Source organism: Nannobrachium achirus (assembly GCF_963921795.1).
Source record: "Nannobrachium achirus genome assembly, chromosome: 9".
Taxonomy (NCBI): Eukaryota; Metazoa; Chordata; class Actinopteri; order Myctophiformes; family Myctophidae; genus Nannobrachium; species Nannobrachium achirus.
Window position 1 is genome coordinate 63,979,178 of NC_137818.1, and position 72,089 is coordinate 64,051,266.

The following is a 72,089-nucleotide window of genomic DNA, read 5'->3' on the forward strand; positions in this document are numbered from 1 at the left end:
GAACACAGCCTGCAATGTGTGTGAAATCTTACAAGCACATTCCCAATAGGTCAAGGAACAGATACCACCCTTCTTACATTGGCCTGTTATAGCGCCACCAGCGGGTCAACTTTTGCACAACACATTTTTGGAACAAAATGGACCAATCTTTGACGTCAGTAACGTCAAAGAGAGCACTGCCTGCGATCTTGACATTTTGTACTTTTATAGCCATTGTTTTCTGGCTTGAAGCGAGCCCACAATTGTTTCGAAGGAACAATATTTTTCTAGTTGTGGGCTCGCCTATAAGGCGAGCACACTTTAGATATTGTCATTATTTCTATACTAGGCAGGCAGTCAGTGCAAGTATCAAAAAAATTCGGTTCCTTTCTACTCCTACATACTTAGTGAGAAAATGAAAATAAAAACATCAATGTATTCATCTTACTGTGGCGACGTGTGCTATTACTTTTTACAGCAATCGGCCAAATGGTGGCGCTGTAGGAAGCCTTCGAAAGTGCAAACTTTGAACAGGTATAGCTCATGCTGTGTTTGAGGTCCAGCCATGAAACCTGTATACACGTATGCGTCTCCTCATGCCGAACAACTTTTACGCTCTGACTTTTGACCTCTGACCTTTAGATCCCCCAGAATTTTGAATTAAATGAAAAACAGTAAAAATCTATCTCCTCCTGGGATTTTTGCATAACGCGCACAAAACCTTTTTTCACATGAACTTTGGACCAATACGGTCAAACTAGTCTCGGCGGATTTCTTTTAAAGGGAAATATAATTTTTTAATAATTCAATCAATATTGCGGTTTTATGCAAATTATTCTTCGGCCTCTAAATCATACATGCAAAGTTACACGTTCATGGCATTTGGCAAAGATGTAGAGGGTTAGTCAAAGTATCACTGAAACCAATTTTATTCCAATCGGCCAAAGGGGGGCGCTATACGAAGCGTTTGAAAATTCAAACTTTAAACGGGCATAAGTCATGCCTCGTTTCGTTTGAAGACATGCAACTTGCTTACACGCGTGCTTTGACTCAAGCGGAAGACATCTGTGTCTTTGTTAAGTAAGCTCCGCCCTTCGATTTTCCACCATTTTGAGCAGTTTGTAAAACGCGTAAACCCGCTTTTATTCTGGAATTTTCGCTCCACGTGCACAAAACTTTTTTTACGTGAACTTTGGACCGATATCTAAAGATCTGTCAGATCGTATTTCTTTAAAATTGAAACATGCTTTTTAAAATAAATTCAATGAATATTGCAGTTTTATGCAAATTATTCTTCTGCCTCTAAATCATACATGCAAAGTAACATGTTCATGGCATTTGGCAAAGATGTAGAGTGTTAGTCCAAATATCACTAAAACCAATCTTACCCCAATTGGCCAAAGGGGGGCGCTATATCATTTTGAGCAGTTTGTGAAACGCTTAAACCCGTTGGATTATTTTTTTGCAATTTGCATGAAACATTCTACACACAATCTAAGGACCTTTATCTAATTAATATGCCTATGAAGTGCACACACACACACAAAAAAAAAATAATGAATATAGCTGCAAGCAGCGATAAAGTGGCCAAAGCCAAAAACACCTCAAATCATGAACACAGCCTGCAATGTGCGTGAAATCTTGCAAGCACATTCCCAATAGGTCAAGGAACAGATACCACCCTTCTTACATTGGCCTGTTATAGCACCACCAGCGGGTCAACTTTTGCACAACACAAAAAAATTCGGTTCCTTTCTACTCCTACATACTTAGTGAGAAAATGAAAATAAAAACATCAATGTATTCATCTTACTGTGGCGACGTGTGCTATTACTTTTTACAGCAATCGGCCAAATGGTGGCGCTGTAGGAAGCCTTCGAAAGTGCAAACTTTGAACAGGTATAGCTCATGCTGTGTTTGAGGTCCAGCCATGAAACCTGTATACACGTATGCGTCTCCTCATGCCGAACAACTTTTACGCTCTGACTTTTGACCTCTGACCTTTAGATCCCCCAGAATTTTGAATTAAATGAAAAACAGTAAAAATCTATCTCCTCCTGGGATTTTTGCATAACGCGCACAAAACCTTTTTTCACATGAACTTTGGACCAATACGGTCAAACTAGTCTCGGCGGATTTCTTTTAAAGGGAAATATAATTTTTTAATAATTCAATCAATATTGCGGTTTTATGCAAATTATTCTTCGGCCTCTAAATCATACATGCAAAGTTACACGTTCATGGCATTTGGCAAAGATGTAGAGGGTTAGTCAAAGTATCACTGAAACCAATTTTATTCCAATCGGCCAAAGGGGGGCGCTATACGAAGCGTTTGAAAATTCAAACTTTAAACGGGCATAAGTCATGCCTCGTTTCGTTTGAAGACATGCAACTTGCTTACACGCGTGCTTTGACTCAAGCGGAAGACATCTGTGTCTTTGTTAAGTAAGCTCCGCCCTTCGATTTTCCACCATTTTGAGCAGTTTGTAAAACGCGTAAACCCGCTTTTATTCTGGAATTTTCGCTCCACGTGCACAAAACTTTTTTTACGTGAACTTTGGACCGATATCTAAAGATCTGTCAGATCGGATTTCTTTAAAATTGAAACATGCTTTTTAAAATAAATTCAATGAATATTGCAGTTTTATGCAAATTATTCTTCTGCCTCTAAATCATACATGCAAAGTAACATGTTCATGGCATTTGGCAAAGATGTAGAGTGTTAGTCCAAATATCACTAAAACCAATCTTACCCCAATTGGCCAAAGGGGGGCGCTATATCATTTTGAGCAGTTTGTGAAACGCTTAAACCCGTTGGATTATTTTTTTGCAATTTGCATGAAACATTCTACACACAATCTAAGGACCTTTATCTAATTAATATGCCTATGAAGTGCACACACACACACAAAAAAAAAAATAATGAATATAGCTGCAAGCAGCGATAAAGTGGCCAAAGCCAAAAACACCTCAAATCATGAACACAGCCTGCAATGTGCGTGAAATCTTGCAAGCACATTCCCAATAGGTCAAGGAACAGATACCACCCTTCTTACATTGGCCTGTTATAGCACCACCAGCGGGTCAACTTTTGCACAACACATTTTTGGAACAAAATGGACCAATCTTTGACGTCAGTAACGTCAAAGAGAGCACTGCCTGCGATCTTGGCATTTTGTACTTTTATAGCCATTGTTTTCTGGCTTGAAGCGAGCCCACAATTGTTTCGAAGGAACAATATTTTTCTAGTGACAATATCTAACCGTCATATCAAGTTCTCCTCAAAACTTCGGTTCCTTTCTACTCCTACATACTTAGACAGAAAATGAAAATAAAAACATCAATGTGTTCAACTTACAGTGGCGAAGTGTGCTATTGTTTTTTACAGCAATCGGCCAAATGGTGGCGCTGTAGGAAGCCTTCGAAAGTGCGAACTTTGAACAGATAGAGCTCATGCTCTGTTATACGTACAGTCATGAAACCTGTATACACGTATGCGTCTCCTCATTTCGAACAACTTTTACGCTCTGACTTTTGACCTCTGACCTTTAGATCCCCCAGAATTTTGAATTATATAAAAAACAGTAAAAATCTATCTCCTCCTGGGATTTTTGCGTTACGCGCACAAAACTTTTTTTCACATGAACTTTGGACCAATACGGTCAAACTAGTCTGGTCGGATTTCTTTTAAAGTGAAATATAATTTTTTAATACTTCAATCAATATTGCGGTTTTATGCGAATTATTCTTCGGCCTCTAAATCATACATGCAAAGTTACACGTTCATGGCATTTGGCAAAGATGTGGAGGGTTAGTCAAAGTATCACTGAAACCAATTTTATTCCAATCGGCCAAAGGGGGGCGCTATACGTAGCGTTTGAAAATTCAAACTTCAAACGGGCATAAGTCATGACTCGTTTTGTTTGAAGACATGCAACTTGTTACACGCGTGCTTTGACTCGAGCGGAAGACATCTGTGTCATTGTTAAGTAAGTTCCGCCCTTTGATTTTCCGCCATATTGAGCAGTTTGTAAAACGCGTAAACCCGCTTTTATTCTGGAATTTTCGCTCCACGTGCACAAAACTTTTTTTACGTGAACTTTGGACCGATATCTAAAGATCTGTCAGATCGGATTTCTTTAAAATTGAAACATGCTTTTTTAAATAAATTCAATGAATATTGCAGTTTTATGCAAATTCTTCTTCTGCCTCTAAATCATACATGCAAAGTAACATGTTCATGGCATTTGGCAAAGATGTAGAGTGTTAGTCCAAATATCACTAAAACCAATCTTACCCCAATTGGCCAAAGGGGGGCGCTATATCATTTTGAGCAGTTTGTGAAACGCTTAAACCCGTTAGGATTTTTTTTTTGCAATTTGCATGAAACATTCTACACACAATCTAAGGACCTTTATCTAATATGCCTATGAAGTGCACACACACACAAAAAAAAAAAAATAATGAATATAGCTGCAAGCAGCGATAAAGTGGCCAAAGCCAAAAACACCTCAAATCATGAACACAGCCTGCAATGTGCGTGAAATCTTGCAAGCACATTCCCAATAGGTCAAGGAACAGATACCACCCTTCTCACATTGGCCTGTTATAGCGCCACCAGCGGGTCAACTTTTGCACAACACATTTTTGGAACAAAATGGACCAATCGTTGACGTCAGTAACGTCAAAGAGAGCACTGCCTGCGATCTTGACATTTTGTACTTTTATAGCCATTGTTTTCTGGCTTGAAGCGAGCCCACAATTGTTTCGAAGGAACAATATTTTTCTAGTGACAATATCTAACCGTCATATCAAGTTCTCCTCAAAACTTCGGTTCCTTTCTACTCCTACATACTTAGACAGAAAATGAAAATAAAAACATCAATGTGTTCAGCTTACAGTGGCGAAGTGTGCTATTATTTTTTACAGCAATCGGCCAAATGGTGGCGCTGTAGGAAGCCTTCGAAAGTGCGATCTTTGAACAGGTATAGCTCATGCTCTGTTATACGTACAGCCATGAAACCTGTATACACTTATGCGTCTCCTCATGCCGAACAACTTTTACCCTCTAACTTTTGACCTCTGACCTTTAGGTCTCCCACAATTCGGAATTATATGAAAAACAGTAAAAATCTATCTCCTCCTGGGATTTTCGCGATACGCGCATGAAACTTTTTTCACATGAACTTTGGACCAATACGGTCAAACTAATCTCGGCGGATTTCTTTTAAAGTGAAATATAATTTTTTAATAATTCAATAAATATTGCAGTTTTATGCAAATTATTCTTCGGCCTCTAAATCATACATGCAAAGTTACACATTCATGGCATTTGGCAAAGATGTGGAGGGTTAGTCAAAGTATCACTGAAACCAATTTTATTCCAATCGGCCAAAGGGGGGCGCTATACGAAGCGTCTGAAAATTCAAACTTCAAACGGGCATAAGTCATGACTCGTTTCGTTTGAAGACATGCAACTTGTTACACGCGTGCTTTGACTCAAGCGGAAGACATCTGTGTCGTTGTTAAGTAAGCTCCGCCCTTTGATTTTCCGCCACTTTGAGCAGTTTGTAAAGCGCGTAAACCCGCTTTTATTCTGGAATCTTCGCGTCACGTGCACAAAACTTTTTTTACGTGAACTTTGGACCGATATCTAAAGATCTGTCAGATCGGATTTCTTTAACATTGAAACATGCTTTTTTAAATAATTCAAACAATATTGCATTTTTATGCAAATTATTCTTCTGCCTCTAAAACATACAAGCAAAGTCACATTTTCATGACAAAATATTGTAGAGGGTTAGTTCAAATATCACTGAAACCAATCTTACCCCAAATGGCCAAAGGGGGGCGCTATATAATTTTGAGCAGTTTGTAAAACGCTTAAACCCGTTTTTATTCTAGGATTTTTTTTGCAATTTGCATGAAACATTCTACACGCAATCTAAGGACCTTTATCTAACATGCCTATGAAGTGCACACAAAAAAATTATAAAATAATAATAATAAATATAGCTGCAAGCAGCGATAAAGTGTCCAAAGCCAAAAACACCTCAAATCATGAACACAGCCTGGGATGTGCGTGAAATCTTGCAAGCACATTCCCAATAGGTCAAGGAACAGATACCAACCTTCTCACATTGGCCTGTTATAGCGCCACCAGCGGGTCAACTTTTGCACAACACATTTTTGGAACAAAATGGACCAATCTTTGACGTCAGTAACGTCAAAGAGAGCACTGCCTGCGATCTTGACATTTTGTGCTTTTATAGCCATTGTTTTCTGGCTTGAAGCGAGCCCACAATTGTTTCGAAGGAACAATATTTTTCTAGTTGTGGGCTCGCCTATAAGGCGAGCACACTTTAGATATTGTCATTATTTATTTATTTATTTATTTATAAGTAGACGGGATCTTCGGTTCCTTTCTACTCCTACATACTTAGTGAGAAAATGAAAATAAAAACATCAATGTGTTCAGCTTACTGTGGCGAAGTGTGCTATTACTTTTTACAGCAATCGGCCAAATGGTGGCGCTGTAGGAAGCCTTCGAAAGTGCGATCTTTGAACAGGTATAGCTCATGCTGTGTTATACATACAGCCATGAAACCTGTATACACGTATGCGTCTCCTCATGCCGAACAACTTTTACCCTCTAACTTTTGACCTCTGACCTTTAGGTCTCCCACAATTCGGAATTATATGAAAAACAGTAAAAATCTATCTCCTCCTGGGTTTTTTTTGTTACGCGTACAAAACTTTTTTCACATGAACTTTGGACCAATACGGTCAGATTTATCTCGGTGGATTTCTTTTAAAGTGAAATATCATTTTTTAATAATTCAATCAATATTGCGGTTTTATGCAAATTATTCTTCGGCCTCTAAATCATACATGCAAAGTTACACGTTCATGGCATTTGGCAAAGATGTGGAGGGTTAGTCAAAGTATCACTGAAACCAATTTTATTCCAATCGGCCAAAGGGGGGCGCTATACGAAGCGTTTGAAAATTCAAACTTCAAACGGGCATAAGTCATGACTCGTTTCATTTGAAGACATGCAACTTGTTACACGCGTGCTTTGACTCAAGCGGAAGACATCTGTGTTGTTGTTAAGTAAGCTCCGCCCTTCGATTTTCCGCCATTTTGAGCAGTTTGTAAAACACGTAAACCCGCTTTTATTCTGGAATTTTCGCTCCACGTGCACAAAACTTTTTTTACGTGAACTTTGGACCGATATCTAAAGATCTGTCAGATCGGATTTCTTTAAAATTGAAACATGCTTTTTTAAATAAATTCAATGAATATTGCAGTTTTATGCAAATTATTCTTCTGCCTCTAAAACATACATGCAAAGTCAAATTTTCATGATGAAATACTGTAGAGGGTTAGTCCAAGTTTCACTAAAACCAATCTTACCCCAATTGGCCAAAGGGGGCACTATATCATTTTGAGCAGTTTGTGATATGCTTAAACCCGCTTTGATTCTGGAATTTTCGCATCACATTGTAAGCGCTTTGAGTTCGCAACTTGCTTAGAAAAGCGCTATAAAAATGCTTTTTTGAGAGTAGTTATTATGTATGGCATAATTTGTTGTGAATAAAGCCAATAAACAATCTCCCAAGTTTTCTGATAGCAATGCGTTGAGACCAAACTCTCTATTTCTGCTAGTTTGGGCCCCACTAGATATTGGTATCTCAAATCTATGTTGTTTAACATGCAAAAGGACGTGCATGGATTGTGTGGGGGGAGGATGTAATGTAAATGTAATGAAGTCACACCAATCAGTCACATGGGGTGGGGGTCTGGGGTTGAATAAAAAGTCTATTGTATACAGCCATTTCCTACATGTCTTTCTAAACATATGGCAGGAGTGTTTTCATCTTACCTGTACTTGTATACTTGAGTCTGCATAGAATGTTTTATATTTTAATAAACATCACTCTGATTAAAGAGATATGGCCACCATAGTGTACTAGTGGTTATAGCAAATACCTTTCATGCTGAAGGTTAGGAGTTATGAAAATAGCAGATCTACAAGCTCACAATGCCTTGCGTTGTGAGCTTGCAATTTGAAAGAGTGAGGTCACACAGGACGGAATTCATTTGCAAGTGTGATTCGAGTTGCGGTTTAAGTTGGACAAAATATTTCCCCAAATATGAATATGACTGACGTCTGACATCATAGATTTCTTATGTTATAGACCACATGAGACTCACACAATATGTCCATATATGGGCATTCCAAGCTACAGGCTTAATATTGATGATATCGAGGATCTCCAAGGACAGAATTAATTTGCAAGTGTGACTTGTGTCGTTGCAGCTACACTGCTTCGACTGACACAATATGTATATACTGTATATATATATATATATATATATTGGAATTCCCAGATATGGGCTTAATATTGATGACATAAGGGATCTCCATATATGGGGATTAAAGGGATTCTGTTCATGTGAGTGTCGTTCCCCTAACAGGACGTCATCTGGGAATGACCATATATGGACAGGTGATGTCACAACAGGAGTACATGGGCTATTACATGGGCTATTGATTACAATGTGAGCATTGTCAGTTTTAGATATCGATGGCCAAAGCGCAAAACCTCCTATCTGCTAAAATCACTTTATTGGGAAAAACCTATCAACTATTTCTAGTCACATGACATTTTTGGCAAAATGAGGGGCAGAACGATCTTGCAGACAGACTGACCATGTGCAGCATAGCCAATAGTACCCATTTCAAGTGAAATTCAAAAATCATAAAATTTGCAGATAGGAGGTTTTGCGCTTTGGCCCTCGATATGCTATTTTAAAATACATTCTTGAAAAAAAAAATCAAATGTTGAATATTTTGGAAACATTTTCAAAACACAAATCTGGTATGGGGGTCCATAGGTCCATGGTACAAACTAGATAGGGGTCCTTGGACAAATACAATTTGGATGGTCCTTGCAACAAAAATGGTCGAAATACTGGTTTAAACAACATTAGGTTGCCAAATAAGCAACTATACTTTAGAAACAGGCCTAAAAAAACACAACCTGCTACTACAGTACCAATATTTACTAATTGTAATCTACTTTACAGAAAAACAAGACCAAAGTCGCTTATAATAAAAGAACATGGCAACCCTGGTTGTGCTCCAACTTCTATTCAGGCTTTGCTAATGGCAGCCAAATTGCGTTGCATTGTGGGTCATCTGGGTCCTTCACCATTGTTTCATCAAACAAATATAGCCATTTTCAATGTTTACACCATTGGAAGAGCATTGAAGCATTAAGGTGAGTTTGTTCAAGTATGAAGCATTTCCTGTTTCTTGTTTAATCATGATCCTGAACTATTTCATTGTTTGTTCTGCTGATTTTGTTCTTGATTTAAATACTGGAGTAATTGCTTTTAAAATTACTTAAATATTCAATAGTAGGCCTACTTGCTTTAAAAAAAACTTGGAAGCAATAATATCAGTAGTGAAATTTGCACATATACAAGCTCACAACAACATAAACGTCCAAGGTATATATAATGTGAAAAGTTAATTGTTAATTAATCAGTCAGGACAGTAATCATGATTACACCTATTGGTTTATAGACTCATGTTTTGAAAGCCATGGTGGATTTGGCCATCTTTTTGATTAAAGGGTGGTTCAAACTTGGTCAGAACAAAGTGTCATGTACAAAGTTGTTTAAGTTGCAAAAATGCTATATTAGTTGGTTCAATTATATTTTTATTCCCCTCTATTTTCTTTAACAGTAGGCTACTATTTTCTTTTATATAACCTATATATTTTTAAAAGGTAGCTCTCGACCAAACAAACTACTTCCAACTGCTTGAAACATGTTAGTCTGTTGTCTGCTGGCATTAGTTGGACAGCGTTGCCAGTTTTGCTTATTATAGGCGTATTTGGTTTTGATGCCCAGGTGCCCACATGTCTCCAGAACCCAGATGGTTTTGGTTCCCTGACATCTGTAGTGCCCAGTTGGTTTGGTGCACACCAGATCTGTTACAGTATACTGTAGATCAGTGTTGTAAAAAGTACTCACATTTTATACTTAAGTAAAAGTATCAATACAGAAATGTAGAAATACTCCGTTAGGGTGCCCTCAGACCAAAATACCTATGAGAGTGAAAACAATATATATTATATATATATTTTATGGTAAATATATTTCTATGATTTACAGTTGATGATCTTGACATTTTGTACATTTATAGCCATTGTTTTCTGGCTTGAAGCGAGCCCACAATTGTTTCGAAGGAACAATATTTTTCTAGTGACAATATCTAACCGTCATATCAAGTTCGCCTCAAAACTTCGGTTCCTTTCTACTCCTACATACTTAGTGAGAAAATGAAAATAAAAACATCAATGTGTTCAGCTTACTGTGGCGACGTGTGCTATTACTTTTTACAGCAATCGGCCAAATGGTGGCGCTGTAGGAAGCCTTCGAAAGTGCGAACTTTGAACAGGTATAGCTCATGCTCTGTTATACGTACAGCCATGAAACCTGTATACACGTATGCGTCTCCTCATGCCGAACAATTTTTACGCTCTGACTTTTGACCTCTGATCTTTAGATCCCTCAGAATTTGGAATTATATGAAAAATAGTAAAAATCTATCTCCTCCTGGGATCTTTGCGATACGCGCATGAAACTTTTTTCACATGAACTTTGGACCAATACGGTCAAACTAGTCTCGGCGGATTTCTTTTAAAGTGAAATATATTTTATTAATAATTCAATCAATGTTGCGGTTTTATGCAAATTATTCTTCGGCCTCTAAATCATACATGCAAAGTTACACGTTCATGGCATTTGGCAAAGATGTGGAGGGTTAGTCAAAGTATCACTGAAACCAATTTTATTCCAATCGGCCAAAGGGGGGCGCTATACGAAGCGTTTGAAAATTCAAACTTCAAACGGGCATAAGTCATGACTCGTTTCGTTTGAAGACATGCAACTTGTTACACGCGTGCTTTGACTCGAGCGGAAGACATCTGTGTCGTTGTTAAGTAAGCTCCGCCCCCCGATTTTCCGCCATATTGAGCAGTTTGTAAAACGCGTAAACCCGCTTTTATTCTGGAATTTTCACTCCACGTGCACAAAACTTTTTTTACGTGAACTTTGGACCGATATCTAAAGATCTGTCAGATCGGATTTCTTTAAAATTGAAACATGCTTTTTAAAATAAATTCAATGAATATTGCAGTTTTATGCAAATTATTCTTCTGCCTCTAAATCATACATGCAAAGTAACATGTTCATGGCATTTGGCAAAGATGTAGAGTGTTAGTCCAAATATCACTAAAACCAATCTTACCCCAATTGGCAAAAGGGGGGCGCTATATCATTTTGAGCAGTTTGTGAAACGCTTTAACCCGTTAGGATTTATTTTTGCAATTTGCATGAAACATTCTACACACAATCTAAGGACCTTTATCTAAAGTGCACACACAAAAAAAAATAATAATAATGAATATAGCTGCAAGCAGCGATAAAGTGGCCAAAGCCAAAAACACCTCAAATCATGAACACAGCCTGCAATGTGTGTGAAATCTTGCAAGCACATTCCCAATAGGTCAAGGAGCAGATACCACCCTTCTTACATTGGCCTGTTATAGCGCCACCAGCGGGTCAACTTTTGCACAACACATTTTTGGAACAAAATGGACCAATCTTTGACGTCAGTAACGTCAAAGAGAGCACTGCCTGCGATCTTGACATTTTGTACTTTTATAGCCATTGTTTTCTGGCTTGAAGCGAGCCCACAATTGTTTCGAAGGAACAATATTTTTCTAGTGACAATATCTAACCGTCATATCAAGTTCTCCTCAAAACTTCGGTTCCTTTCTACTCCTACATACTTAGTGAGAAAATGAAAATAAAAACATCAATGTGTTCAGCTTACTGTGGCGACGTGTGCTATTACTTTTTACAGCAATCGGCCAAATGGTGGCGCTGTAGGAAGCCTTCGAAAGTGCGAACTTTGAACAGGTATAGCTCATGCTCTGTTATACTTACAGCCATGAAACCTGTATACACGTATGCGTCTCCTCATGCCGAACAATTTTTACGCTCTGACTTTTGACCTCTGATCTTTAGATCCCTCAGAATTTGGAATTTTATGAAAAACAGTAAAAATCTATCTCCTCCTGGGATCTTTGCGATACGCGCATGAAACTTTTTTCACATGAACTTTGGACCAATACGGTCAAACTAGTCTCGGCGGATTTCTTTTAAAGTGAAATATATTTTATTAATAATTCAATCAATGTTGCGGTTTTATGCAAATTATTCTTCGGCCTCTAAATCATACATGCAAAGTTACACGTTCATGGCATTTGGCAAAGATGTGGAGGGTTAGTCAAAGTATCACTGAAACCAATTTTATTCCAATCGGCCAAAGGGGGGCGCTATACGAAGCGTTTGAAAATTCAAACTTCAAACGGGCATAAGTCATGACTCGTTTCGTTTGAAGACATGCAACTTGTTACACGCGTGCTTTGACTCGAGCGGAAGACATCTGTGTCGTTGTTAAGTAAGCTCCGCCCCCCGATTTTCCGCCATATTGAGCAGTTTGTAAAACGCGTAAACCCGCTTTTATTCTGGAATTTTCACTCCACGTGCACAAAACTTTTTTTACGTGAACTTTGGACCGATATCTAAAGATCTGTCAGATCGGATTTCTTTAAAATTGAAACATGCTTTTTAAAATAAATTCAATGAATATTGCAGTTTTATGCAAATTATTCTTCTGCCTCTAAATCATACATGCAAAGTAACATGTTCATGGCATTTGGCAAAGATGTAGAGTGTTAGTCCAAATATCACTAAAACCAATCTTACCCCAATTGGCCAAAGGGGGGCGCTATATCATTTTGAGCAGTTTGTGAAACGCTTAAACCCGTTAGGATTTATTTTTGCAATTTGCATGAAACATTCTACACACAATCTAAGGACCTTTATCTAATATGCCTATGAAGTGCACACACACAAAAAAAATAATAATAATGAATATAGCTGCAAGCAGCGATAAAGTGGCCAAAGCCAAAAACACCTCAAATCATGAACACAGCCTGCAATGTGCGTGAAATATTGCAAGCACATTCCCAATAGGTCAAGGAGCAGATACCACCCTTCTTACATTGGCCTGTTATAGCGCCACCAGCGGGTCAACTTTTGCACAACACATTTTTGGAACAAAATGGACCAATCTTTGACGTCAGTAACGTCAAAGAGAGCACTGCCTGCGATCTTGACATTTTGTACTTTTATAGCCATTGTTTTCTGGCTTGAAGCGAGCCCACAATTGTTTCGAAGGAACAATATTTTTCTAGTTGTGGGCTCGCCTATAAGGCGAGCACACTTTAGATATTGTCATTATTTCTATACTAGGCAGGCAGTCAGTGCAAGTATCAAAAAACTTCGGTTCCTTTCTACTCCTACATACTTAGTGAGAAAATGAAAATAAAAACATCAATGTGTTCAGCTTACTGTGGCGACGTGTGCTATTACTTTTTACAGCAATCGGCCAAATGGTGGCGCTGTAGGAAGCCTTCGAAAGTGCGAACTTTGAACAGGTATAGCTCATGCTGTGTTTGAGGTAAAGCCATGAAACCTGTATACACGTATGCGTCTCCTCATGCCGAACAACTTTTACGCTCTGACTTTTGACCTTTGACCTTTAGATCTCCCACAATTTGGAATTATATGAAAAACAGTAAAAATCTATCTCCTCCTGGGTTTTTTTCATTACGCGCACGAAACTTTTTTCACATGAACTTTGGACCAATACGGTCAGATTGATCAACCAGATTTCTTTTAAAGTGAAATATAATTTTTTAATAATTCAATCAATATTGCGGTTTTATGCAAATTATTCTTCGGCCTCTAAATCATACATGCAAAGTTACACGTTCATGGCATTTGGCAAAGATGTAGAGGGTTAGTCAAAGTATTACTGAAACCAATTTTAGTCCAATCGGCCAAAGGGGGGCGCTATACGAAGCGTTTGAAAATTCAAACTTCAAACGGGCATAAGTCATGACTCGTTTCGTTTTAAGACATGCAACTTGCTTACACGCGTGCTTTGACTCGAGCGGAAGACATCTGTGTCTTTGTTAAGTAAGCTCCGCCCTTCGATTTTCCGCCATTTTGAGCAGTTTGTAAAACGCGTAAACCCGCTTTTATTCTGGAATTTTCGCTCCACGTGCACAAAACTTTTTTTACGTGAACTTTGGACCAATATCTAAAGATCTGTCAGATCGGATTTTTTTTTTAAATTGAAACATGCTTTTTTAATAATTCAATGAATATTGCAGTTTTATGCAAATTATTCTTCTGCCTCTAAATCATACATGCAAAGTAACATGTTCATGGCATTTGGCAAAGATGTAGAGTGTTAGTCCAAATATCACTAAATCCAATCTCACTCCAATTGGCCAAAGGGGGGCGCTCTATCATTTTGAGCAGTTTGTGAAACGCTTAAACCCGTTAGGATTTTTTTTGCAATTTGCATGAAACATTCTACACACAATCTAAGGACCTTTATCTAATATGCCTATGAAGTGCACACACACACAAAAAGAAAAATAATAACAAATATAGCTGCAAGCAGCGATAAAGTGGCCAAAGCCAAAAACACCTCAAATCATGAACACAGCCTGCAATGTCAGTGAAATCTTGCAAGCACATTCCCAATAGGTCAAGGAACAGATACCACCCTTCTTACATTGGCCTGTTATAATAGCGCCACCAGCGGGTCAACTTTTGGCACAACACATTTTTGGAACAAAATGGACCAATCTTTGACGTCAGTAACGTCAAAGAGAGCACTGCCTGCGATCTTGACATTTTGTACTTTTATAGCCATTGTTTTCTGGCTTGAAGCGAGCCCACAATTGTTTCGAAGGAACAATATTTTTCTAGTGACAATATCTAACCGTCATATCAAGTTCTCCTCAAAACTTCGGTTCCTTTCTACTCCTACATACTTAGACAGAAAATGAAAATAAAAACATCAATGTGTTCAGCTTACAGTGGCGAAGTGTGCTATTATTTTTTACAGCAATCGGCCAAATGGTGGCGCTGTAGGAAGCCTTCGAAAGTGCGAACTTTGAACAGATAGAGCTCATGCTCTGTTATACGTACAGTCATGAAACCTGTATACACATATGCGTCTCCTCATGCCGAACAACTTTTACCCTCTAACTTTTGACCTCTGACCTTTAGATCCCCCAGAATTTTGAATTATATAAAAAACAGTAAAAATCTATCTCCTCCTGGGATTTTTGCGTTACGCGCACAAAACTTTTTTCACATGAACTTTGGACCAATACGGTCAAACTAGTCTGGTCGGATTTCTTTTAAAGTGAAATATAATTTTTTAATAATTCAATAAATATTGCGGTTTTATGCAAATTATTCTTCGGCCTCTAAATCATACATGCAAAGTTACAGGTTCATGGCTTTTGGCAAAGATGTGGAGGGTTAGTCAAAGTATCACTGAAACCAATTTTATTCCAATCGGCCAAAGGGGGGCGCTATACGAAGCGTCTGAAAATTCAAACTTCAAACGGGCATAAGTCATGACTCGTTTTGTTTGAAGACATGCAACTTGTTACACGCATGCTTTGACTCAAGCGGAAGACATCTGTGTCGTTGTTAAGTAAGCTCCGCCCTTCAATTTTCCGCCATTTTGAGCAGTTTGTAAAACGCGTAAACCCGCTTTTATTCTGGAATTTTCGCGTCACGTGCACAAAACTTTTTTTACGTGAACTTTGGACCGATATCTAAAGATCTGTCAGATCGGATTTCTTTAACATTGAAACATGCTTTTTTTAAATAATTCAAACAATATTGCATTTTTATGCAAATTATTCTTCTGCCTCTAAAACAGTATGCAAAGTCACATTTTCATGACAAAATAGTGTAGAGGGTTAGTTCAAATATCACTGAAACCAATCTTACCCCAAATGGCCAAAGGGGGGCGCTATATCATTTTGAGCAGTTTGTAAAACGCTTAAACCCGTTTTTATTCTAGGATTTTTTTTGCAATTTGCATGAAACATTCTACACGCAATCTAACCACCTTTATCTAACATGCCTATGAAGTGCACACAAAAAAATTATAAAATAATAATAATAAATATAGCTGCAAGCAGCGATAAAGTGGCCAAAGCCAAAAACACCTCAAATCATGAACACAGCCTGGGATGTGCGTGAAATCTTGCAAGCACATTCCCAATAGGTCAAGGAACAGATACCAACCTTCTCACATTGGCCTGTTATAGCGCCACCAGCGGGTCAACTTTTGCACAACACATTTTTGGAACAAAATGGACCAATCTTTGACGTCAGTAACGTCAAAGAGAGCACTGCCTGCGATCTTGACATTTTGTGCTTTTATAGCCATTGTTTTCTGGCTTGAAGCGAGCCCACAATTGTTTCGAAGGAACAATATTTTTCTAGTGACAATATCTAACCGTCATATCAAGTTCTCCTCAAAACTTCGGTTCCTTTCTACTCCTACATACTTAGTGAGAAAATGAAAATAAAAACATCAATGTGTTCAGCTTACTGTGGCGACGTGTGCTATTACTTTTTACAGCAATCGGCCAAATGGTGGCGCTGTAGGAAGCCTTCGAAAGTGCGAACTTTGAACAGGTATAGCTCATGCTCTGTTATACGTACAGCCATGAAACCTGTATACACGTATGCGTCTCCTCATGCCGAACAATTTTTACGCTCTGACTTTTGACCTCTGATCTTTAGATCCCTCAGAATTTGGAATTATATGAAAAAATGTAAAAATCTATCTCCTCCTGGGATCTTTGCGATACGCGCATGAAACTTTTTTCACATGAACTTTGGACCAATACGGTCAAACTAGTCTCGGCGGATTTCTTTTAAAGTGAAATATATTTTATTAATAATTCAATCAATGTTGCGGTTTTATGCAAATTATTCTTCGGCCTCTAAATCATACATGCAAAGTTACACGTTCATGGCATTTGGCAAAGATGTGGAGGGTTAGTCAAAGTATCACTGAAACCAATTTTATTCCAATCGGCCAAAGGGGGGCGCTATACGAAGCGTTTGAAAATTCAAACTTCAAACGGGCATAAGTCATGACTCGTTTCGTTTGAAGACATGCAACTTGTTACACGCGTGCTTTGACTCGAGCGGAAGACATCTGTGTCGTTGTTAAGTAAGCTCCGCCCCCGATTTTCCGCCATATTGAGCAGTTTGTAAAACGCGTAAACCCGCTTTTATTCTGGAATTTTCACTCCACGTGCACAAAACTTTTTTTACGTGAACTTTGGACCGATATCTAAAGATCTGTCAGATCGGATTTCTTTAAAATTGAAACATGCTTTTTAAAATAAATTCAATGAATATTGCAGTTTTATGCAAATTATTCTTCTGCCTCTAAATCATACATGCAAAGTAACATGTTCATGGCATTTGGCAAAGATGTAGAGTGTTAGTCCAAATATCACTAAAACCAATCTTACGCCAATTGGCCAAAGGGGGGCGCTATATCATTTTGAGCAGTTTGTGAAACGCTTAAACCCGTTAGGATTTATTTTTGCAATTTGCATGAAACATTCTACACACAATCTAAGGACCTTTATCTAATATGCCTATGAAGTGCACACACACAAAAAAAATAATAATAATGAATATAGCTGCAAGCAGCGATAAAGTGTCCAAAGCCAAAAACACCTCAAATCATGAACACAGCCTGGGATGTGCGTGAAATCTTGCAAGCACATTCCCAATAGGTCAAGGAACAGATACTAACCTTCTCACATTGGCCTGTTATAGCGCCACCAGCGGGTCAACTTTTGCATAACACATTTTTGGAACAAAATGGACCAATCTTTGACGTCAGTAACGTCAAAGAGAGCACTGCCTGCAATCTTGACATTTTGTACTTTTATAGCCATTGTTTTCTGGCTTGAAGCGAGCCCACAATTGTTTCGAAGGAACAATATTTTTCTAGTTGTGGGCTCGCCTATAAGGCGAGCACACTTTAGATATTGTCATTATTTATTTATTTATTTATTTATATACTATATCAAGTTCTCCTCAAAACTTCGGTTCCTTTCTACTCCTACATACTTAGTGAGAAAATGAAAATAAAAACATCAATGTGTTCAGTTTACAGTGGCGAAGTGTGCTATTATTTTCTATAGCAATCGGCCAAATGGTGGCGCTGTAGGAAGCCTTCGAAAGTGCGATCTTTGAACAGGTATAGCTCATGCTGTGTTATACATACAGCCATGAAACCTGTATACACTTATGCGTCTCCTCATGCCGAACAACTTTTACCCTCTAACTTTTGACCTCTGACCTTTAGGTCTCCCACAATTCGGAATTATATGAAAAACAGTAAAAATCTATCTCCTCCTGGGTTTTTTTTGTTACGCGCACAAAACTTTTTTCACATGAACTTTGGACCAATACGGTCAGATTTATCTCGGTGGATTTCTTTTAAAGTGAAATATCATTTTTTAATAATTCAATCAATATTGCGGTTTTATGCAAATTATTCTTCGGCCTCTAAATCATACATGCAAAGTTACACGTTCATGGCATTTGGCAAAGATGTGGAGGGTTAGTCAAAGTATCACTGAAACCAATTTTATTCCAATCGGCCAAAGGAGGGCGCTATACGAAGCGTCTGAAAATTCAAACTTCAAACGGGCATAAGTCATGACTCGTTTCGTTTGAAGACATGCAACTTGTTACACGCGTGCTTTGACTCAAGCGGAAGACATCTGTGTCGTTGTTAAGTAAGCTCCGCCCTTCTATTTTCCTCCATTTTGAGCAGTTTGTAAAACGCGTAAACCCGCTTTTATTCTGGAATTTTCGCGTCACGTGCACAAAACTTTTTTTACGTGAACTTTGGACCGATATCTAAAGATCTGTCAGATCGGATTTCTTTAACATTGAAACATGCTTTTTTAAATAAATTCAATGAATATTGCAGTTTTATGCAAATTATTCTTCTGCCTCTAAATCATACATGCAAAGTAACATGTTCATGGCATTTGGCAAAGATGTAGAGTGTTAGTCCAAATATCACTAAAACCAATCTTACCCCAATTGGCCAAAGGGGGGCGCTATATCATTTTGAGCAGTTTGTGAAACGCTTAAACCCGTTGGGATTTGCATGAAACATTCTACACACAATCTAAGGACCTTTATCTAATATGCCTATGAAGTGCACACACACAAAAAAATAATAATAATGAATATAGCTGCAAGCAGCGATAAAGTGGCCAAAGCCAAAAACACCTCAAATCATGAACACAGCCTGCAATGTGCGTGAAATCTTGCAAGCACATTCCCAATAGGTCAAGGAACAGATATCACCCTTCTTACATTGGCCTGTTATAGCGCCACCAGCGGGTCAACTTTTGCACAACACATTTTTGGAACAAAATGGACCAATCTTTGACCTCAGTAACGTCAAAGAGAGCACTGCCTGCGATCTTGACGTTTTGTACTTTTATAGCCATTGTTTTCCGGCTTGAAGCGAGCCCACAATTGTTTCGAAGGAACAATATTTTTCTAGTGACAATATCTAACCGTCATATCAAGTTCTCCTCAAAACTTCGGTTCCTTTCTACTCCTACATACTTAGTGAGAAAATGAAAATAAAAACATCAATGTGTTCAGCTTACTGTGGCGACGTGTGCTATTACTTTTTACAGCAATCGGCCAAATGGTGGCGCTGTAGGAAGCCTTCGAAAGTGCGAACTTTGAACAGGTATAGCTCATGCTCTGTTATACGTACAGCCATGAAACCTGTATACACGTATGCGTCTCCTCATGCCGAACAATTTTTACGCTCTGACTTTTGACCTCTGATCTTTAGATCCCTCAGAATTTGGAATTATATGAAAAACAGTAAAAATCTATCTCCTCCTGGGATCTTTGCGATACGCGCATGAAACTTTTTTCACATGAACTTTGGACCAATACGGTCAAACTAGTCTCGGCGGATTTCTTTTAAAGTGAAATATATTTTATTAATAATTCAATCAATGTTGCGGTTTTATGCAAATTATTCTTCGGCCTCTAAATCATACATGCAAAGTTACACGTTCATGGCATTTGGCAAAGATGTGGAGGGTTAGTCAAAGTATCACTGAAACCAATTTTATTCCAATCGGCCAAAGGGGGGCGCTATACGAAGCGTTTGAAAATTCAAACTTCAAACGGGCATAAGTCATGACTCGTTTCGTTTGAAGACATGCAACTTGTTACACGCGTGCTTTGACTCGAGCGGAAGACATCTGTGTCGTTGTTAAGTAAGCTCCGCCCCCCGATTTTCCGCCATATTGAGCAGTTTGTAAAACGCGTAAACCCGCTTTTATTCTGGAATTTTCACTCCACGTGCACAAAACTTTTTTTACGTGAACTTTGGACCGATATCTAAAGATCTGTCAGATCGGATTTCTTTAAAATTGAAACATGCTTTTTAAAATAAATTCAATGAATATTGCAGTTTTATGCAAATTATTCTTCTGCCTCTAAATCATACATGCAAAGTAACATGTTCATGGCATTTGGCAAAGATGTAGAGTGTTAGTCCAAATATCACTAAAACCAATCTTACCCCAATTGGCCAAAGGGGGGCGCTATATCATTTTGAGCAGTTTGTGAAACGCTTAAACCCGTTAGGATTTATTTTTGCAATTTGCATGAAACATTCTACACACAATCTAAGGACCTTTATCTAATATGCCTATGAAGTGCACACACACAAAAAAATAAATAATAAATAATATAGCTGCAAGCAGCGATAAAGTGGCCAAAGCCAAAAACACCTCAAATCATGAACACAGCCTGCAATGTGCGTGAAATCTTGCAAGCACATTCCCAATAGGTCAAGGAGCAGATACCACCCTTCTTTCATTGGCCTGTTATAGCGCCACCAGCGGGTCAACTTTTGCACAACACATTTTTGGAACAAAATGGACCAATCTTTGACGTCAGTAACGTCAAAGAGAGCACTGCCTGCGATCTTGACATTTTGTACTTTTATAGCCATTGTTTTCTGGCTTGAAGCGAGCCCACAATTGTTTCGAAGGAACAATATTTTTCTAGTGAGAACTTGATATTGTCATATCAAGTTCTCCTCAAAACTTCGGTTCCTTTCTACTCCTACATACTTAGTGAGAAAATGAAAATAAAAACATCAATGTGTTCAGCTTACAGTGGCGAAGTGTGCTATTATTTTATACAGCAATCGGCCAAATGGTGGCGCTGTAGGAAGCCTTCGAAAGTGCGAACTTTGAACAGGTAGAGCTCATGCTCTGTTATACGTACAGCCATGAAACCTGTATACACGTATGCGTCTCCTCATGCCGAACAACTTTTACGCTCGGACTTTTCACCTCTGACCTTTAGATCCCCCAAAATTTGGAATTATATGAAAAACAGTAAAAATCTATCTCCTCCTGGGATTTTCGCGTTATGCTCACAAAACTTTTTTCACATGAACTTTGGACCAATACGGTCAAACTAGTCTCGCCGGATTTCTTTTAAAGTGAAATATATTTTTTTTTATAATTCAATCTATATTGCGGTTTTATGCAAATTATTCTTCGGCCTCTAAATCATACATGCAAAGTTACACGTTCATGGCATTTGGCAAAGATGTAGAGGGTTAGTCAAAGTATCACTGAAACAAATTTTATTCCAATCGGCCAAAGGGGGGCGCTATACAAAGCGTTTGAAAATTCAAACTTTAAACGGGCATAAGTCATGCCTCGTTTCGTTTGAAGACATGCAACTTGCTTACACGCGTGCTTTGACTCAAGCAGAAGACATCTGTGTCTTTTTTAAGTAAGCTCCGCCTTTAGATTTTCCGCCATTTTGAGCAGTTTGTAAAACGCTTAAACCCGCTTTTAATCTGGAATTTTCGCGTCACGTTCACAAAACTTTTTTTACGTGAACTTTGGACCGATATCTAAAGATCTGTCAGATCGGATTTCTTTAACATTGAAACATGCTTTTTTAAATAATTCAAACAATATTGCATTTTTATGCAAATTATTCTTCTGCCTCTAAAACATACATGCAAAGTCACATTTTCATGACAAAATAGTGTAGAGGGTTAGTTCAAATATCACTGAAACCAATCTTACCCCAAATGGCCAAAGGGGGGCGCTATATAATTTTGAGCAGTTTGTAAAACGCTTAAACCCGTTTTTATTCTAGGATTTTTTTTGCAATTTGCATGAAACATTCTACACGCAATCTAAGGACCTTTATCTAACATGCCTATGAAGTGCACACACAAAAAATATAAAATAATAATAATAAATATAGCTGCAAGCAGCGATAAAGTGGCCAAAGCCAAAAACACCTCAAATCATGAACACAGCCTGGGATGTGCGTGAAATCTTGCAAGCACATTCCCAATAGGTCAAGGAACAGATACCAACCTTCTCACATTGGCCTGTTATAGCGCCACCAGCGGGTCAACTTTTGCACAACACATTTTTGGAACAAAATGGACCAATCTTTGACGTCAGTAACGTCAAAGAGAGCACTGCCTGCGATCTTGTCATTTTGTGCTTTTATAGCCATTGTTTTCTGGCTTGAAGCGAGCCCACAATTGTTTCGAAGGAACAATATTTTTCTAGTTGTGGGCTCGCCTATAAGGCGAGCACACTTTAGATATTGTCATTATTTCTATACTATACTAGTCATATCAAGTTCTCCTCAAAACTTCGGTTCCTTTCTACTCCTACATACTTAGTGAGAAAATGAAAATAAAAACATCAATGTGTTCGGTTTACAGTGGCGAAGTGTGCTATTATTTTCTATAGCAATCGGCCAAATGGTGGCGCTGTAGGAAGCCTTCGAAAGTGCGATCTTTGAACAGGTATAGCTCATGCTGTGTTATACATACAGCCATGAAACCTGTATACACTTATGCGTCTCCTCATGCCGAACAACTTTTACCCTCTAACTTTTGACCTCTGACCTTTAGGTCTCCCACAATTCGGAATTATATGAAAAACAGTAAAAATCTATCTCCTCCTGGGTTTTTTTTGTTACGCGCACAAAACTTTTTTCACATGAAATTTGGACCAATACGGTCAGATTTATCTCGGTGGATTTCTTTTAAAGTGAACTATCATTTTTTAATAATTCAATCAATATTGCGGTCTTATGCAAATTATTCTTCGGCCTCTAAATCATACATGCAAAGTTACACGTTCATGGCATTTGGCAAAGATGTGGAGGGTTAGTCAAAGTATCACTGAAACCAATTTTATTCCAATCGGCCAAAGGGGGGCGCTATACGAAGCGTTTGAAAATTCAAACTTCAAACGGGCATAAGTCATGACTCGTTTCATTTGAAGACATGCAACTTGTTACACGCGTGCTTTGACTCAAGCGGAAGACATCTGTGTCGTTGTTAAGTAAGCTCCGCCCTTCGATTTTCCGCCACTTTGAGCAGTTTGTAAAACGCATAAACCCGCTTTTATTCTGGAATTTTCGCGTCACGTGCACAAAACTTTTTTTACGTGAACTTTGGACCGATATCTAAAGATCTGTCAGATCGGATTTCTTTAACATTGAAACGTGCTTTTTTAAATAATTCAAACAATATTGCATTTTTATGCAAATTATTCTTCTGCCTCTAAAACATACAAGCAAAGTCACATTTTCATGACAAAATAGTGTAGAGGGTTAGTTCAAATATCACTGAAACCAATCTTACCCCAAATGGCCAAAGGGGGGCGCTATATAATTTTGAGCAGTTTGTAAAACGCTTAAACCCGTTTTTATTCTAGGATTTTTTTTGAAATTTGCATGAAACATTCTACACGCAATCTAAGGACCTTTATCTAACATGCCTATGAAGTGCACACAAAAAAAATATAAAATAATAATAATAAATATAGCTGCAAGCAGCGATAAAGTGGCCAAAGCCGTTTTTGGCCACCTCAAATCATGAACACAGCCTGGGATGTGCGTGAAATCTTGCAAGCACATTCCCAATAGGTCAAGGAACAGATACCAACCTTCTCACATTGGCCTGTTATAGCGCCACCAGCGGGTCAACTTTTGCACAACACATTTTTGGAACAAAATGGACCAATCTTTGACGTCAGTAACGTCAAAGAGAGCACTGCCTGCAATCTTGACATTTTGTGCTTTTATAGCCATTGTTTTCTGGCTTGAAGCGAGCCCACAATTGTTTCGAAGGAACAATATTTTTCTAGTGACAATATCTAACCGTCATATCAAGTTCTCCTCAAAACTTCGGTTCCTTTCTACTCCTACATACTTAGACAGAAAATGAAAATAAAAACATCAATGTGTTCAGCTTACAGTGGCGAAGTGTGCTATTATTTTTTACAGCAATCGGCCAAATGGTGGCGCTGTAGGAAGCCTTCGAAAGTGCGAACTTTGAACAGATAGAGCTAATGCTCTGTTATACGTACAGTCATGAAACTTGTATACACGTATGCGTCTCCTCATGCCGAACAACTTTTGCACTCTGACTTTTGACCTCTGACCTTTAGATCCCCCAGAATTTTGAATTATATAAAAAACAGTAAAAATCTATCTCCTCCTGGGATTTTTGCGTTACGCGCACAAAACTTTTTTCACATGAACTTTGGACCAATACGGTCAAACTAGTCTCGGCGGATTTCTTTTAAAGTGAAATATAATTTTTTAATACTTCAATCAATATTGCGGTTTTATGCAAATTATTCTTCAGCCTCTAAATCATACATGCAAAGTTACACGTTCATGGCATTTGGCAAAGATGTGGAGGGTTAGTCAAAGTATCACTGAAACCAATTTTATTCCAATCGGCCAAAGGGGGGCGCTATACGAAGCGTTTGAAAATTCAAACTTCAAACGGGCATAAGTCATGACTCGTTTCGTTTGAAGACATGCAACTTGTTACACGCGTGCTTTGACTCAAGCGGAAGACATCTGTGTCGTTGTTAAGTAAGCTCCGCCCTTCGATTTTCTGCCTTTTTGAGCAGTTTGTAAAACGCGTAAACCCGCTTTTATTCTGGAATTTTCGCTCCACGTGCACAAAACTTTTTTTACGTGAACTTTGGACCGATATCTAAAGATCTGTCAGATCGGATTTCTTTAAAATTGAAACATGCTTTTTTTAAATAAATTCAATGAATATTGCAGTTTTATGCAAATTATTCTTCTGCCTCTAAATCATACATGCAAAGTAACATGTTCATGGTATTTGGCAAAGATGTAGAGTGTTAGTCCAAATATCACTAAAACCAATCTTACCCCAATTGGCCAAAGGGGGGCGCTATATCATTTTGAGCAGTTTGTGAAACGCTTAAACCCGTTAGGATTTCTTTTTGCAATTTGCATGAAACATTCTACACACAATCTAAGGACCTTTATATAATATGCCTATGAAGTGCACACACACACAAAAAAATAATAATAATGAATATAGCTGCAAGCAGCGATAAAGTGGCCAAAGCCAAAAACACCTCAAATCATGAACACAGCCTGCAATGTGCGTGAAATCTTACAAGCACATTCCCAATAGGTCAAGGAACAGATACCACCCTTCTCACATTGGCCTGTTATAGCGCCACCAGCGGGTCAACTTTTGCACAACACATTTTTGGAACAAAATGGACCAATCTTTGACGTCAGTAACGTCAAAGAGAGCACTGCCTGCGATCTTGACATTTTGTACTTTTATAGCCATTGTTTTCTGGCTTGAAGCGAGCCCACAATTGTTTCGAAGGAACAATATTTTTCTAGTGACAATATCTAACCGTCATATCAAGTTCTCCTCAAAACTTCGGTTCCTTTCTACTCCTACATACTTAGTGAGAAAATGAAAATAAAAACATCAATGTGTTCAGCTTACAGTGGCGAAGTGTGCTATTATTTTTTACAGCAATCGGCCAAATGGTGGCGCTGTAGGAAGCCTTCGAAAGTGCGATCTTTGAACAGGTATAGCTCATGCTGTGTTATACGTACAGCCATGAAACCTGTATACACTTATGCGTCTCCTCATGCCGAACAACTTTTACCCTCTAACTTTTGACCTCTGACCTTTAGGTCTCCCACAATTTGGAATTATATGAAAAACAGTAAAAATCTATCTCCTCCTGGGATTTTTGCATAACGCGCACAAAACTTTTTTCACATGAACTTTGGACCAATACGGTCAAACTAGTCTCGGCGGATTTCTTTTAAAGTGAAATATAATTTTTTAATAATTCAATCAATATTGCGGTTTTATGCAAATTATTCTTCGGCCTCTAAATCATACATGCAAAGTTACACGTTCATGGCATTTGGCAAAGATGTGGAGGGTTAGTCAAAGTATCACTGAAACCAATTTTATTCCAATCGGCCAAAGGGGGGCGCTATACGAAGCGTTTGAAAATCCAAACTTCAAACGGGCATAAGTCATGACTCGTTTCGTTTGAAGACATGCAACTTGTTACACGCGTGCTTTGACTCAAGCGGAAGACATCTGTGTCGTTGTTAAGTAAGCTCCGCCCTTCGATTTTCCGCCAATTTGAGCAGTTTGTAAAACGCGCAAACCCGCTATTATTCTGGAATTTTCGCGTCACGTGCACAAAACCTTTTTTACGTGAACTTTGGACCGATATCTAAAGATCTGTCAGATCGGATTTCTTCAACATTGAAACATGCTTTTTTAAATAATTCAAACAATATTGCATTTTTATGCAAATTATTCTTCTGCCTCTAAATCATACATGCAAAGTCACATTTTCATGACAAAATAGTGTAGAGGGTTAGTTCAAATATCACTTACCCCAAATGGCCAAAGGGGGGCGCTATATAATTTTGAGCAGTTTGTAAAACGCTTAAACCCGTTTTTATTCTAGGATTTTTTTTGCAATTTGCATGAAACATTCTACACGCAATCTAAGGACCTTTATCTAACATGCCTATGAAGTGCACACAAAAAAATTTTAAAATAATAATAATAAATATAGCTGCAAGCAGCGATAAAGTGTCCAAAGCCAAAAACACCTCAAATCATGAACACAGCCTGGGATGTGCGTGAAATCTTGCAAGCACATTCCCAATAGGTCAAGGAACAGATACCAACCTTCTCACATTGGCCTGTTAAAGCGCCACCAGCGGGTCAACTTTTGCATAACACATTTTTGGAACAAAATGGACCAATCTTTGACGTCAGTAACGTCAAAGAGAGCACTGCCTGCGATCTTGACATTTTGTGCTTTTATAGCCATTGTTTTCTGGCTTGAAGCGAGCCCACAATTGTTTCGAAGGAACAATATTTTTCTAGTGACAATATCTAACCGTCATATCAAGTTCTCCTCAAAACTTCGGTTCCTTTCTACTCCTACATACTTAGACAGAAAATGAAAATAAAAACATCAATGTGTTCAGCTTACAGTGGCGAAGTGTGCTATTATTTTTTACAGCAATCGGCCAAATCACACATTGAGTACTGTTTCACAAACTGGTCTTGCACAGGTATAACGATTCTCAAACCCATTGAACAGCTATATAAGAGTGCGCTTAAGGTATTCGATAGGAAACCCCGCTCATATCACCATTGTAATATTCTTCAGAGGTACCGTTTTTTGAGTTTCGCTAATTTTAAGGTATTTAAACAGGTCAGTATCATATATAAGACCCTAAATGGTCTATGCCCACCTCCCCTAAAGGAATTCATAAAAAGGAAGCCCGATAGAGGACTCAATACTAGAGCAATCACTAGAGGGGATTGCGAAGTACCGTACCGGGTAACCGCTTTTGGAAAAAACACCCTTTCAGTGCAGGGATGTTCAATCTGGAATGACCTACCTCTAACAATAAGAGACTGTTTGTCATTTCCATCCTTCAAGTTCAATCTAAAAAAATGGTTAGTTGACAATCAAACCTGTGACCATGTATAGTTTTAAGAGCACAGCTCATGTCATGTACGTATATTTTTAACTTTTCTTTTCTAATGTAGGGTACTGTTAGTAATATGTGTTGTTTTGTTGTTTTCTCTTGGTTGAGGAAAAATAGTATTTGTATGTATGTTCTTAGGCGCCCTCTCCTAATGTAGGGTTACTGTTTGTTGGTATGTATTGTTTTGTCTTCATGTGGGGACTACGGATGAAATTTAGCATTCTTGCTAATTCCGGCTTATTTACATTGCTTTCATGTAGTGTTCATTAATATGCATTGTCCCGTCTAAATAAACAAATAAAGTAAAGTAAATGGTGGCGCTGTAGGAAGCCTTCGAAAGTGCGAACTTTGAACAGATAGAGCTCATGCTCTGTTATACGTACAGTCATGAAACCTGTATACACGTATGCGTCTCCTCATGCCGAACAACATTTACGCTCTGACTTTTGACCTCTGACCTTTAGATCCCCCAGAATTTTGAATTATATAAAAAACAGTAAAAATCTATCTCCTCCTGGGATTTTTGCGTTACGCGCACAAAACTTTTTTCACATGAACTTTGGACCAATACGGTCAGATTGATCAACCAGATTTTTCTAAAAGTGAAATATAATTTTTTAATGATTCAATCAATATTGCGGTTTTATGCAAATTATTCTTCGGCCTCTAAATCATACATGCAAAGTTACACGTTCATGGCATTTGGCAAAGATGTGGAGGGTTAGTCAAAGTATCACTGAAACCAATTTTATTCCAATCGGCCAAAGGGGGGCGCTATACGAAGCGTCTGAAAATTCAAACTTCAAACGGGCATAAGTCATGACTCGTTTCGTTTGAAGACATGCAACTTGTTACACGCGTGCTTTGACTCAAGCGGAAGACATCTGTGTCGTTGTTAAGTAAGCTCCGCCCTTCAATTTTCCGCCATTTTGAGCAGTTTGTAAAACGCGTAAACCCGCTTTTATTCTGGAATTTTCGCGTCACGTGCACAAAACTTTTTTTACGTGAACTTTGGACCGATATCTAAAGATCTGTCAGATCGGATTTCTTTAACATTGAAACATGCTTTTTTAAATAATTCAAACAATATTGCATTTTTATGCAAATTATTCTTCTGCCACTAAAACATACATGCAAAGTCACATTTTCATGACAAAATAGTGTAGAGGGTTAGTTCAAATATCACTGAAACCAATCTTACCCCAAATGGCCAAAGGGGGGCGCTATATAATTTTGAGCAGTTTGTAAAACGCTTAAACCCGTTTTTATTCTAGGATTTTTTTTGCAATTTGCATGAAACATTCTACACGCAATCTAAGGACCTTTATCTAACATGCCTATGAAGTGCACACAAAAAAAATATAAAATAATAATAATAAATATAGCTGCAAGCAGCGATAAAGTGGCCAAAGCCAAAAACACCTCAAATCATGAACACAGCCTGGGATGTGCGTGAAATCTTGCAAGCACATTCCCAATAGGTCAAGGAACAGATACCAACCTTCTCACATTGGCCTGTTATAGCGCCACCAGCGGGTCAACTTTTGCACAACACATTTTTGGAACAAAATGGACCAATCTTTGACGTCAGTAACGTCAAAGAGAGCACTGCCTGCGATCTTGACATTTTGTGCTTTTATAGCCATTGTTTTCTGGCTTGAAGCGAGCCCACAATTGTTTCGAAGGAACAATATTTTTCTAGTGACAATATCTAACCGTCATATCAAGTTCTCCTCAAAACTTCGGTTCCTTTCTACTCCTACATACTTAGTGAGAAAATGAAAATAAAAACATCAACGTGTTCAGCTTACTGTGGCGACGTGTGCTATTACTTTTTACAGCAATCGGCCAAATGGTGGCGCTGTAGGAAGCCTTCGAAAGTGCGAACTTTGAACAGGTATAGCTCATGCTCTGTTATACGTACAGCCATGAAACCTGTATACACGTATGCGTCTCCTCATGCCGAACAATTTTTACGCTCTGACTTTTGACCTCTGATCTTTAGATCCCTCAGAATTTGAAATTATATGAAAAACAGTAAAAATCTATCTCCTCCTGGGATCTTTGCGATACGCGCATGAAACTTTTTTCACATGAACTTTGGACCAATACGGTCAAACTAGTCTCGGCGGATTTCTTTTAAAGTGAAATATATTTTATTAATAATTCAATCAATGTTGCGGTTTTATGCAAATTATTCTTCGGCCTCTAAATCATACATGCAAAGTTACACGTTCATGGCATTTGGCAAAGATGTGGAGGGTTAGTCAAAGTATCACTGAAACCAATTTTATTCCAATCGGCCAAAGGGGGGGCGCTATACGAAGCGTTTGAAAATTCAAACTTCAAACGGGCATAAGTCATGACTCGTTTCGTTTGAAGACATGCAACTTGTTACACGCGTGCTTTGACTCGAGCGGAAGACATCTGTGTCGTTGTTAAGTAAGCTCCGCCCCCCGATTTTCCGCCATATTGAGCAGTTTGTAAACCCGCTTTTATTCTGGAATTTTCGCTCCACGTGCACAAAACTTTTTTTACGTGAACTTTGGACCGATATCTAAAGATCTGTCAGATCGGATTTCTTTAAAATTGAAACATGCTTTTTTAAATAAATTCAATGAATATTGCAGTTTTATGCAAATTATTCTTCTGCCTCTAAATCATACATGCAAAGTAACATGTTCATGGCATTTGGCAAAGATGTAGAGTGTTAGTCCAAATATCACTAAAACCAATCTTACCCCAATTGGCCAAAGGGGGGCGCTATATCATTTTGAGCAGTTTGTGAAACGCTTAAACCCGTTAGGATTTATTTTTGCAATTTGCATGAAACATTCTACACACAATCTAAGGACCTTTATCTAATATGCCTATGAAGTGCACACACAAAAAAAAATAATGAATATAGCTGCAAGCAGCGATAAAGTGGCCAAAGCCAAAAACACCTCAAATCATGAACACAGCCTGGGATGTGCGTGAAATCTTGCAAGCACATTCCCAATAGGTCAAGGAACAGATACCAACCTTCTCACATTGGCCTGTTATAGCGCCACCAGCGGGTCAACTTTTGCACAACACATTTTTGGAACAAAATGGACCAATCTTTGACGTCAGTAACGTCAAAGAGAGCACTGCCTGCGATCTTGACATTTTGTGCTTTTATAGCCATTGTTTTCCGGCTTGAAGCGAGCCCACTATTGTTTCGAAGGAACAATATTTTTCTAGTGACAATATCTAACCGTCATATCAAGTTCTCCTCAAAACTTCGGTTCCTTTCTACTCCTACATACTTAGACAGAAAATGAAAATAAAAACATCAATGTGTTCAGCTTACAGTGGCGAAGTGTGCTATTATTTTTTACAGCAATCGGCCAAATGGTGGCGTTGTAGGAAGCCTTCGAAAGTGCGAACTTTGAACAGATAGAGCTCATGCTCTGTTATACGTACAGTCATGAAACCTGTATACATGTATGCGTCTCCTCATGCCGAACAACTTTTACGCTCTGACTTTTGACCTCTGACCTTTAGATCCCCCAGAATTTTGAATTATATAAAAAACAGTAAAAATCTATCTCCTCCTGGGATTTTTGCGTTACGCGCACAAAACTTTTTTCACATGAACTTTGGACCAATACGGTCAAACTAGTCTGGTCGGATTTCTTTTAAAATGAAATATATTTTTTTAATAATTCCATCAATATTGCGGTTTTATGCAAATTATTCTTCGGCCTCTAAATCATACATGCAAAGTTACACGTTCATGGCATTTGGCAAAGATGTAGAGGGTTAGTCAAAGTATCACTGAAACCAATTTTATTCCAATCGGCCAAAGGGGGGCGCTATACGAAGCGTTTGAAAATTCAAACTTTAAACGGGCATAAGTCATGCCTCGTTTCGTTTGAAGACATGCAACTTGCTTACACGTGTGCTTTGACTCAAGCGGAAGACATCTGTGTCTTTGTTGAGTAAGCTCCGCCCTTAGATTTTCTGCCATTTTGAGCAGTTTGTAAAACACTTAAACCCACTTTTATTCTGGAATGTTCGCGTCACGTGCACAAAACTGTTTTTACGTGAACTTTGGACCAATATCTAAAGATCTGTCAGATCGGATTTTTTTTTAAATTTAAACATGCTTTTTTAATAAATTCAAACAATATTGCATTTTTATGCAAATTATTCTTCTGCCTCTAAAACATACATGCAAAGTCACATTTTCATGACAAAATAGTGTAGAGGGTTAGTTCAAATATCACTGAAACCAATCTTACCCCAAATGGCCAAAGGGGGGCGCTATATAATTTTGAGCAGTTTGTAAAACGCTTAAACCCGTTTTTATTCTAGGATTTTTTTTGCAATTTGCATGAAACATTCTACACGCAATCTAAGGACCTTTATCTAACATGCCTATGAAGTGCACACAAAAAATATATAAAATAATAATAATAAATATAGCTGCAAGCAGCGATAAAGTGTCCAAAGCCAAAAACACCTCAAATCATGAACACAGCCTGGGATGTGCGTGAAATCTTGCAAGCACATTCCCAATAGGTCAAGGAACAGATACCAACCTTCTCACATTGGCCTGTTATAGCGCCACCAGCGGGTCAACTTTTGCATAACACATTTTTGGAACAAAATGGACCAATCTTTGACGTCAGTAACGTCAAAGAGAGCACTGCCTGCGATCTTGACGTTTTGTGCTTTTATAGCCATTGTTTTCTGGCTTGAAGCGAGCCCACAATTGTTTCGAAGGAACAATATTTTTCTAGTTGTGGGCTCGCCTATAAGGCGAGCACACTCTAGATATTGTCATTATTTATCTATCAACCAGAGCATATCAAGTTCTCCTCAATACTTTGTCCGCTTTCAACTCCTACATACTTAGTGAGAAAATGAAAATAAAAACATCAATGTGTTCAGCTTACAGTGGTTAAGTGTGCTATTATTTATTATAGCAATCGGCCAAATGGTGGCGCTGTAGGAAGCCTTCGAAAGTGCGAACTTTGAACAGGTATAGCTCATGCTGTGTTTGAGGTACAGCCATGAAACCTGTATACACTTATGCGTCTCCTCATGCCGAACAACTTTTACCCTCTGACTTTTGACCTCTGACCTTTAGGTCTCCCACAATTTGGAATTATATGAAAAACAGTAAAAATCTATCTCCTCCTGGGTTTTTTTCGTTACGCGCACAAAACTTTTTTCACATGAACTTTGGACCAATACGGTCAGATTGATCAACCAGATTTTTTTTTAAAGTGAAATATAATTTTTTAATAATTCAATCAATATTGCGGTTTTATGCAAATTATTCTTCGGCCTCTAAATCATACATGCAAAGTTACACGTTCATGGCATTTGGCAAAGATGTGGAGGGTTAGTCAAAGTATCACTGAAACCAATTTTATTCCAATCGGCCAAAGGGGGGCGCTATACGAAGCGTTTGAAAATTCAAACTTCAAACGGGCATAAGTCATGACTCGTTTCGTTTGAAGACATGCAACTTGTTACACGCGTGCTTTGACTCGAGCGGAAGACATCTGTGTCGTTGTTAAGTAAGCTCCGCCCTTCGATTTTCCGCCATTTTGAGCAGTTTGTAAAACGCGTAAACCCGCTTTTATTCTGGAATTTTCGCTCCACGTGCACAAAACTTTTTTTACGTGAACTTTGGACCGATATCTAAAGATCTGTCGGATCGGATTTCTTTAAAATTGAAACATGCTTTTTTAAATAAATTCAATGAATATTGCAGTTTTATGCAAATTATTCTTCTGCCTCTAAATCATACATGCAAAGTAACATGTTCATGGCATTTGGCAAAGATGTAGAGTGTTAGTCCAAATATCACTAAAACCAATCTTACCCCAATTGGCCAAAGGGGGGCGCTATATCATTTTGAGCAGTTTGTGAAACGCTTAAATCCGTTAGGATTTTTTTTTTTTGCAATTTGCATGAAACATTCTACACACAATCTAAGGACCTTTATCTAATATGCCTATGAAGTGCACACACACAAAAAAATAATTATAATGAATATAGCTGCAAGCAGCGATAAAGTGGCCAAAGCCAAAAACACCTCAAATCATGAACACAGCCTGCAATGTGCGTGAAATCTTGCAAGCACATTCCCAATAGGTCAAGGAACAGATACCACCCTTCTTACATTGGCCTGTTATAGCGCCACCAGCGGGTCAACTTTTGCACAACACATTTTTGGAACAAAATGGACCAATCTTTGACGTCAGTAACGTCAAAGAGAGCACTGCCTGCGATCTTGACATTTTGTACTTTTATAGCCATTGTTTTCTGGCTTGAAGCGAGCCCACAATTGTTTCGAAGGAACAATATTTTTCTAGTGACAATATCTAACCGTCATATCAAGTTCTCCTCAAAACTTCGGTTCCTTTCTACTCCTACATACTTAGACAAAAAAAGAAAATAAAAACATCAATGTGTTCAGCTTACAGTGGCGAAGTGTGCTATTATTTTTTACAGCAATCGGCCAAATGGTGGCGCTGTAGGAAGCCTTCGAAAGTGCGAACTTTGAACAGATAGAGCTCATGCTCTGTTATACGTACAGTCATGAAACCTATATACACACGTATGCGTCTCCTCATGCCGAACAACTTTTACGCTCTGACTTTTGACCTCTGACCTTTAGATCCCCCAGAATTTTGAATTATATAAAAAACAGTAAATATCTATCTCCTCCTGGGATTTTTGCGTTAAGCGCACAAAACTTTTTTCACATGAACTTTGGACCAATACGGTCAGATTGATCAACCAGATTTTTTTTAAAGTGAAATATAATTTTTTAATGATTCAATCAATATTGCGGTTTTATGCAAATTATTCTTCGGCCTCTAAATCATACATGCAAAGCTACACTTTCATGGCATTTGGCAAAGATGTGGAGGGTTAGTCAAAGTATCACTGAAACCAATTTTATTCCAATCGGCCAAAGGGGGGCGCTATACAAAGCTTCTGAAAATGCAAACTTCAAACGGCCATAAGTCATGACTCGTTTCGTTTGAAGACATGCAACTTGTTACACGCGTGCTTTGACTCAAGCGGAAGACATCTGTGTCGTTGTTAAGTAAGCTCCGCCCTTCAATTTTCCGCCATTTTGAGCAGTTTGTAAAACGCGTAAACCCGCTTTTATTCTGGAATTTTCGCGTCACGTGCACAAATCTTTTTTTACGTGAACTTTGGACCGATATCTAAAGATCTGTCAGATCGGATTTCTTTAACATTGAAACATGCTTTTTTAAATAATTCAAACAATATTGCATTTTTATGCAAATTATTCTTCTGCCTCTAAAACATACATGCAAAGTCACATTTTCATGACAAAATAGTGTAGAGGGTTAGTTCAAATATCACTGAAACCAATCTTACCCCAAATGGCCAAAGGGGGGCGCTATATAATTTTGAGCAGTTTGTAAAACGCTTAAACCCGTTTTTATTCTAGGATTTTTTTTGCAATTTGCATGAAACATTCTACACGCAATCTAAGGACCTTTATCTAACATGCCTATGAAGTGCACACAAAAAAATTATAAAATAATAATAATAAATATAGCTGCAAGCAGCGATAAAGTGTCCAAAGCCAAAAACACCTCAAATCATGAACACAGCCTGGGATGTGCGTGAAATCTTGCAAGCACATTCCCAATAGGTCAAGGAACAGATATCAACCTTCTCACATTGGCCTGTTATAGCGCCACCAGCGGGTCAACTTTTGCACAACACATTTTTGGAACAAAATGGACAAACTTTGATGTCAGTAACGTCAAAGAGAGCACTGCCTGCGATCTTGACATTTTGTGCTTATATAGCCATTGTTTTCTGGCTTGAAGCGAGCCCACAATTGTTTCGAAGGAACAATATTTTTCTAGTGACAATATCTAACCGTCATATCAAGTTCTCCTCAAAACTTCGGTTCCTTTCTACTCCTACATACTTAGACAGAAAATGAAAATAAAAACATCAATGTGTTCAGCTTACAGTGGCGAAGTGTGCTATTATTTTTTACAGCAATCGGCCAAATGGTGGCGCTGTAGGAAGCCTTCGAAAGTGCGAACTTTGAACAGATAGAGCTCATGCTCTGTTATACGTACAGTCATGAAACCTGTATACACTTATGCGTCTTCTCATGCCGAACAACTTTTACGCTCTGACTTTTGACCTCTGACCTTTAGGTCTCCCACAATTCGGAATTATATGAAAAACAGTAAAAATCTATCTCCACCTGGGATTTTGGCGTCAAGTGCACAAAACTTTTTTCACATGAACTTTGGACCAATACGGTCAGATTGATCAACCAGATTTATTTTAAAGTGAAATATAATTTTTTAATAATTCAATCAATATTGCGGTTTTATGCAAATTATTCTTCGGCCTCTAAATCATACATGCAAAGTTACACGTTCATGGCATTTGGCAAAGATGTGGAGGGTTAGTCAAAGTATCACTGAAACCAATTTTATTCCAATCGGCCAAAGGGGGGCGCTATACGAAGCGTTTGAAAATTCAAACTTCAAACGGGCATAAGTCATGACTCGTTTCGTTTGAAGACATGCAACTTGTTACACGCGTGCTTTGACTCAAGTGGAAGACATCTGTGTCGTTGTTAAGTAAGCTCCGCCCTTCGATTTTCCGCCATTTTGAGCAGTTTGTAAAACGCGTAAACCCGCTTTTATTCTGGAATTTTCGCTCCACGTGCACAAAACTTTTTTTACGTGAACTTGGACCGATATCTAAAGATCTGTCAGATCGGATTTCTTTAAAATTGAAACATGCTTTTTTAAATAAATTCAATGAATATTGCAGTTTTATGCAAATTATTCTTCTGCCTCTAAATCATACATGCAAAGTAACATGTTCATGGCATTTGGCAAAGATGTAGAGTGTTAGTCCAAATATCACTAAAACCAATCTTACCCCAATTGGCCAAAGGGGGGCGTTATATCATTCTGAGCAGTTTGTGAAACGCTTAAACCCGTTAGGATTTTTTTTTTGCAATTTGCATGAAACATTCTACACACAATCTAAGGACCTTTATCTAATATGCCTATGAAGTGCACACACACAAAAAAATAATAATAATGAATATAGCTGCAAGCAGCGATAAAGTGGCCAAAGCCAAAAACACCTCAAATCATGAACACAGCCTGCAATGTGCGTGAAATCTTGCAAGCACATTCCCAATAGGTCAAGGAACAGATACCACCCTTCTTACATTGGCCTGTTATAGCGCCACCAGCGGGTCAACTTTTGCACAACACATTTTTGGAACAAAATGGACCAATCTTTGACGTCAGTAACGTCAAAGAGAGCACTGCCTGCGATCTTGACATTTTGTACTTTTATAGCCATTGTTTTCTGGCTTGAAGCGAGCCCACAATTGTTTCGAAGGAACAATATTTTCTAGTTAGTTTACAGTACAGTACTGGTGTGAGGAGCCTGCGATACAGTGCCCTCTTCTGGTCACCAGTTGTCATACAGCTATTTATGCTGGACGGGACAGGAACACACACAAAGCTATCCATTGGGAGCGCTGTTTGACTGCTCAGAAAACATGCAAAACATGCGTTGGTGGTATAGTGGCTAGCATAGCTGCCTTCCAAGCAGTTGACCCGGGTTCGATTCCCGGCCAATGCAAATTATAGTACAAGTGTCATTTACTATGTCCTAGCGGAACCCACCATTGTCAGATTAAGATCGAAGGCCATGCAAATTGGGAGAGTTATACGCCTTGGGGAAGATTTTAACACTTTCTTTATGTCCTGTATGACCTTTTTTCCTCTGCAAATGTTTGCACACTTTGGGACTTTGAAATCCATGCGTTGGTGGTATAGTGGCTAGCATAGCTGCCTTCCAAGCAGTTGACCCGCGTTTGATTCCCAGCCAACGCAGTAAAACATCTCGTCATGCACTTGTCATTGCAATATCCTCGCTGAGCCAGCAGTGGTCATAAGAATATCAATTGCCAACTTCAGGTAGCTATGCTTCCGGTAGAATGATTTACAGATGCCAGAGCTCTACATCGCCCATATAAATTGCACAGCTGGATTCAAACATTTAAACAGGTCCTTGAATGCATTGGTGGTATAGTGGATACCATAGCTGCTTCCCAAGCAGTTGACCCGGGTTCGATTCCCGGCCAATGCAAATTATAGTACAAGTGTCATTTACCATGTCCTAGTGGAACCCACCATTGTCAGATTAAGATCGAAGGCCATGCAAATTGGGAGAGCTATGCGCCTTGGGGAAAGTTTTAACACTTTCCTTATGTCCTGTATGACCTTTTTTCCTCTGCAAATGTTTGCACACTTTGGGAATTTGAAATCCATGCGTTGGTGGTATAGTGGCTAGCATAGCTGCCTTCCAAGCAGTTGACCCGGGTTCGATTCCCGGCCAATGCAGTAAAACATCTCGTCATGCACTTGTCTTTGCAATATCCTCGCTGAGCCAGCAGTGGTCATAAGAATATCAATTGCCAACTTGAGGTGGCTATGCTTCCGGTAGAATGATTTACAGATGCCAGATATCTACATCGCCCATATAAATTGCACTGCTGCATTCAAACATTTAAACAGGTCCTTGAATGCATTGGTGGTATAGTGGATAGCATAGCTGCTTCCCAAGCAGTTGACCCGGGTTCGATTCCCGGCCAATGCAGCAGATTGCCATGTGTCCTGCTGAACCAACAATGGACTGGAGCAAATTATGATGTTCTTTTTCGCATCTTCCTATTAAGTTAGAAACAATGCTTGACATTGTAATTCGGCAAAGTTGTGCTCACTTTAAAAATCAAACCTCGGTTCGAAGTGGAGCGGTGAATCTGAGCAGCTATACCATGCGCGTTTGTCTATTCTGGACAACAGTGTCCTTCTCAATCTGTTCCTGTCTGTCATTAGTTTACAGTACAGTACTGGTGTGAGGAGCCTGCGATACAGTGCCCTCTTCTGGTCACCAGTTGTCATACAGCTATTTATGCTGGACGGGACAGGAACACACACAAAGCTATCCATTGGGAGCGCTGTTTCACCGCTCAGAAAACATGCAAAACATGCATTGGTGGTATAGTGGCTAGCATAGCTGCCTTCCAAGCAGTTGACCCGGTTTCGATTCCCGGCAAATGCAAATTATAGTACAAGTGTCATTTACTATGTCCTAGCGGAACCCACCATTGTCAGATTAAGATCGAAGGCCATGCAAATTGGGAGAGTTATGCGCCTTGGGAAAAATTTTAACACTTTCTTTATGTCCTGTATGACCTTTTTTCCTCTGCAAATGTTTGTACACTTTGGAACTTTGAAATCCATGCGTTGGTGGTATAGTGGCTAGCATAGCTGCCTTCCAAGCAGTTGACCCGGGTTCGATTCCCAGCCAACGCAGTAAAACATCTCGTCATGCACTTGTCTATGCAATATCCTCGCTGAGCCAGCGGTGGTCATAAGAATATCAATTGCCAACTTCAGGTGGCTATGCTTCTGGTAGAATGATTTACAGATGCCAGGGCTCTACATCGCCCATATAAATTGGACAGCTGCATTCAAACATTTAAACAGGTCCTTGAATGCATTGGTGGTATAGTGGATAGCATAGCTGCTTCCCAAGCAGTTGACCCGGGTTCGATTCCTGGCCAATGCAGCAGATTGCCATGTGTCCTGCTGAACCAACAATGGACTGGAGCAAATTATGATGTTCTTTTTCGCATCTTCCTATTAAGTTAGAAACAATGCTTGACATTGTAATTCGGCAAAGTTGTGCTCACTTTAAAAATCAAACCTCGGTTCGAAGTGGAGCGGTGAATCTGAGCAGCTATACCATGCGCGTTTGTCTATTCTGGACAACAGTGTCCTTCTCAATCTGTTCCTGTCTGTCATTAGTTTACAGTACAGTACTGGTGTGAGGAGCCTGAGATACAGTGCCCTCTTCTGGTCACCAGTTGTCATACAGCTATTTATGCTGGACGGGACAGGAACACACACAAAGCTATCCATTGGGAGCGCTGTTTCACCGCTCAGAAAACATGCAAAACATGCATTGGTGGTATAGTGGCTAGCATAGCTGCCTTCCAAGCAGTTGACCCGGGTTTGTTTCCCGGCAAATGCAAATTATAGTACAAGTGTCATTTACTATGTCCTAGCGGAACCCACCATTGTCAGATTAAGATCGAAGGCCATGCAAATTGGGAGAGTTATGCGCCTTGGGAAAAATTTTAACACTTTCTTTATGTCCTGTATGACCTTTTTTCCTCTGCAAATGTTTGTACACTTTGGAACTTTGAAATCCATGCGTTGGTGGTATAGTGGCTAGCATAGCTGCTTTCCAAGCAGTTGACCCGGGTTCGATTCCCAGCCAACGCAGTAAAACATCTCGTCATGCACTTGTCTTTGCAATATCCTCGCTGAGCCAGCGGTGGTCATAAGAATATCAATTGCCAACTTCAGGTGGCTATGCTTCTGGTAGAATGATTTACAGATGCCAGGGCTCTACATCGCCCATATAAATTGCACAGCTGCATTCAAACATTTAAACAGGTCCTTGAATGCATTGGTAGTATAGTGGATAGCATAGCTGCTTCCCAAGCAGTTGACCCGGGTTCGATTCCCGGCCAATGCAAATTGTAGTACAAGTGTCATTTACCATGTCCTAGCGGAACCCACCATTGTCAGATTAAGATCGAAGGCCATGCAAATTGGTAGAGTTATGCGCCTTGGGGAAAAGTTTTAACACTTTCTTTATGTCCTGCATGACCGTTTTTCCACTGCAAATGTTTGCACACTTTGGAACTTTCAAATCCATGCGTTGGTGGTATAGTGGCTAGCATAGCTGCCTTCCAAGCAGTTGACCTGTGTTCGATTCCCAGCCAACGCAGTAAAACATCTCGTCATGCACTTGTCTTTGCAATATCCTCGCTGAGCCAGCGGAGGTCATAAGAATATCAATTGCCAACTTCAGGTGGCTATGCTTCCGGTAGAATGATTTACAGATGCCAGGGCTCTACATCGCCCATATAAATTGCACAGCTGCATTCAAACATTTAAACAGGTCATTGAATGCATTGGTGGTATAGTGGATAGCATAGCTGCTTCCCAAGCAGTTGACCCGGGTTCGATTCCCGGCCAATGCAAATTATAGTACAAGTGTCATTTACCATGTCCTAGTGGAACCCACCATTGTCAGATTAAGATCGAAGGCCATGCAAATTGGGAGAGTTATGCGCCTTGGGAAAAATTTTAACACTTTCTTTATGTCCTGTATGACCTTTTTTCCTCTGCAAATGTTTGCACACTTTGGGACTTGGAAATCCATGCGTTGGTGGTATAGTGGCTAGCATAGCTGCCTTCCAAGCAGTTGACCCGGGTTCGATTCCCGGCCAACGCAGTAAAACATCTCGTCATGCACTTGTCTTTGCAATATCCTCGCTGAGCCAGCAGTGGTCATAAGAATATCAATTGCCAACTTGAGGTGGCTATGCTTCCGGTAGAATGAATTACAGATGCCAGAGATCTACATCGCCCATATAAATTGCACAGCTGCATTCAAACATTTAAACAGGTCCTTGAATGCATTGGTGGTATAGTGGATAGCATAGCTGCTTCCCAAGCAGTTGACCCGGGTTCGATTCCCGGCCAATGCAGCAGATTGCCATGTGTCCTGCTGAACCAACAATGGACTGGAGCAAATTACGATGTTCTTTTTCGCATCTTCCCATTAAGTTAGAAACAATGCTTGACATTGTAATTCGGCAAAGTTGTGCTCACTTTAAAAATCAAACCTCGGTTCGAAGTGGAGCGGTGAATCTGAACAGCTATACCATGCGCGTGTGTCTATTCTGGACAACAGTGTCCTTCTCAATCTGTTCCTGTCTGTCATTAGTTTACAGTACAGTACTGGTGTGAGGAGCCTGCGATACAGTGCCCTCTTCTGGTCACCAGTTGTCATACAGCTATTTATGCTGGACGGGACAGGAACACACACAAAGCTATCCATTGGGAGCGCTGTTTCACCGCTCAGAAAACATGCAAAACATGCATTGGTGGTATAGTGGCTAGCATAGCTGCCTTCCAAGCAGTTGACCCGGGCTTGTTTCCCGGCAAATGCAAATTATAGTACAAGTGTCATTTACTATGTCCTAGCGGAACCCACCATTGTCAGATTAAGATCGAAGGCCATGCAAATTGGGAGAGTTATGCGCCTTGGGAAAAATTTTAACACTTTCTTTATGTCCTGTATGACCTTTTTTCCTCTGCAAATGTTTGTACACTTTGGAACTTTGAAATCCATGCGTTGGTGGTATAGTGGCTAGCATAGCTGCCTTCCAAGCAGTTGACCCGGGTTCGATTCCCAGCCAACGCAGTAAAACATCTCGTCATGCACTTGTCTTTGCAATATCCTCGCTGAGCCAGCGGTGGTCATAAGAATATCAATTGCCAACTTCAGGTGGCTATGCTTCTGGTAGAATGATTTACAGATGCCAGGGCTCTACATCGCCCATATAAATTGCACAGCTGCATTCAAACATTTAAACAGGTCCTTGAATGCATTGGTAGTATAGTGGATAGCATAGCTGCTTCCCAAGCAGTTGACCCGGGTTCGATTCCCGGCCAATGCAAATTGTAGTACAAGTGTCATTTACCATGTCCTAGCGGAACCCACCATTGTCAGATTAAGATCGAAGGCCATGCAAATTGGTAGAGTTATGCGCCTTGGGGAAAAGTTTTAACACTTTCTTTATGTCCTGCATGACCGTTTTTCCACTGCAAATGTTTGCACACTTTGGAACTTTCAAATCCATGCGTTGGTGGTATAGTGGCTAGCATAGCTGCCTTCCAAGCAGTTGACCTGTGTTCGATTCCCAGCCAACGCAGTAAAACATCTCGTCATGCACTTGTCTTTGCAATATCCTCGCTGAGCCAGCGGAGGTCATAAGAATATCAATTGCCAACTTCAGGTGGCTATGCTTCCGGTAGAATGATTTACAGATGCCAGGGCTCTACATCGCCCATATAAATTGCACAGCTGCATTCAAACATTTAAACAGGTCATTGAATGCATTGGTGGTATAGTGGATAGCATAGCTGCTTCCCAAGCAGTTGACCCGGGTTCGATTCCCGGCCAATGCAAATTATAGTACAAGTGTCATTTACCATGTCCTAGTGGAACCCACCATTGTCAGATTAAGATCGAAGGCCATGCAAATTGGGAGAGTTATGCGCCTTGGGAAAAATTTTAACACTTTCTTTATGTCCTGTATGACCTTTTTTCCTCTGCAAATGTTTGCACACTTTGGGACTTTGAAATCCATGCGTTGGTGGTATAGTGGCTAGCATAGCTGCCTTCCAAGCAGTTGACCCGGGTTCGATTCCCGGCCAACGCAGTAAAACATCTCGTCATGCACTTGTCTTTGCAATATCCTCGCTGAGCCAGCAGTGGTCATAAGAATATCAATTGCCAACTTGAGGTGGCTATGCTTCCGGTAGAATGAATTACAGATGCCAGAGATCTACATCGCCCATATAAATTGCACAGCTGCATTCAAACATTTAAACAGGTCCTTGAATGCATTGGTGGTATAGTGGATAGCATAGCTGCTTCCCAAGCAGTTGACCCGGGTTCGATTCCCGGCCAATGCAGCAGATTGCCATGTGTCCTGCTGAACCAACAATGGACTGGAGCAAATTACGATGTTCTTTTTCGCATCTTCCCATTAAGTTAGAAACAATGCTTGACATTGTAATTCGGCAAAGTTGTGCTCACTTTAAAAATCAAACCTCGGTTCGAAGTGGAGCGGTGAATCTGAACAGCTATACCATGCGCGTGTGTCTATTCTGGACAACAGTGTCCTTCTCAATCTGTTCCTGTCTGTCATTAGTTTACAGTACAGTACTGGTGTGAGGAGCCTGCGATACAGTGCCCTCTTCTGGTCACCAGTTGTCATACAGCTATTTATGCTGGACGGGACAGGAACACACACAAAGCTATCCATTGGGAGCGCTGTTTCACTGCTCGGAAAACATGCAAAACATGCGTTGGTGGTATAGTGGCTAGCATAGCTGCCTTCCAAGCAGTTGACCCGGGTTCGATTCCCGGCCAATGCAAATTATAGTACAAGGGTCATTTACTATGTCCTAGCGGAACCCACCATTGTCAGATTAAGATCGTAGGCCATGCAAATTGGGAGAGTTATGCGCCTTGGGGAAATTTTTAACACTTTCTTTATGTCCTGTATGACCTTTTTTCCTCTGCAAATGTTTGCACACTTTGGGACTTTGAAATCCATGCGTTGGTGGTATAGTGGCTAGCATAGCTGCCTTCCAAGCAGTTGACCCGGGTTCGATTCCCGGCCAACGCAGTAAAACATCTCGTCATGCACTTGTCTTTGCAATACCCTCGCTGAGACAGCAGTGGTCATAAGAATATCAATTGCCAACTTGAGGTGGCTATGCTTCCGGTAGAATGATTTACAGATGCCAGAGATCTACATCGCCCATATAAATTGCACAGCTGCATTCAAACATTTAAACAGGTCCTTGAATGCATTGGTGGTATAGTGGATAGCATAGCTGCTTCCCAAGCAGTTGACCCGGGTTCGATTCCCGGCCAATGCAGCAGATTGCCATGTGTCCTGCTGAACCAACAATGGACTGGAGCAAATTACGATGTTCTTTTTCGCATCTTCCCATTAAGTTAGAAACAATGCTTGACATTGTAATTCGGCAAAGTTGTGCTCACTTTAAAAATCAAACCTCGGTTCGAAGTGGAGCGGTGAATCTGAACAGCTATACCATGCGCGTGTGTCTATTCTGGACAACAGTGTCCTTCTCAATCTGTTCCTGTCTGTCATTAGTTTACAGTACAGTACTGGTGTGAGGAGCCTGCGATACAGTGCCCTCTTCTGGTCACCAGTTGTCATACAGCTATTTATGCTGGACGGGACAGGAACACACACAAAGCTATCCATTGGGAGCGCTGTTTCACTGCTCGGAAAACATGCAAAACATGCGTTGGTGGTATAGTGGCTAGCATAGCTGCCTTCCAAGCAGTTGACCCGGGTTCGATTCCCGGCCAATGCAAATTATAGTACAAGGGTCATTTACTATGTCCTAGCGGAACCCACCATTGTCAGATTAAGATCGTAGGCCATGCAAATTGGGAGAGTTATGCGCCTTGGGGAAATTTTTAACACTTTCTTTATGTCCTGTATGACCTTTTTTCCTCTGCAAATGTTTGCACACTTTGGGACTTTGAAATCCATGCGTTGGTGGTATAGTGGCTAGCATAGCTGCCTTCCAAGCAGTTGACCCGGGTTCGATTCCCGGCCAACGCAGTAAAACATCTCGTCATGCACTTGTCTTTGCAATATCCTCGCTGAGCCAGCAGTGGTCATAAGAATATCAATTGCCAACTTGAGGTGGCTATGCTTCCGGTAGAATGATTTACAGATGCCAGAGATCTACATCGCCCATATAAATTGCACAGCTGCATTCAAACATTTAAACAGGTCCTTGAATGCATTGGTGGTATAGTGGATAGCATAGCTGCTTCCCAAGCAGTTGACCCGGGTTCGATTCCCGGCCAATGCAGCAGATTGCCATGTGTCCTGCTGAACCAACAATGGACTGGAGCAAATTACGATGTTCTTTTTCGCATCTTCCCATTAAGTTAGAAACAATGCTTGACATTGTAATTCGGCAAAGTTGTGCTCACTTTAAAAATCAAACCTCGGTTCGAAGTGGAGCGGTGAATCTGAACAGCTATACCATGCGCGTGTGTCTATTCTGGACAACAGTGTCCTTCTCAATCTGTTCCTGTCTGTCATTAGTTTACAGTACAGTACTGGTGTGAGGAGCCTGCGATACAGTGCCCTCTTCTGGTCACCAGTTGTCATACAGCTATTTATGCTGGACGGGACAGGAACACACACAAAGCTATCCATTGGGAGCGCTGTTTCACTGCTCGGAAAACATGCAAAACATGCGTTGGTGGTATAGTGGCTAGCATAGCTGCCTTCCAAGCAGTTGACCGGGGTTCGATTCCCGGCCAATGCAAATTATAGTACAAGGGTCATTTACTATGTCCTAGCGGAACCCACCATTGTCAGATTAAGATCCAAGGCCATGCAAATTGGGAGAGTTATGCGCCTTGGGGAAATTTTTAACACTTTCTTTATGTCCTGTATGACCTTTTTTCCTCTGCAAATGTTTGCACACTTTGGGACTTTGAAATCCATGCGTTGGTGGTATAGTGGCTAGCATAGCTGCCTTCCAAGCAGTTGACCAGGGTTCGATTCCCGGCTAATGCAGTAAAACATCTCGTCATGCACTTGTCTTTGCAATATCCTTGCTGAGCCAGCAGTGGTCATAAGAATATTAATTGCAAGCTTGAGTTGGCTATGCTTCCGGTAGAATGATTTACAGATGCCAGAGCTCTACATCGCCCATATAAATTGCACAGCTGCATTCAAACATTTAAACAGGTCATTGAATGCATTGGTGGTATAGTGGATAGCATAGCTGCTTCCCAAGCAGTTGACCCAGGTTCGATTCCCGGCCAATGCAGCAGGTTGCCATGTGTCCTGCTGAACCAACAATGGAGTGGAGCAAATTATGATGTTCTTTTTCGCATCTTCCCATTAAGTTAGAAACAATGCTTGACATTGTAATTCGGCAAAGTTGTGCTCACTTTAAAAATCAAACCTCGGTTCGAAGTGGAGCGGTGAATCTGAGCAGCTATACCATGCGCGTGTGTCTATTCTGGACAACAGTGTCCTTCTCAATCTGTTCCTGTCTGTCATTAGTTTACAGTACAGTACTGGTGTGAGGAGCCTGCGATACAGTGCCCTCTTCTGGTCACCAGTTGTCATACAGCTATTTATGCTGGACGGGACAGGAACACACACAAAGCTATCCATTGGGAGCGCTGTTTCACCGCTCAGAAAACATGCAAAACATGCATTGGTGGTATAGTGGCTAGCATAGCTGCCTTCCAAGCAGTTGACCCGGGTTCGATTCCCGGCAAATGCAAATTATAGTACAAGTGTCATTTACTATGTCCTAGCGGAACCCACCATTGTCAGATTAAGATCGAAGGCCATGCAAATTGGGAGAGTTATGCGCCTTGGGAAAAATTTTAACACTTTCTTTATGTCCTGTATGACCTTTTTTCCTCTGCAAATGTTTGTACACTCTGGAACTTTGAAATCCATGCGTTGGTGGTATAGTGGCTAGCATAGCTGCCTTCCAAGCAGTTGACCCGGGTTCGATTCCCAGCCAACGCAGTAAAACATCTCGTCATGCACTTGTCTATGCAATATCCTCGCTGAGCCAGCGGTGGTCATAAGAATATCAATTGCCAACTTCAGGTGGCTATGCTTCCGGTAGAATGATTTACAGATGCCAGGGCTCTACATCGCCCATATAAATTGCACAGCTGCATTCAAACATTTAAACAGGTCCTTGAATGCATTGGTAGTATAGTGGATAGCATAGCTGCTTCCCCAGCAGTTGCCCCCTGTTCGATTCCCGGCCAATGCAAATTGTAGTACAAGTGTCATTTACCATGTCCTAGCGGAACCCACCATTGTCAGATTAAGATCGAAGGCCATGCAAATTGGTAGAGTTATGCGCCTTGGGGAAAAGTTTTAACACTTTCTTTATGTCCTGCATGACCGTTTTTCCACTGCAAATGTTTGCACACTTTGGAACTTTCAAATACATGCGTTGGTGGTATAGTGGCTAGCATAGCTGCCTTCCAAGCAGTTGACCTGTGTTCGATTCCCAGCCAACGCAGTAAAACATCTTGTCATGCACTTGTCTTTGCAATATCCTCGCTGAGCCAGCGGAGGTCATAAGAATATCAATTGCCAACTTCAGGTGGCTATGCTTCCGGTAGAATGATTTACAGATGCCAGGGCTCTACATCGCCCATATAAATTGCACAGCTGCATTCAAACATTTAAACAGGTCCTTGAATGCATTGGTGGTATAGTGGATAGCATAGCTGCTTCCCAAGCAGTTGACCCGGGTTCGATTCCCGGCCAATGCAGCAGATTGCCATGTGTCCTGCTGAACCAACAATGGACTGGAGCAAATTATGATGTTCTTTTTCGCATCTTCCTATTAAGTTAGAAACAATGCTTGACATTGTAATTCGGCAAAGTTGTGCTCACTTTAAAAATCAAACCTCGGTTCGAAGTGGAGCGGTGAATCTGAGCAGCTATACCATGCGCGTTTGTCTATTCTGGACAACAGTGTCCTTCTCAATCTGTTCCTGTCTGTCATTAGTTTACAGTACAGTACTGGTGTGAGGAGCCTGCGATACAGTGCCCTCTTCTGGTCACCAGTTGTCATACAGCTATTTATGCTGGACGGGACAGGAACACACACAAAGCTATCCATTGGGAGCGCTGTTTCACCGCTCAGAAAACATGCAAAACATGCATTGGTGGTATAGTGGCTAGCATAGCTGCCTTCCAAGCAGTTGACCCGGGTTCGATTCCCGGCAAATGCAAATTATAGTACAAGTGTCATTTACTATGTCCTAGCGGAACCCACCATTGTCAGATTAAGATCGAAGGCCATGCAAATTGGGAGAGTTATGCGCCTTGGGAAAAATTTTAACACTTTCTTTATGTCCTGTATGACCTTTTTTCCTCTGCAAATGTTTGTACACTTTGGAACTTTGAAATCCATGCGTTGGTGGTATAGTGGCTAGCATAGCTGCCTTCCAAGCAGTTGACCCGGGTTCGATTCCCAGCCAACGCAGTAAAACATCTCGTCATGCACTTGTCTTTGCAATATCCTCGCTGAGCCAGCGGAGGTCATAAGAATATCAATTGCCAACTTCAGGTGGCTATACTTCCGGTAGAATGATTTACAGATGCCAGGGCTCTACATCGCCCATATAAATTGCACAGCTGCATTCAAACATTTAAACAGGTCCTTGAATGCATTGGTGGTATAGTGGATAGCATAGCTGCTTCCCAAGCAGTTGACCTGGGTTCGATTCCCGGCCAATGCAGCAGATTGCCGTGTGTCCTGCTGAACCAACAATGGACTGGAGCAAATTACGATGTTCTTTTTCGCATCTTCCCATTAAGTTAGAAACAATGCTTGACATTGTAATTCGGCAAAGTTGTGCTCACTTTAAAAATCAAACCTCGGTTCGAAGTGGAGCGGTGAATCTGAACAGCTATACCATGCGCGTGTGTCTATTCTGGACAACAGTGTCCTTCTCAATCTGTTCCTGTCTGTCATTAGTTTACAGTACAGTACTGGTGTGAGGAGCCTGCGATACAGTGCCCTCTTCTGGTCACCAGTTGTCATACAGCTATTTATGCTGGACGGGACAGGAACACACACAAAGCTATCCATTGGGAGCGCTGTTTCACTGCTCGGAAAACATGCAAAACATGCGTTGGTGGTATAGTGGCTAGCATAGCTGCCTTCCAAGCAGTTGACCCGGGTTCGATTCCCGGCCAATGCAAATTATAATACAAGGGTCATTTACTATGTCCTAGCGGAACCCACCATTGTCAGATTAAGATCGAAGGCCATGCAAATTGGGAGAGTTATGCGCCTTGGGGAAATTTTTAACACTTTCTTTATGTCCTATATGACCTTTTTTCCTCTGCAAATGTTTGCACACTTTGGGACTTTGAAATCCATGCGTTGGTGGTATAGTGGCTAGCATAGCTGCCTTCCAAGCAGTTGACCTGGGTTCGATTCCCGGCCAACGCAGTAAAACCTCTTGTCATGCACTTGTCTTTGCAATATCCTCGCTGAGCCAGCAGTGGTCATAAGAATATCAATTGCCAACTTGAGCTGGCTATGCTTCCGGTAGAATGATTTACAGATGCCAGAGATCTACATCGCCCATATAAATTGCACAGCTGCATTCAAACATTTAAACAGGTCCTTGAATGCATTGGTGGTATAGTGGATAGCATAGCTGCTTCCCAAGCAGTTGACCCGGGTTCGATTCTCGGCCAATGCAGCAGATTGCCATGTGTCCTGCTGAACCAACAATGGACTGCAGCAAATTACGATGTTCTTTTTCGCATCTTCCCATTAAGTTAGAAACAATGCTTGACATTGTAATTCGGCAAAGTTGTGCTCACTTTAAAAATCAAACCTCGGTTCGAAGTGGAGCGGTGAATCTGAACAGCTATACCATGCGCGTGTGTCTATTCTGGACAACAGTGTCCTTCTCAATCTGTTCCTGTCTGTCATTAGTTTACAGTACAGTACTGGTGTGAGGAGCCTGCGATACAGTGCCCTCTTCTGGTCACCAGTTGTCATACAGCTATTTATGCTGGACGGGACAGGAACACACACAAAGCTATCCATTGGGAGCGCTGTTTCACTGCTCGGAAAACATGCAAAACATGCGTTGGTGGTATAGTGGCTAGCATAGCTGCCTTCCAAGCAATTGACCGGGGTTCGATTCCCGGCCAATGCAAATTATAGTACAAGGGTCATTTACTATGTCCTAGCGGAACCCACCATTGTCAGATTAAGATCGAAGGCCATGCAAATTGGGAGAGTTATGCGCCTTGGGGAAATTTTTAACACTTTCTTTATGTCCTGTATGACCTTTTTTCCTCTGCAAATGTTTGCACACTTTGGGACTTTGAAATTCATGCGTTGGTGGTATAGTGGCTAGCATAGCTGCCTTCCAAGCAGTTGACCCGGGTTCGATTCCCGGCTAACGCAGTAAAACATCTCGTCATGCACTTGTCTTTGCAATATCCTCGCTGAGCCAGCAGTGGTCATAAGAATATCAATTACCAACTTGAGGTGGCTATGCTTCCGGTAGAATGATTTACAGATGCCAGAGATCTACATCGCCCATATAAATTGCACAGCAGGATTCAAACATTTAAACAGGTCCTTGAATGCATTGGTGGTATAGTGGATAGCATAGCTGCTTCCCAAGCAGTTGACCCGGGTTCGATTCCCGGCCAATGCAGCAGATTGCCATGTATCCTGCTGAACCAACAATGGACTGGAGCAAATTACGATGTTCTTTTTCGCATCTTCCCATTAAGTTAGAAACAATGCTTGACATTGTAATTCGGCAAAGTTGTGCTCACTTTAAAAATCAAACCTCGGTTCGAAGTGGAGCGGTGAATCTGAGCAGCTATACCATGCGCGTGTGTCTATTCTGGACAACAGTGTCCTTCTCAATCTGTTCCTGTCTGTCATTAGTTTACAGTACAGTACTGGTGTGAGGAGCCTGCGATACAGTGCCCTCTTCTGGTCACCAGTTGTCATACAGCTATTTATGCTGGACGGGACAGGAACACACACAAAGCTATCCATTGGGAGCGCTGTTTCACCGCTCAGAAAACATGCAAAACATGCATTGGTGGTATAGTGGCTAGCATAGCTGCCTTCCAAGCAGTTGACCTGGGTTCGATTCCCGGCAAATGCAAATTATAGTACAAGTGTCATTTACTATGTCCTAGCGGAACCCACCATTGTCAGATTAAGATCGAAGGCCATGCAAATTGGGAGAGTTATGCGCCTTGGGAAAAATTTTAACACTTTCTTTATGTCCTGTATGACCTTTTTTCCTCTGCAAATGTTTGCACACTTTGGAACTTTGAAATCCATGCGTTGGTGGTATAGTGGCTAGCATAGCTGCCTTCCAAGCAGTTGACCTGGGTTCGATTCCTGGCCAATGCAGCAGATTGCCATGTGTCCTGCTGAACCAACAATGGACTGGAGCAAATTACGATGTTCTTTTTCGCATCTTCCCATTAAGTTAGAAACAATGCTTGACATTGTAATTCGGCAAAGTTGTGCTCACTTTAAAAATCAAACCTCGGTTCGAAGTGGAGCGGTGAATCTGAGCAGCTATACCATGCGCGTGTGTCTATTCTGGACAACAGTGTCCTTCTCAATCTGTTCCTGTCTGTCATTAGTTTACAGTACAGTACTGGTGTGAGGAGCCTGCGATACAGTGCCCTCTTCTGGTCACCAGTTGTCATACAGCTATTTATGCTGGACGGGACAGGAACACACACAAAGCTATCCATTGGGAGCGCTGTTTCACCGCTCAGAAAACATGCAAAACATGCATTGGTGGTATAGTGGCTAGCATAGCTGCCTTCCAAGCAGTTGACCCGGTTTCGATTCCCGGCAAATGCAAATTATAGTACAAGTGTCATTTACTATGTCCTAGCGGAACCCACCATTGTCAGATTAAGATCGAAGGCCATGCAAATTGGGAGAGTTATGCGCCTTGGGAAAAATTTTAACACTTTCTTTATGTCCTGTATGACCTTTTTTCCTCTGCAAATGTTTGTACACTTTGGAACTTTGAAATCCATGCGTTGGTGGTATAGTGGCTAGCATAGCTGCCTTCCAAGCAGTTGACCCGGGTTCGATTCCCAGCCAACGCAGTAAAACATCTCGTCATGCACTTGTCTATGCAATATCCTCGCTGAGCCAGCGGTGGTCATAAGAATATCAATTGCCAACTTCAGGTGGCTATGCTTCTGGTAGAATGATTTACAGATGCCAGGGCTCTACATCGCCCATATAAATTGCACAGCTGCATTCAAACATTTAAACAGGTCCTTGAATGCATTGGTAGTATAGTGGATAGCATAGCTGCTTCCCAAGCAGTTGACCCGGGTTCGATTCCCGGCCAATGCAGCAGATTGCCATGTGTCCTGCTGAACCAACAATGGACTGGAGCAAATTACGATGTTCTTTTTCGCATCTTCCCATTAAGTTAGAAACAATGCTTGACATTGTAATTCGGCAAAGTTGTGCTCACTTTAAAAATCAAACCTCGGTTCGAAGTGGAGCGGTGAATCTGAACAGCTATACCATGCGCGTGTGTCTATTCTGGACAACAGTGTCCTTCTCAATCTGTTCCTGTCTGTCATTAGTTTACAGTACAGTACTGGTGTGAGGAGCCTGCGATACAGTGCCCTCTTCTGGTCACCAGTTGTCATACAGCTATTTATGCTGGACGGGACAGGAACACACACAAAGCTATCCATTGGGAGCGCTGTTTCACCGCTCAGAAAACATGCAAAACATGCATTGGTGGTATAGTGGCTAGCATAGCTGCCTTCCAAGCAGTTGACCTGGGTTCGATTCCCGGCAAATGCAAATTATAGTACAAGTGTCATTTACTATGTCCTAGCGGAACCCACCATTGTCAGATTAAGATCGAAGGCCATGCAAATTGGGAGAGTTATGCGCCTTGGGAAAAATTTTAACACTTTCTTTATGTCCTGTATGACCTTTTTTCCTCTGCAAATGTTTGCACACTTTGGAACTTTGAAATCCATGCGTTGGTGGTATAGTGGCTAGCATAGCTGCCTTCCAAGCAGTTGACCTGGGTTCGTTTCCTGGCCAATGCAGCAGATTGCCATGTGTCCTGCTGAACCAACAATGGACTGGAGCAAATTACGATGTTCTTTTTCGCATCTTCCCATTAAGTTAGAAACAATGCTTGACATTGTAATTCGGCAAAGTTGTGCTCACTTTAAAAATCAAACCTCGGTTCGAAGTGGAGCGGTGAATCTGAGCAGCTATACCATGCGCGTGTGTCTATTCTGGACAACAGTGTCCTTCTCAATCTGTTCCTGTCTGTCATTAGTTTACAGTACAGTACTGGTGTGAGGAGCCTGCGATACAGTGCCCTCTTCTGGTCACCAGTTGTCATACAGCTATTTATGCTGGACGGGACAGGAACACACACAAAGCTATCCATTGGGAGCGCTGTTTGACTGCTCAGAAAACATGCAAAACATGCGTTGGTGGTATAGTGGCTAGCATAGCTGCCTTCCAAGCAGTTGACCCGGGTTCGATTCCCGGCCAATGCAAATTATAGTACAAGTGTCATTTACAATGTCCTAGCGGAACCCACCATTGTCAGATTAAGATCGAAGGCCATGCAAATTGGGAGAGTTATACGCCTTGGGGAAGATTTTAACACTTTCTTTATGTCCTGTATGACCTTTTTTCCTCTGCAAATGTTTGCACACTTTGGGACTTTGAAATCCATGCGTTGGTGGTATAGTGGCTAGCATAGCTGCCTTCCAAGCAGTTGACCCGCGTTTGATTCCCAGCCAACGCAGTAAAACATCTCGTCATGCACTTGTCATTGCAATATCCTCGCTGAGCCAGCAGTGGTCATAAGAATATCAATTGCCAACTTCAGGTAGCTATGCTTCCGGTAGAATGATTTACAGATGCCAGAGCTCTACATCGCCCATATAAATTGCACAGCTGGATTCAAACATTTAAACATGTCTTTGAATGCATTGGTGGTATAGTGGATACCATAGCTGCTTCCCAAGCAGTTGACCCGGGTTCGATTCCCGGCCAATGCAAATTATAGTACAAGTGTCATTTACCATGTCCTAGTGGAACCCACCATTGTCAGATTAAGATCGAAGGCCATGCAAATTGGGAGAGCTATGCGCCTTGGGGAAAGTTTTAACACTTTCCTTATGTCCTGTATGACCTTTTTTCCTCTGCAAATGTTTGCACACTTTGGGACTTTGAAATCCATGCGTTGGTGGTATAGTGGCTAGCATAGCTGCCTTCCAAGCAGTTGACCCGGGTTCGATTCCCGGCCAATGCAGTAAAACATCTCGTCATGCACTTGTCTTTGCAATATCCTCGCTGAGCCAGCAGTGGTCATAAGAATATCAATTGCCAACTTGAGGTGGCTATGCTTCCGGTAGAATGATTTACAGATGCCAGAGATCTACATCGCCCATATAAATTGCACAGCAGCATTCAAACATTTAAACAGGTCCTTGAATGCATTGGTGGTATAGTGGATAGCATAGCTGCTTCCCAAGCAGTTGACCCGGGTTCGATTCCCGGCCAATGCAGCAGATTGCCATGTATCCTGCTGAACCAACAATGGACTGGAGCAAATTACGATGTTCTTTTTCGCATCTTCCCATTAAGTTAGAAACAATGCTTGACATTGTAATTCGGCAAAGTTGTGCTCACTTTAAAAATCAAACCTCGGTTCGAAGTGGAGCGGTGAATCTGAGCAGCTATACCATGCGCGTGTGTCTATTCTGGACAACAGTGTCCTTCTCAATCTGTTCCTGTCTGTCATTAGTTTACAGTACAGTACTGGTGTGAGGAGCCTGCGATACAGTGCCCTCTTCTGGTCACCAGTTGTCATACAGCTATTTATGCTGGACGGGACAGGAACACACACAAAGCTATCCATTGGGAGCGCTGTTTCACCGCTCAGAAAACATGCAAAACATGCATTGGTGGTATAGTGGCTAGCATAGCTGCCTTCCAAGCAGTTGACCTGGGTTCGATTCCCGGCAAATGCAAATTATAGTACAAGTGTCATTTACTATGTCCTAGCGGAACCCACCATTGTCAGATTAAGATCGAAGGCCATGCAAATTGGGAGAGTTATGCGCCTTGGGAAAAATTTTAACACTTTCTTTATGTCCTGTATGACCTTTTTTCCTCTGCAAATGTTTGCACACTTTGGAACTTTGAAATCCATGCGTTGGTGGTATAGTGGCTAGCATAGCTGCCTTCCAAGCAGTTGACCTGGGTTCGATTCCTGGCCAATGCAGCAGATTGCCATGTGTCCTGCTGAACCAACAATGGACTGGAGCAAATTACGATGTTCTTTTTCGCATCTTCCCATTAAGTTAGAAACAATGCTTGACATTGTAATTCGGCAAAGTTGTGCTCACTTTAAAAATCAAACCTCGGTTCGAAGTGGAGCGGTGAATCTGAGCAGCTATACCATGCGCGTGTGTCTATTCTGGACAACAGTGTCCTTCTCAATCTGTTCCTGTCTGTCATTAGTTTACAGTACAGTACTGGTGTGAGGAGCCTGCGATACAGTGCCCTCTTCTGGTCACCAGTTGTCATACAGCTATTTATGCTGGACGGGACAGGAACACACACAAAGCTATCCATTGGGAGCGCTGTTTCACCGCTCAGAAAACATGCAAAACATGCATTGGTGGTATAGTGGCTAGCATAGCTGCCTTCCAAGCAGTTGACCCGGTTTCGATTCCCGGCAAATGCAAATTATAGTACAAGTGTCATTTACTATGTCCTAGCGGAACCCACCATTGTCAGATTAAGATCGAAGGCCATGCAAATTGGGAGAGTTATGCGCCTTGGGAAAAATTTTAACACTTTCTTTATGTCCTGTATGACCTTTTTTCCTCTGCAAATGTTTGTACACTTTGGAACTTTGAAATCCATGCGTTGGTGGTATAGTGGCTAGCATAGCTGCCTTCCAAGCAGTTGACCCGGGTTCGATTCCCAGCCAACGCAGTAAAACATCTCGTCATGCACTTGTCTATGCAATATCCTCGCTGAGCCAGCGGTGGTCATAAGAATATCAATTGCCAACTTCAGGTGGCTATGCTTCTGGTAGAATGATTTACAGATGCCAGGGCTCTACATCGCCCATATAAATTGCACAGCTGCATTCAAACATTTAAACAGGTCCTTGAATGCATTGGTAGTATAGTGGATAGCATAGCTGCTTCCCAAGCAGTTGACCCGGGTTCGATTCCCGGCCAATGCAGCAGATTGCCATGTGTCCTGCTGAACCAACAATGGACTGGAGCAAATTACGATGTTCTTTTTCGCATCTTCCCATTAAGTTAGAAACAATGCTTGACATTGTAATTCGGCAAAGTTGTGCTCACTTTAAAAATCAAACCTCGGTTCGAAGTGGAGCGGTGAATCTGAACAGCTATACCATGCGCGTGTGTCTATTCTGGACAACAGTGTCCTTCTCAATCTGTTCCTGTCTGTCATTAGTTTACAGTACAGTACTGGTGTGAGGAGCCTGCGATACAGTGCCCTCTTCTGGTCACCAGTTGTCATACAGCTATTTATGCTGGACGGGACAGGAACACACACAAAGCTATCCATTGGGAGCGCTGTTTCACCGCTCAGAAAACATGCAAAACATGCATTGGTGGTATAGTGGCTAGCATAGCTGCCTTCCAAGCAGTTGACCTGGGTTCGATTCCCGGCAAATGCAAATTATAGTACAAGTGTCATTTACTATGTCCTAGCGGAACCCACCATTGTCAGATTAAGATCGAAGGCCATGCAAATTGGGAGAGTTATGCGCCTTGGGAAAAATTTTAACACTTTCTTTATGTCCTGTATGACCTTTTTTCCTCTGCAAATGTTTGCACACTTTGGAACTTTGAAATCCATGCGTTGGTGGTATAGTGGCTAGCATAGCTGCCTTCCAAGCAGTTGACCCGGGTTCGATTCCCAGCCAACGCAGTAAAACATCTCGTCATGCACTTGTCTATGCAATATCCTCGCTGAGCCAGCGGTGGTCATAAGAATATCAATTGCCAACTTCAGGTGGCTATGCTTCTGGTAGAATGATTTACAGATGCCAGGGCTCTACATCGCCCATATAAATTGCACAGCTGCATTCAAACATTTAAACAGGTCCTTGAATGCATTGGTAGTATAGTGGATAGCATAGCTGCTTCCCAAGCAGTTGACCCGGGTTCGATTCCCGGCCAATGCAGCAGATTGCCATGTGTCCTGCTGAACCAACAATGGACTGGAGCAAATTACGATGTTCTTTTTCGCATCTTCCCATTAAGTTAGAAACAATGCTTGACATTGTAATTCGGCAAAGTTGTGCTCACTTTAAAAATCAAACCTCGGTTCGAAGTGGAGCGGTGAATCTGAACAGCTATACCATGCGCGTGTGTCTATTCTGGACAACAGTGTCCTTCTCAATCTGTTCCTGTCTGTCATTAGTTTACAGTACAGTACTGGTGTGAGGAGCCTGCGATACAGTGCCCTCTTCTGGTCACCAGTTGTCATACAGCTATTTATGCTGGACGGGACAGGAACACACACAAAGCTATCCATTGGGAGCGCTGTTTCACCGCTCAGAAAACATGCAAAACATGCATTGGTGGTATAGTGGCTAGCATAGCTGCCTTCCAAGCAGTTGACCTGGGTTCGATTCCCGGCAAATGCAAATTATAGTACAAGTGTCATTTACTATGTCCTAGCGGAACCCACCATTGTCAGATTAAGATCGAAGGCCATGCAAATTGGGAGAGTTATGCGCCTTGGGAAAAATTTTAACACTTTCTTTATGTCCTGTATGACCTTTTTTCCTCTGCAAATGTTTGCACACTTTGGAACTTTGAAATCCATGCGTTGGTGGTATAGTGGCTAGCATAGCTGCCTTCCAAGCAGTTGACCTGGGTTCGTTTCCTGGCCAATGCAGCAGATTGCCATGTGTCCTGCTGAACCAACAATGGACTGGAGCAAATTATGATGTTCTTTTTCGCATCTTCCCATTAAGTTAGAAACAATGCTTGACATTGTAATTCGGCAAAGTTGTGCTCACTTTAAAAATCAAACCTCGGTTCGAAGTGGAGCGGTGAATCTGAGCAGCTATACCATGCGCGTGTGTCTATTCTGGACAACAGTGTCCTTCTCAATCTGTTCCTGTCTGTCATTAGTTTACAGTACAGTACTGGTGTGAGGAGCCTGCGATACAGTGCCCTCTTCTGGTCACCAGTTGTCATACAGCTATTTATGCTGGACGGGACAGGAACACACACAAAGCTATCCATTGGGAGCGCTGTTTGACTGCTCAGAAAACATGCAAAACATGCGTTGGTGGTATAGTGGCTAGCATAGCTGCCTTCCAAGCAGTTGACCCGGGTTCGATTCCCGGCCAATGCAAATTATAGTACAAGTGTCATTTACAATGTCCTAGCGGAACCCACCATTGTCAGATTAAGATCGAAGGCCATGCAAATTGGGAGAGTTATACGCCTTGGGGAAGATTTTAACACTTTCTTTATGTCCTGTATGACCTTTTTTCCTCTGCAAATGTTTGCACACTTTGGGACTTTGAAATCCATGCGTTGGTGGTATAGTGGCTAGCATAGCTGCCTTCCAAGCAGTTGACCCGCGTTTGATTCCCAGCCAACGCAGTAAAACATCTCGTCATGCACTTGTCATTGCAATATCCTCGCTGAGCCAGCAGTGGTCATAAGAATATCAATTGCCAACTTCAGGTAGCTATGCTTCCGGTAGAATGATTTACAGATGCCAGAGCTCTACATCGCCCATATAAATTGCACAGCTGGATTCAAACATTTAAACAGGTCCTTGAATGCATTGGTGGTATAGTGGATACCATAGCTGCTTCCCAAGCAGTTGACCCGGGTTCGATTCCCGGCCAATGCAAATTATAGTACAAGTGTCATTTACCATGTCCTAGTGGAACCCACCATTGTCAGATTAAGATCGAAGGCCATGCAAATTGGGAGAGCTATGCGCCTTGGGGAAAGTTTTAACACTTTCCTTATGTCCTGTATGACCTTTTTTCCTCTGCAAATGTTTGCACACTTTGGGACTTTGAAATCCATGCGTTGGTGGTATAGTGGCTAGCATAGCTGCCTTCCAAGCAGTTGACCCGGGTTCGATTCCCGGCCAATGCAGTAAAACATCTCGTCATGCACTTGTCTTTGCAATATCCTCGCTGAGCCAGCAGTGGTCATAAGAATATCAATTGCCAACTTGAGGTGGCTATGCTTCCGGTAGAATGATTTACAGATGCCAGAGATCTACATCGCCCATATAAATTGCACAGCAGCATTCAAACATTTAAACAGGTCCTTGAATGCATTGGTGGTATAGTGGATAGCATAGCTGCTTCCCAAGCAGTTGACCCGGGTTCGATTCCCGGCCAATGCAGCAGATTGCCATGTATCCTGCTGAACCAACAATGGACTGGAGCAAATTACGATGTTCTTTTTCGCATCTTCCCATTAAGTTAGAAACAATGCTTGACATTGTAATTCGGCAAAGTTGTGCTCACTTTAAAAATCAAACCTCGGTTCGAAGTGGAGCGGTGAATCTGAGCAGCTATACCATGCGCGTGTGTCTATTCTGGACAACAGTGTCCTTCTCAATCTGTTCCTGTCTGTCATTAGTTTACAGTACAGTACTGGTGTGAGGAGCCTGCGATACAGTGCCCTCTTCTGGTCACCAGTTGTCATACAGCTATTTATGCTGGACGGGACAGGAACACACACAAAGCTATCCATTGGGAGCGCTGTTTCACCGCTCAGAAAACATGCAAAACATGCATTGGTGGTATAGTGGCTAGCATAGCTGCCTTCCAAGCAGTTGACCTGGGTTCGATTCCCGGCAAATGCAAATTATAGTACAAGTGTCATTTACTATGTCCTAGCGGAACCCACCATTGTCAGATTAAGATCGAAGGCCATGCAAATTGGGAGAGTTATGCGCCTTGGGAAAAATTTTAACACTTTCTTTATGTCCTGTATGACCTTTTTTCCTCTGCAAATGTTTGCACACTTTGGAACTTTGAAATCCATGCGTTGGTGGTATAGTGGCTAGCATAGCTGCCTTCCAAGCAGTTGACCTGGGTTCGATTCCTGGCCAATGCAGCAGATTGCCATGTGTCCTGCTGAACCAACAATGGACTGGAGCAAATTACGATGTTCTTTTTCGCATCTTCCCATTAAGTTAGAAACAATGCTTGACATTGTAATTCGGCAAAGTTGTGCTCACTTTAAAAATCAAACCTCGGTTCGAAGTGGAGCGGTGAATCTGAGCAGCTATACCATGCGCGTGTGTCTATTCTGGACAACAGTGTCCTTCTCAATCTGTTCCTGTCTGTCATTAGTTTACAGTACAGTACTGGTGTGAGGAGCCTGCGATACAGTGCCCTCTTCTGGTCACCAGTTGTCATACAGCTATTTATGCTGGACGGGACAGGAACACACACAAAGCTATCCATTGGGAGCGCTGTTTCACCGCTCAGAAAACATGCAAAACATGCATTGGTGGTATAGTGGCTAGCATAGCTGCCTTCCAAGCAGTTGACCCGGTTTCGATTCCCGGCAAATGCAAATTATAGTACAAGTGTCATTTACTATGTCCTAGCGGAACCCACCATTGTCAGATTAAGATCGAAGGCCATGCAAATTGGGAGAGTTATGCGCCTTGGGAAAAATTTTAACACTTTCTTTATGTCCTGTATGACCTTTTTTCCTCTGCAAATGTTTGTACACTTTGGAACTTTGAAATCCATGCGTTGGTGGTATAGTGGCTAGCATAGCTGCCTTCCAAGCAGTTGACCCGGGTTCGATTCCCAGCCAACGCAGTAAAACATCTCGTCATGCACTTGTCTATGCAATATCCTCGCTGAGCCAGCGGTGGTCATAAGAATATCAATTGCCAACTTCAGGTGGCTATGCTTCTGGTAGAATGATTTACAGATGCCAGGGCTCTACATCGCCCATATAAATTGCACAGCTGCATTCAAACATTTAAACAGGTCCTTGAATGCATTGGTAGTATAGTGGATAGCATAGCTGCTTCCCAAGCAGTTGACCCGGGTTCGATTCCCGGCCAATGCAGCAGATTGCCATGTGTCCTGCTGAACCAACAATGGACTGGAGCAAATTACGATGTTCTTTTTCGCATCTTCCCATTAAGTTAGAAACAATGCTTGACATTGTAATTCGGCAAAGTTGTGCTCACTTTAAAAATCAAACCTCGGTTCGAAGTGGAGCGGTGAATCTGAACAGCTATACCATGCGCGTGTGTCTATTCTGGACAACAGTGTCCTTCTCAATCTGTTCCTGTCTGTCATTAGTTTACAGTACAGTACTGGTGTGAGGAGCCTGCGATACAGTGCCCTCTTCTGGTCACCAGTTGTCATACAGCTATTTATGCTGGACGGGACAGGAACACACACAAAGCTATCCATTGGGAGCGCTGTTTCACCGCTCAGAAAACATGCAAAACATGCATTGGTGGTATAGTGGCTAGCATAGCTGCCTTCCAAGCAGTTGACCTGGGTTCGATTCCCGGCAAATGCAAATTATAGTACAAGTGTCATTTACTATGTCCTAGCGGAACCCACCATTGTCAGATTAAGATCGAAGGCCATGCAAATTGGGAGAGTTATGCGCCTTGGGAAAAATTTTAACACTTTCTTTATGTCCTGTATGACCTTTTTTCCTCTGCAAATGTTTGCACACTTTGGAACTTTGAAATCCATGCGTTGGTGGTATAGTGGCTAGCATAGCTGCCTTCCAAGCAGTTGACCTGGGTTCGTTTCCTGGCCAATGCAGCAGATTGCCATGTGTCCTGCTGAACCAACAATGGACTGGAGCAAATTACGATGTTCTTTTTCGCATCTTCCCATTAAGTTAGAAACAATGCTTGACATTGTAATTCGGCAAAGTTGTGCTCACTTTAAAAATCAAACCTCGGTTCGAAGTGGAGCGGTGAATCTGAGCAGCTATACCATGCGCGTGTGTCTATTCTGGACAACAGTGTCCTTCTCAATCTGTTCCTGTCTGTCATTAGTTTACAGTACAGTACTGGTGTGAGGAGCCTGCGATACAGTGCCCTCTTCTGGTCACCAGTTGTCATACAGCTATTTATGCTGGACGGGACAGGAACACACACAAAGCTATCCATTGGGAGCGCTGTTTGACTGCTCAGAAAACATGCAAAACATGCGTTGGTGGTATAGTGGCTAGCATAGCTGCCTTCCAAGCAGTTGACCCGGGTTCGATTCCCGGCCAATGCAAATTATAGTACAAGTGTCATTTACAATGTCCTAGCGGAACCCACCATTGTCAGATTAAGATCGAAGGCCATGCAAATTGGGAGAGTTATACGCCTTGGGGAAGATTTTAACACTTTCTTTATGTCCTGTATGACCTTTTTTCCTCTGCAAATGTTTGCACACTTTGGGACTTTGAAATCCATGCGTTGGTGGTATAGTGGCTAGCATAGCTGCCTTCCAAGCAGTTGACCCGCGTTTGATTCCCAGCCAACGCAGTAAAACATCTCGTCATGCACTTGTCATTGCAATATCCTCGCTGAGCCAGCAGTGGTCATAAGAATATCAATTGCCAACTTCAGGTAGCTATGCTTCCGGTAGAATGATTTACAGATGCCAGAGCTCTACATCGCCCATATAAATTGCACAGCTGGATTCAAACATTTAAACAGGTCCTTGAATGCATTGGTGGTATAGTGGATACCATAGCTGCTTCCCAAGCAGTTGACCCGGGTTCGATTCCCGGCCAATGCAAATTATAGTACAAGTGTCATTTACCATGTCCTAGTGGAACCCACCATTGTCAGATTAAGATCGAAGGCCATGCAAATTGGGAGAGCTATGCGCCTTGGGGAAAGTTTTAACACTTTCCTTATGTCCTGTATGACCTTTTTTCCTCTGCAAATGTTTGCACACTTTGGGACTTTGAAATCCATGCGTTGGTGGTATAGTGGCTAGCATAGCTGCCTTCCAAGCAGTTGACCCGGGTTCGATTCCCGGCCAATGCAGTAAAACATCTCGTCATGCACTTGTCTTTGCAATATCCTCGCTGAGCCAGCAGTGGTCATAAGAATATCAATTGCCAACTTGAGGTGGCTATGCTTCCGGTAGAATGATTTACAGATGCCAGAGATCTACATCGCCCATATAAATTGCACAGCAGCATTCAAACATTTAAACAGGTCCTTGAATGCATTGGTGGTATAGTGGATAGCATAGCTGCTTCCCAAGCAGTTGACCCGGGTTCGATTCCCGGCCAATGCAGCAGATTGCCATGTATCCTGCTGAACCAACAATGGACTGGAGCAAATTACGATGTTCTTTTTCGCATCTTCCCATTAAGTTAGAAACAATGCTTGACATTGTAATTCGGCAAAGTTGTGCTCACTTTAAAAATCAAACCTCGGTTCGAAGTGGAGCGGTGAATCTGAGCAGCTATACCATGCGCGTGTGTCTATTCTGGACAACAGTGTCCTTCTCAATCTGTTCCTGTCTGTCATTAGTTTACAGTACAGTACTGGTGTGAGGAGCCTGCGATACAGTGCCCTCTTCTGGTCACCAGTTGTCATACAGCTATTTATGCTGGACGGGACAGGAACACACACAAAGCTATCCATTGGGAGCGCTGTTTCACCGCTCAGAAAACATGCAAAACATGCATTGGTGGTATAGTGGCTAGCATAGCTGCCTTCCAAGCAGTTGACCTGGGTTCGATTCCCGGCAAATGCAAATTATAGTACAAGTGTCATTTACTATGTCCTAGCGGAACCCACCATTGTCAGATTAAGATCGAAGGCCATGCAAATTGGGAGAGTTATGCGCCTTGGGAAAAATTTTAACACTTTCTTTATGTCCTGTATGACCTTTTTTCCTCTGCAAATGTTTGCACACTTTGGAACTTTGAAATCCATGCGTTGGTGGTATAGTGGCTAGCATAGCTGCCTTCCAAGCAGTTGACCTGGGTTCGATTCCTGGCCAATGCAGCAGATTGCCATGTGTCCTGCTGAACCAACAATGGACTGGAGCAAATTACGATGTTCTTTTTCGCATCTTCCCATTAAGTTAGAAACAATGCTTGACATTGTAATTCGGCAAAGTTGTGCTCACTTTAAAAATCAAACCTCGGTTCGAAGTGGAGCGGTGAATCTGAGCAGCTATACCATGCGCGTGTGTCTATTCTGGACAACAGTGTCCTTCTCAATCTGTTCCTGTCTGTCATTAGTTTACAGTACAGTACTGGTGTGAGGAGCCTGCGATACAGTGCCCTCTTCTGGTCACCAGTTGTCATACAGCTATTTATGCTGGACGGGACAGGAACACACACAAAGCTATCCATTGGGAGCGCTGTTTCACCGCTCAGAAAACATGCAAAACATGCATTGGTGGTATAGTGGCTAGCATAGCTGCCTTCCAAGCAGTTGACCCGGTTTCGATTCCCGGCAAATGCAAATTATAGTACAAGTGTCATTTACTATGTCCTAGCGGAACCCACCATTGTCAGATTAAGATCGAAGGCCATGCAAATTGGGAGAGTTATGCGCCTTGGGAAAAATTTTAACACTTTCTTTATGTCCTGTATGACCTTTTTTCCTCTGCAAATGTTTGTACACTTTGGAACTTTGAAATCCATGCGTTGGTGGTATAGTGGCTAGCATAGCTGCCTTCCAAGCAGTTGACCCGGGTTCGATTCCCAGCCAACGCAGTAAAACATCTCGTCATGCACTTGTCTATGCAATATCCTCGCTGAGCCAGCGGTGGTCATAAGAATATCAATTGCCAACTTCAGGTGGCTATGCTTCTGGTAGAATGATTTACAGATGCCAGGGCTCTACATCGCCCATATAAATTGCACAGCTGCATTCAAACATTTAAACAGGTCCTTGAATGCATTGGTAGTATAGTGGATAGCATAGCTGCTTCCCAAGCAGTTGACCCGGGTTCGATTCCCGGCCAATGCAGCAGATTGCCATGTGTCCTGCTGAACCAACAATGGACTGGAGCAAATTACGATGTTCTTTTTCGCATCTTCCCATTAAGTTAGAAACAATGCTTGACATTGTAATTCGGCAAAGTTGTGCTCACTTTAAAAATCAAACCTCGGTTCGAAGTGGAGCGGTGAATCTGAACAGCTATACCATGCGCGTGTGTCTATTCTGGACAACAGTGTCCTTCTCAATCTGTTCCTGTCTGTCATTAGTTTACAGTACAGTACTGGTGTGAGGAGCCTGCGATACAGTGCCCTCTTCTGGTCACCAGTTGTCATACAGCTATTTATGCTGGACGGGACAGGAACACACACAAAGCTATCCATTGGGAGCGCTGTTTCACCGCTCAGAAAACATGCAAAACATGCATTGGTGGTATAGTGGCTAGCATAGCTGCCTTCCAAGCAGTTGACCTGGGTTCGATTCCCGGCAAATGCAAATTATAGTACAAGTGTCATTTACTATGTCCTAGCGGAACCCACCATTGTCAGATTAAGATCGAAGGCCATGCAAATTGGGAGAGTTATGCGCCTTGGGAAAAATTTTAACACTTTCTTTATGTCCTGTATGACCTTTTTTCCTCTGCAAATGTTTGCACACTTTGGAACTTTGAAATCCATGCGTTGGTGGTATAGTGGCTAGCATAGCTGCCTTCCAAGCAGTTGACCTGGGTTCGTTTCCTGGCCAATGCAGCAGATTGCCATGTGTCCTGCTGAACCAACAATGGACTGGAGCAAATTATGATGTTCTTTTTCGCATCTTCCCATTAAGTTAGAAACAATGCTTGACATTGTAATTCGGCAAAGTTGTGCTCACTTTAAAAATCAAACCTCGGTTCGAAGTGGAGCGGTGAATCTGAGCAGCTATACCATGCGCGTGTGTCTATTCTGGACAACAGTGTCCTTCTCAATCTGTTCCTGTCTGTCATTAGTTTACAGTACAGTACTGGTGTGAGGAGCCTGCGATACAGTGCCCTCTTCTGGTCACCAGTTGTCATACAGCTATTTATGCTGGACGGGACAGGAACACACACAAAGCTATCCATTGGGAGCGCTGTTTGACTGCTCAGAAAACATGCAAAACATGCGTTGGTGGTATAGTGGCTAGCATAGCTGCCTTCCAAGCAGTTGACCCGGGTTCGATTCCCGGCCAATGCAAATTATAGTACAAGTGTCATTTACAATGTCCTAGCGGAACCCACCATTGTCAGATTAAGATCGAAGGCCATGCAAATTGGGAGAGTTATACGCCTTGGGGAAGATTTTAACACTTTCTTTATGTCCTGTATGACCTTTTTTCCTCTGCAAATGTTTGCACACTTTGGGACTTTGAAATCCATGCGTTGGTGGTATAGTGGCTAGCATAGCTGCCTTCCAAGCAGTTGACCCGCGTTTGATTCCCAGCCAACGCAGTAAAACATCTCGTCATGCACTTGTCATTGCAATATCCTCGCTGAGCCAGCAGTGGTCATAAGAATATCAATTGCCAACTTCAGGTAGCTATGCTTCCGGTAGAATGATTTACAGATGCCAGAGCTCTACATCGCCCATATAAATTGCACAGCTGGATTCAAACATTTAAACAGGTCCTTGAATGCATTGGTGGTATAGTGGATACCATAGCTGCTTCCCAAGCAGTTGACCCGGGTTCGATTCCCGGCCAATGCAAATTATAGTACAAGTGTCATTTACCATGTCCTAGTGGAACCCACCATTGTCAGATTAAGATCGAAGGCCATGCAAATTGGGAGAGCTATGCGCCTTGGGGAAAGTTTTAACACTTTCCTTATGTCCTGTATGACCTTTTTTCCTCTGCAAATGTTTGCACACTTTGGGACTTTGAAATCCATGCGTTGGTGGTATAGTGGCTAGCATAGCTGCCTTCCAAGCAGTTGACCCGGGTTCGATTCCCGGCCAATGCAGTAAAACATCTCGTCATGCACTTGTCTTTGCAATATCCTCGCTGAGCCAGCAGTGGTCATAAGAATATCAATTGCCAACTTGAGGTGGCTATGCTTCCGGTAGAATGATTTACAGATGCCAGAGATCTACATCGCCCATATAAATTGCACAGCAGCATTCAAACATTTAAACAGGTCCTTGAATGCATTGGTGGTATAGTGGATAGCATAGCTGCTTCCCAAGCAGTTGACCCGGGTTCGATTCCCGGCCAATGCAGCAGATTGCCATGTATCCTGCTGAACCAACAATGGACTGGAGCAAATTACGATGTTCTTTTTCGCATCTTCCCATTAAGTTAGAAACAATGCTTGACATTGTAATTCGGCAAAGTTGTGCTCACTTTAAAAATCAAACCTCGGTTCGAAGTGGAGCGGTGAATCTGAGCAGCTATACCATGCGCGTGTGTCTATTCTGGACAACAGTGTCCTTCTCAATCTGTTCCTGTCTGTCATTAGTTTACAGTACAGTACTGGTGTGAGGAGCCTGCGATACAGTGCCCTCTTCTGGTCACCAGTTGTCATACAGCTATTTATGCTGGACGGGACAGGAACACACACAAAGCTATCCATTGGGAGCGCTGTTTCACCGCTCAGAAAACATGCAAAACATGCATTGGTGGTATAGTGGCTAGCATAGCTGCCTTCCAAGCAGTTGACCTGGGTTCGATTCCCGGCAAATGCAAATTATAGTACAAGTGTCATTTACTATGTCCTAGCGGAACCCACCATTGTCAGATTAAGATCGAAGGCCATGCAAATTGGGAGAGTTATGCGCCTTGGGAAAAATTTTAACACTTTCTTTATGTCCTGTATGACCTTTTTTCCTCTGCAAATGTTTGCACACTTTGGAACTTTGAAATCCATGCGTTGGTGGTATAGTGGCTAGCATAGCTGCCTTCCAAGCAGTTGACCTGGGTTCGATTCCTGGCCAATGCAGCAGATTGCCATGTGTCCTGCTGAACCAACAATGGACTGGAGCAAATTACGATGTTCTTTTTCGCATCTTCCCATTAAGTTAGAAACAATGCTTGACATTGTAATTCGGCAAAGTTGTGCTCACTTTAAAAATCAAACCTCGGTTCGAAGTGGAGCGGTGAATCTGAGCAGCTATACCATGCGCGTGTGTCTATTCTGGACAACAGTGTCCTTCTCAATCTGTTCCTGTCTGTCATTAGTTTACAGTACAGTACTGGTGTGAGGAGCCTGCGATACAGTGCCCTCTTCTGGTCACCAGTTGTCATACAGCTATTTATGCTGGACGGGACAGGAACACACACAAAGCTATCCATTGGGAGCGCTGTTTCACCGCTCAGAAAACATGCAAAACATGCATTGGTGGTATAGTGGCTAGCATAGCTGCCTTCCAAGCAGTTGACCCGGTTTCGATTCCCGGCAAATGCAAATTATAGTACAAGTGTCATTTACTATGTCCTAGCGGAACCCACCATTGTCAGATTAAGATCGAAGGCCATGCAAATTGGGAGAGTTATGCGCCTTGGGAAAAATTTTAACACTTTCTTTATGTCCTGTATGACCTTTTTTCCTCTGCAAATGTTTGTACACTTTGGAACTTTGAAATCCATGCGTTGGTGGTATAGTGGCTAGCATAGCTGCCTTCCAAGCAGTTGACCCGGGTTCGATTCCCAGCCAACGCAGTAAAACATCTCGTCATGCACTTGTCTATGCAATATCCTCGCTGAGCCAGCGGTGGTCATAAGAATATCAATTGCCAACTTCAGGTGGCTATGCTTCTGGTAGAATGATTTACAGATGCCAGGGCTCTACATCGCCCATATAAATTGCACAGCTGCATTCAAACATTTAAACAGGTCCTTGAATGCATTGGTAGTATAGTGGATAGCATAGCTGCTTCCCAAGCAGTTGACCCGGGTTCGATTCCCGGCCAATGCAGCAGATTGCCATGTGTCCTGCTGAACCAACAATGGACTGGAGCAAATTACGATGTTCTTTTTCGCATCTTCCCATTAAGTTAGAAACAATGCTTGACATTGTAATTCGGCAAAGTTGTGCTCACTTTAAAAATCAAACCTCGGTTCGAAGTGGAGCGGTGAATCTGAACAGCTATACCATGCGCGTGTGTCTATTCTGGACAACAGTGTCCTTCTCAATCTGTTCCTGTCTGTCATTAGTTTACAGTACAGTACTGGTGTGAGGAGCCTGCGATACAGTGCCCTCTTCTGGTCACCAGTTGTCATACAGCTATTTATGCTGGACGGGACAGGAACACACACAAAGCTATCCATTGGGAGCGCTGTTTCACCGCTCAGAAAACATGCAAAACATGCATTGGTGGTATAGTGGCTAGCATAGCTGCCTTCCAAGCAGTTGACCTGGGTTCGATTCCCGGCAAATGCAAATTATAGTACAAGTGTCATTTACTATGTCCTAGCGGAACCCACCATTGTCAGATTAAGATCGAAGGCCATGCAAATTGGGAGAGTTATGCGCCTTGGGAAAAATTTTAACACTTTCTTTATGTCCTGTATGACCTTTTTTCCTCTGCAAATGTTTGCACACTTTGGAACTTTGAAATCCATGCGTTGGTGGTATAGTGGCTAGCATAGCTGCCTTCCAAGCAGTTGACCTGGGTTCGTTTCCTGGCCAATGCAGCAGATTGCCATGTGTCCTGCTGAACCAACAATGGACTGGAGCAAATTACGATGTTCTTTTTCGCATCTTCCCATTAAGTTAGAAACAATGCTTGACATTGTAATTCGGCAAAGTTGTGCTCACTTTAAAAATCAAACCTCGGTTCGAAGTGGAGCGGTGAATCTGAGCAGCTATACCATGCGCGTGTGTCTATTCTGGACAACAGTGTCCTTCTCAATCTGTTCCTGTCTGTCATTAGTTTACAGTACAGTACTGGTGTGAGGAGCCTGCGATACAGTGCCCTCTTCTGGTCACCAGTTGTCATACAGCTATTTATGCTGGACGGGACAGGAACACACACAAAGCTATCCATTGGGAGCGCTGTTTGACTGCTCAGAAAACATGCAAAACATGCGTTGGTGGTATAGTGGCTAGCATAGCTGCCTTCCAAGCAGTTGACCCGGGTTCGATTCCCGGCCAATGCAAATTATAGTACAAGTGTCATTTACAATGTCCTAGCGGAACCCACCATTGTCAGATTAAGATCGAAGGCCATGCAAATTGGGAGAGTTATACGCCTTGGGGAAGATTTTAACACTTTCTTTATGTCCTGTATGACCTTTTTTCCTCTGCAAATGTTTGCACACTTTGGGACTTTGAAATCCATGCGTTGGTGGTATAGTGGCTAGCATAGCTGCCTTCCAAGCAGTTGACCCGCGTTTGATTCCCAGCCAACGCAGTAAAACATCTCGTCATGCACTTGTCATTGCAATATCCTCGCTGAGCCAGCAGTGGTCATAAGAATATCAATTGCCAACTTCAGGTAGCTATGCTTCCGGTAGAATGATTTACAGATGCCAGAGCTCTACATCGCCCATATAAATTGCACAGCTGGATTCAAACATTTAAACAGGTCCTTGAATGCATTGGTGGTATAGTGGATACCATAGCTGCTTCCCAAGCAGTTGACCCGGGTTCGATTCCCGGCCAATGCAAATTATAGTACAAGTGTCATTTACCATGTCCTAGTGGAACCCACCATTGTCAGATTAAGATCGAAGGCCATGCAAATTGGGAGAGCTATGCGCCTTGGGGAAAGTTTTAACACTTTCCTTATGTCCTGTATGACCTTTTTTCCTCTGCAAATGTTTGCACACTTTGGGACTTTGAAATCCATGCGTTGGTGGTATAGTGGCTAGCATAGCTGCCTTCCAAGCAGTTGACCCGGGTTCGATTCCCGGCCAATGCAGTAAAACATCTCGTCATGCACTTGTCTTTGCAATATCCTCGCTGAGCCAGCAGTGGTCATAAGAATATCAATTGCCAACTTGAGGTGGCTATGCTTCCGGTAGAATGATTTACAGATGCCAGATATCTACATCGCCCATATAAATTGCACTGCTACATTTAAACAGGTCCTTGAATGCATTGGTGGTATAGTGGATAGCATAGCTGCTTCCCAAGCAGTTGACCCGGGTTCGATTCCCGGCCAATGCAGCAGATTGCCATGTGTCCTGCTGAACCAACAATGGACTGGAGCAAATTATGATGTTCTTTTTCGCATCTTCCTATTAAGTTAGAAACAATGCTTGACATTGTAATTCGGCAAAGTTGTGCTCACTTTAAAAATCAAACCTCGGTTCGAAGTGGAGCGGTGAATCTGAGCAGCTATACCATGCGCGTTTGTCTATTCTGGACAACAGTGTCCTTCTCAATCTGTTCCTGTCTGTCATTAGTTTACAGTACAGTACTGGTGTGAGGAGCCTGCGATACAGTGCCCTCTTCTGGTCACCAGTTGTCATACAGCTATTTATGCTGGACGGGACAGGAACACACACAAAGCTATCCATTGGGAGCGCTGTTTCACCGCTCAGAAAACATGCAAAACATGCATTGGTGGTATAGTGGCTAGCATAGCTGCCTTCCAAGCAGTTGACCCGGTTTCGATTCCCGGCAAATGCAAATTATAGTACAAGTGTCATTTACTATGTCCTAGCGGAACCCACCATTGTCAGATTAAGATCGAAGGCCATGCAAATTGGGAGAGTTATGCGCCTTGGGAAAAATTTTAACACTTTCTTTATGTCCTGTATGACCTTTTTTCCTCTGCAAATGTTTGTACACTTTGGAACTTTGAAATCCATGCGTTGGTGGTATAGTGGCTAGCATAGCTGCCTTCCAAGCAGTTGACCCGGGTTCGATTCCCAGCCAAC